The sequence below is a fragment of the Eleginops maclovinus genome, chromosome 4, assembly GCF_036324505.1.
Source record: "Eleginops maclovinus isolate JMC-PN-2008 ecotype Puerto Natales chromosome 4, JC_Emac_rtc_rv5, whole genome shotgun sequence".
Classification (NCBI taxonomy): domain Eukaryota; kingdom Metazoa; phylum Chordata; class Actinopteri; order Perciformes; family Eleginopidae; genus Eleginops; species Eleginops maclovinus.
In genome coordinates, this window is record NC_086352.1 from 26,404,233 (window position 1) to 26,457,850 (window position 53,618).

Below are 53,618 nucleotides of genomic sequence, written 5' to 3' on the forward strand. Positions count from 1 at the left end.
AAAATGCATTTCAAAAATGACCAACCATTTGCATGCATTTCAAGGGGTGCTTGAGACTGCTTTTTTTTTAAAGGAGGTTTAAATTAACTCACTTTGTGACATTTGTACATAGGGTTAAATAAGTCATTTTTACCTAGGTTGAGATGTTCTACTGCCACAGTCTATTTGTGTTGTACTCTGGCAAGCAGTCTGAAGCATACCCATCTCAGGGCTAAAAGATTTACAGATCAAACCTTACCGAGTCAGAAGGTTTGTAAGGACAAGCACTGGAAGTCTCCGCAGTTTGATCGATATGCAAAAGACAACTTACCACCACCAATAACTTTATTCCGTATAGATGCAAACTTGTTTATCCTTCTTTTTAAATTCTACAAAATATTATAAATGTCAAACACATACTGTAAGTGTGAAGAGTCAGAAACACAGCACATCATGATCAGAGGTGCTTTACAAATTGTTAAAAGACATCATTGGAGCGGCCCTGCCGTGATTGGATTATCTTAGACATCACATGAATTGTATTGTGGATCACACTGTTAATACAGTGTCCTGACTTCCAGCCAATGAGACTTCACCATGATAGCAATCCTTAAACTAAATGTGTTTTTTTTCTTGGTACGTTCTCCTCCTAAATGGCACAATGATCTTGTTGGCAAGACACCAAAAACACAGCCTACCAATACTAGAGATCTGAAAAACTGATGTATATATAATTTATATACATACATATAATTTGATAGGCTTGATGGGTTTCATGTATGTGTTCTGTAATTACAGAGGGCTCCAAGAGGCATGGGCTCTTTCACAGTACAAATGGTAAGTAGTACATGTCTTACTTCCTAATCTTTACAATACCAAACAAAATCACCAACAAACTGCAACACATCCAGAACTCGGCTGTCCGCCAGCTGATCTCCACCCACCGCCAGACCACATCACCCCAGTCCTTCATAACCTTCACTGGCTTCCAATCTTAAAATCTGAATATGGAGACAGGTTACTGTGTACTAAGTAGATACTGGCACCATATCATAAGGGATGATGGACCATTTAGTAATATTAGCAGGAACTAACAAGTTACCATCAATTATTTGTAAAGTAATTGGGCACCCATGGTTGATTTGGACACACTGACACAGCCTGAGGGATCTTGTCTCCTTAAAGTAATGCAATTAAAGAGATTGATATACAAATTCAAAGTAAGCTTGACCTAGACCGCTTTAGCGTCTTAGCATCTTTTAGTCTTACAGACAAACACTATGACTGATTAAAGATGGAAATAGAATTGGACATCAGCCATTTGGCAAAGAGTTTCCAGGACAGGCCAGGAGACAATATGTGTTACCTGTTTGTAACAGTCAAAGTAAGTGACGCAGCAGATCCGTTTGATAAACATTAAACATGGTCACGTCTATGTCTACGGGGAGAGTGTAGGGGTCCCTAGATTTTTAAATTAATCACACAAATGTGCCATAGTTCATGGTAATTGTTATCCAATAGTTGTTAAAGCAATTAACTCAAAATAATATGCCAACATAAAAGTGGCCCTAGGCGAAAAATCTGAAGATCATTAAGACATATCTAAAGATGGCATGTCTTACCTTTAAAGCTGCATTAATTAATGTTCTTTCTTTCTTTTTTTTTTACCAATGGATTCCTTTTTTGTCAAGTGAGAAGCGTTGCTCTTATGAAAAAAAAAATGAACAGCTCCGAAAACCAGACATTCAACTATGAAGAAAGTGGAACAGCTACTTGCTAAAGAACCAGATATGTGTTTCCTGTCCACAAGGTGAATATATGTTTCATGGATTCACAGTTTGTTCCCCCATGCTTCTAAAAAAAAAAAAGTACTTTAAAAAAAAGGATTAACTATATGTCAGTACTTTTTTATATATTTGAAGAAACATAATTCAAATTTAAAAAATAACATTTGTGTTGAACTATATTACATCCAAGTGTCAGTTTGATCCACACTTGAATTTCTTAGTCCCACATACAGTATGTATTGCCTTGCTGTACCATTGTTGATGTGCCTTTTGAGTAATGTCTGTGCACCACACTTTTGGAACACATACCTTACATGTTGGAATGATGCCTGATCCTCCAATGGGTTTTCCTATATGCACAGGTACCTGCCTACCTATTTAACTCACAAAGGAAACCCCACCAACATAATACCGTGGTAATCCCTAAGGCTGCACTAATCACCTGTCTCATTGGCAAACTGTACCTGGCAAAATATACCCATTGCAAGGCTAGTCACTCCATCGGGGAGTGACAATCCGACGGTTTCAGGACTATGGTTTGCTGATATATAGGCCAGCCATGGGGCAAACTCAGCAAAGAGAGAACTCCAAGGATGTTGATGTCCTAATAATTCAGGACATGTATAAAAAGTTTGTTTTGGAGTGCCCAAGTGGACTACTTTTTCTGCATGAGTTCAAGCGTTTCTTTGGTGTGGCATCAACAGGAGAAGCGTCCGATTATGCGGAGAGTATGTTTCGAGCTTTTGACAGAAATGGGGTGAGACCATAAAAGCTGTTACAGCCTGGCCTATTGTTCAACTTGACCAAAATGTAATAATGTGAGCCAATAGTTCTCATTCAACCTACCGTACCTTTCAGGACAACACAATTGATTTCCTTGAGTTTGTGGCAGCACTGAACCTTGTTTTCCGGGGAGAACTGGAGCCTAAACTTCGCTGGTCATTCAAGGTTTACGACAGAGACTGCAATGGCTATGTGGACAGGGATGAACTAAAAGCCATTATTAATGTAAGTCTAACTTACAAACAACAAAATGTATTGTGGGTGTTGGATGCAACTGAGCTCTAAAGAGAGGATTACCTTACAGAAAGTTCCTCTTCTACAGAACACCATTTTTGTTTAAAGCCTAAACGTAAACCACAAATAAGAGCACTTAATTGAAAACATCTTATACTTTCAATATTTTTTTTCTACGATTTCCTACTGTTCAGCTCTTTGGACTTTATCATGTCTTTCCCTTATCATTCTCCCATTTTCACTATACTGCCACTCCCCAAAATGATTACAAAAATACAAAAATAAAACCTTAACACATCACGTAAGACATGTTATTGTGTCATTGTAGGAAAAGAACAGGCATCAACAGAATTGTGTCCCACTATGGCAGTGTGACTGTGAGCCAAAATGAAAAATACCAGGCCTCTGACACAGCTAAAAGGAACTCAGTTGTCATTCATTTTAAATATATACACCTGGTATTTTCGTACTATGACATGTCTGATAATAATTTAATTTAATCAAATCAAAATGTCATATTGATGTGTTGCGTTTACATCTTAGGTAAATTCACTATAAACTAGCATTGTTTGAGTCTCACCTCTTCTGGTATCTCTTCTTCTCCAGAAGAGGTGATTCTCAAACAATGCTAAGATAAGTTTTAATGGAAATAAATAATATACAATATTTTGAAAAAGAAATTGTCTGGTACGAAGAATGTCAATGTTTTGCTTACAATCCTGACTATTAACAAATAAATCAAACAAATTAAACATTTATAAACATTATGCAAGTGTTGAAAATTGTAAAATATTTCCCAGATTCAAGAATAGCTAAAACTATGAATAGCAGTAAAGACGTTCATTCATACATCATTGTAAAAACTGAATTCAATATTTGAACTTTGGGGTACTATTGCATCATCAGGGCAGAAGCGTGAGCTGCTTTTTGTGTTTAGTACAACTTTTTGTTTCTTTCTTTCCACCCAGAGCATCTATAAGATAAAGAAAGGCACAAAGAAGGATGAGGATGATTCTAAGCTAACAGTAGATGAGGCTGTGGATCGATTATTACGAGCCGTGGATACCGACAACGATGGTAAGCATTTTGTAAAACATCCCTTATCATGTAACAAGGACTTCTGTTGTGACAAATAAAGATGGAATAACAATGTGCTTGAGCATAAATCCTGCTTCAACTTAATTTCACAGGTCATATTAACATGGAAGAGTTTATTAGAGGTGCACAGCAGGACCCCTGGGTGCTCAACATGCTGCAGTTAGACATGAACTCTGCAGGATGGGTGCTGGAGCAGCGAAGAAAGAGCGCACAGTTCTGAAATGTCGGAGCACAAAACTGTTGGCCTAAACCATGTGGACTTATTCATAGATAACATCCAGGGTTTGACCGAGATACATAACATATAACAAATGCACATTTACAAGTGAAACTGGGACTCCCTTTGGATAGAATGTCAGCTCATGCAGTTTAATAATCACACAATGAAAGAAGTTGTTCAGAACTGGCCACCATTTGGCTTTTATTAGGAAAAAAATGCAAAAGAACACTACTTCTAACTTTACCCTCTCATGTCTCTATTACACAAATGATAATAGACAGTCATGTATTTTCTTTAAATACTATTTAAACAATTTTATCTATTTTAATATGGAAGTGCAGCACATGTACAGTATACATACAGTGTATTGCTAACCCTTGTCCAGCCTTATTGTTATAAATTGTAAATATGCAAAAAGAATATTATTATATTGACTACGTTTTTCTATTGTTGTCCTGTTGTGTTTTTCATTTTTGCTTTGTTTTTAAGCAAATGAGGACATTCATATAATTGTTGAGCATTCTGAATTCAAATCCATACTGTACACTGGATATACATTCAATATGCACAATTATGATGCAAGTGTAAATGTATATTGTTTTACTTGATTACTTTACTGTTGTTAAAGGAGGGTTTTAAACCTATGAATTCAAGTTCAATATTAAAAAAAGAAACATACATCAGTGTCTTGTCCTGCTTACCGGCTGTTCAAATGTGTGCAAATATATCATCTTCTTTACCTGACACTGATCTGAAATGCACTTTCAAGTATTTTTGAGAAGCGTTTCACATGAAGAATCCTTATTACCTGACCATTAGATCCAATAAACCCTGTGATTCATTCATTCACAACTTTTACCAATGCTTACAGTCTCGATCTAAATTAAGCTTGCCATCAAGTTATTAGATTCTAGATTGATGTTTGCCTTAGTGTCAATGGGTCAAGGGTGCCAGAGCTAAAAATGATGTCACGTTGGTCAGCCAAATTGAATTGTTGACAAGAAAAAAAAAACGTTGCTTCATTTATATAAACATGTTTTATTGAAAATACATACTTTGCAGCTACGGTCCCAATAAATGATTACATTAGACTTTTAAAGTCATTTTTACTTGGATATGGATGGATATATTTCTAGTCAAAACAGTAGGTCTAAGTGGTATTACCAAATTTAATTTAACTTATTTTAACATTCTACCCACCACGCAAAGGAGGAGTAAGGTATAGCAATGACTGTCCATTACTGCTGTGAAGCTGCAGCACGTAGGCTGTAAACCCCTTACAATGGTACCATCTGGTGGTAATGTTACAATTGACATTGTGGCTGGATCGCATCGTTTTTTTTCAGTTATTCAGTACAAACAAGCAACCTAAACATTTAGAAGAAAAAAAAAAAAAAGTTTGGATACGGGAAGTTTGGTGGAGAGCGCAATGCCTCCTGAAAATAAATATTGCCATATGATTACTTTAAAAAAAAAAGAAGCTAATTGTAACTTTATTAGCTGCGTTATTCAAATCTTCATTGGAAATGTGTTGAAGTGTTCAAACACTGCAAACAACATGTTTTATTTTCAAAGTTATGAACCACTGCAGTAATATATATTTGTCTGTTACAGGTGTTAAAACTTTAGTATAAACCCATAAGGCTGTAAAACTGTTTTGTTTCACAGCACTTAACAATAAACACATTTCCTTTAACACATGTATTAGACGAAATAGCAACACTGTGCAAAGCAATTTAACATAAAACCTGTCGAGCTGCCTGCAAGACTATACTCAGGTGAAAAAAATCCACAAACACCTGCGACACAAACAACGAAGCAGGGGCGGAATATACACGTTTCTAAAATTGAACAGAAATGTTCCAAACGAAATTGAAATATCTATAAAATACTCGTCAAAATGAAGCTCATCTTACAAGAGTCATCAATGATACTTTTTACTAACAACTCACCTTTAAAACACAGATGAGTTCTTAATCCAGATTGCACCTGAGGAGTGAGCGGAAGTTTCCCCCTGAAACAACCCGGAGAACAACTGCTCCCATGTCAGAAGTTCCACCTGGGTGCTGCTCACATTTAACATGTCTCTTCACAAAAATGAAATGTAAAATGAAGTGTTTTTCCTGCTATTGGGGATAACATAAAACCTTGCAAATGATTTACAAGACTCAATTTTGATTTGCAGAAAATTAAAAGACATTTGCCAAAATAAAATACTTTTTGGGTTCTACCAAAATACACAAAAAAGAGTTAGCGCACTAATATCTGCAGGTTCAACCAATTGACCGAGCGTGATGTCTAAAAGAAGATTAAAGCATTTTATCAGGAAATGTGCATTTGCACAAAATAGAGCAACTATTTTGCAGAAAACAATGTTTGTTTTTAATTGCAGCTTTGGTATAATTATCATAACACTGCTGGGGCACTTAAAGTAGTCACTATGGACCAAACAACCAAAATGTAACCTTCTTATTGGAAGCACATTGATGTAGCTTAATTGAAATGTTACCTTTGCAGAAGTAAGATTAGTACAAGATGAGTCTATGATTGAAGAGGTTGAAGTGAGGTGTTGCATATTTGGCTTAGTTTGGCATGTATAGAATGTAAGTAAACTAAATGAGCTTATGTCTTAACATAATATAGGTGCTGATCCATTAAGATAATATAAAGTGTCTGTGTGTGTTTTTGATTTCACATTCACTTAGCAGCGCTCCCCTCTCTGTGGGAGCTCCTGCTGCCTTCAGTGTCTCTTCGTAACTGCCAATATTTGAGATAGCAGTCATGCATGGAATGTGATGTTTTTTAAAGTGCTTTAAGAAATGGAAAATTATTATGAAATATACCAAAACAATCCCCAATGTGGAGGATATTTCTTTTTCCAGATATAAGTGTTAGCTTGAAATTAAAAAGGAAGAACATTCCAGTGAAAGCTTTTAAAATAATACATTTTTGAGATGCTATTGGTTTTCAAAAACCTTTATTACATTTTATACCTATGAATGATGAGTAGGCTAACACAAAGGTCATATTTCTCTACTTACACCTGGGTAACCCACTCAGGCTCTAACAAAGACAACCTGGTCCTAGCCTCGGGTCCTTTTTTCCAGACCAGGCAATGCTACAATCAGTACAATAAGAACACTGGTAGACCACTGTACAAAAAAAAAGCAACAATATAAATAAATGTATCCCTGCAACTTTCATACAAGTATTAATTGATGGTTTAAAACCCAGCCTTTGCACACCTGCACCTTTGTTTGTAAAGAAATGTGAAGGTTTAGCAGCTTGAGTTGACTCTTATGATTATCATTAAAAACAATGTCCACAATTACCTACTATTACTAACTATTGCTGTGTAACTGAGCATTGTTCAAACCCACATAACTTGTTTTTGAAGTTGGGAAACCTATTAGAAAATGTCAATGTTTCTAAAGATGACACAAAGTTATACTATAGAGAAGGCAGATAGAATACAAACAATGTGTGTTCTGCATACAACAGAGGTAAAACATAGGGTAGAAAATATGAATAGTTGATACACTTACACATACAACTTGTGACTTTGGCCGCCCATTATCAGTTTAACAACAAAGACACTCCCTGGCTACGTCCAATTTTAAAATGCAGGTTAAATTAATGTAGAGTTTGAGGCAACTCAATATACAAACAATAAATAAAAAGGGTAACCTAATACATTTCCCATTCCTTATTGAAAACGTTCAGTGGCCTGATTCAGGTGACGTTGTAAGCTAGTTCAAATTGTGGCCCACAAACAACATAGTAATAATTGTTGAACGTTGACTGAACAACTATGTCTGTAATAGTCTGCTGGTCTTCACCCTGGATACAATGTAGTGCCTGGCTATTTAAGCAGTTGTATGTGATCTGCTGCTGAATACTTAGCTTCCTAAACAATATTAAACTATTTGTCATTTATACATTTATACTTGTGATTAAATTCTCCTCAATAATGTAACGTGTAATCTAATATTTATGATGGACTGAAAAATGACATGTATAGGCACTCAAACATCTAAAACAAAACGAAAAGGATCCAAATCCTCCAATTTAATTTCATTTAATGATTCTTGCGAAGTTCTGCTGAGTTGCTTTGTTTCCCATGGTCCGTGAAGGCAGCACCGTATCGCAACATCGCCGGACCTCTCAGGTGTTTGCTGGGCGGCTGCATATCGGAGCCAATGGAGGAATGGTAACAAGGCAGCATGGCGGACAGAGAGAAGCGGAAAGTCAGCACTCCCTCTGGCCGCAACATCCAGGTGAAGTCACCGGCCAGCTTCAGGTAAGCGCCACGGCGGAGGGGGAACCGGGGAGGGGGTACGAGACGCCCGCTGCTGGAGGCTTTGAGTGATGATACGGTGCGGCTCTGCGGGCTGATGTGCTGCTGCTGGCTGCTATCAGTCCCTACAGCTGCCTTTGGCAATGCTCAGTTTTGCGGATTGAAGTCGCAGTGTGTTGTTGAGCCGCATGTTTAGGGTTTGGGCGTGTCTGCTCCCAGACGACCGAGAGGAGCTGTGTGCTTAGACTACAACCATATATTCATAAATGTGTCGAAGACTTTTTGGTGATCTGTTGCAAACAGTAATCCTTTTGATGACAGCGGGTTTACGAGTTCCAGCTTCAAATATTTTATGATTATTGGTCTAATTCTATTATACTATGTTTTAAGCCCAGTGAAGGATAGTTTTCTTTCTACGATGGCATTATTATGAATTGGATTTGTCACAACTTGCTTGTTGTTGTGATATTTCTAGTTACTTGTGAAACTAAACATCCAAACATATTTCATTCATATTTTATAGCAGTTCTCCAACTGAATTAATCTTACAATCATATTGCTTATAGATGATTTCACAAGTATAATAGTGTTTTTGTTTATTCTGACATGCTGATTTGTTTGGATTTGGCCTAAGCAGGCCTAAGTTAAGCAGAAACATTTTAATGTGATTTATCATGGCCAACTACAGCCATAACCTATTTGCTGCTGTTTTATAGCTTTATCTTATTTTCTAGAATACATACAAAAATGATTTAGCAGCTGTAAAGTTTATAGTGACATTCTCTGCAACTTAATTTACTAATGTCACTGTTCAAAATCAACTACTTTGAAGCTTTATATTCACGTAATTATCAAATATTGTCTGATTATACTTTAGTATTTAGTCTATTATCTTAATTAAATCTCTTTTGGTTCTCGGACGGCTGTCAATAATGAAAAAACAATCTAAATAGTGTATACATTATGATGAAGAGCTTGTGATGGGCATTTTATTGTACTTAAATAATTGTTCATGAGTAGCATGACAGCATAATTGATAGTTTAGTAATAAAAGTAGTGTTGTAAAGCTACAGTACACATGACCCAGAGTTCAGCAGGTAGGTGATCAGAGCTAATTCAAGGGTCAAATGAACAACATGTTGGAGGGCTGAGCACAGGATGGATTAGCTGCATGCTGTTCACATGCTTTCACACTCTGTGCCACACACTCACTCACTCACACACACACACACACACACACACACAGGCCCATGTTGCCTGAGGAGAAGCTGTGAATCCACAGTGGTATGACTGTGTGGATGGAGGTCTGTGATCAAAACCCCAGTGAGACAGCAGCCCCCGCCACCGCCCCCCAAACCCTCAGGCTCAGTCAGTCCCTGTCTCATTAGCAGAGCTGCAAACAGACTGATCCACAACCCTCTTTCATCACAGTGACTTCAGAGTCGCTCCTGTAGTTTTTGATATGTCTGACAGAGAAATATATAAATATGATATTTTGTGTCTCAAAAGAACTGAGAAAAACATCAAACAAAACAAGCAAAAGAAGAAACTATTTTAGTTGCACAATGATTAATGACAAAAATGCCTTAAGTGTGTGTATAAGCAGACAAAATGTCTTTTAATGAACAGTTTATCTTAAAACACATTTCCAGGCAACACATTTAAATTATAATGATGAAGACAACAAGACAATAATAAAGATTACAACAGTAATCAAACATGTATTAGAATGTATGTAAACTCTTTGTTAAACAGCTAAAAAGACACTTCAGGAACACATCATTTCCTTGCTTTAAATTGATGTAGAATACCACACTGTGTTGATATTTCTGAGTGTAGTCTGCTAGAGAAACAAGGCCAGATAATCCACAACCCCAGCGTTGGCTTGGTCCCAGAGCAGCCATATGTTGGCATGTTTTCCTCCGTCACCCTCCCTGCCTCCACCCACTGTGTTCAAATCCTCCGTCCCTCCCCAACCTGCTGCTGCTGCTGTCAGTGCAGCTCTGTGCGTGGAGACATTCCGTGACTGAGACACTGTGTGATTCTTCAGCTTTTCAAGCCTGTGACCCAGTTTTTAGGCGCCTACATTTTTCATGTCATTTTGATAGGGAGTTAGGCCTAAGAGTTGGCATGTGAGTTTGAGTTCGGCACATTTCAGTACTGTTTATCCACAGTCTGGACATGACGACACGGTTTGTACAAAAAGGTGGAAATATTATTAAAGACGAAGAAATCATTTATATGTTATCAGGTTTAAAAGATAACCTGTTTTTTAACGTGAAGCACTGAGGAGTCCTAAAATAAAATGAAAATGTGGCTCCTCATTTACCATTGACCATTCAACACTGTAATATTGAGCCTACATTTAACTTGTTTCTGATCCTTAGGTTGACCAGTGAATAAACACTTCAACACTTCAACCATTGAATATCAGTATTAAACTTGTTGTGATGTCACAAAATCATCCTTGTTCATACAGTTTTAAAATTATATACCATTAAAGTAGACCAGTACATACAGTACAGTAACTATGATTATATATCATCATTTGGAAACTGTACCATTGCACTCGTAAAAACATGAATTCCTACTTTCTGGTTACAAAGTATAATGGGAACATGATGAGCAGCAGCTGGTGTGTTAACTTAATGATCTTCACACTGACTTTGAGTGACGACAACAAAGTTAAAAATAGTGTTTCACACAATATACAATAATCATGATAAGAAAGCTGTGATGCAGACTGTACTTTCTCCAAAATAGACCTATCAGCTTAACCAAAGAAGTGGTTAAAAGATGTTGCATCTAATTACAATTTAATATGAGATCAAGTCTGGGGAAGCAGGATTTGGTGACACCTGCTGTCTGCTTTCCTGTGCAAGTGTTATTGTAAATCAGTGACTCTATTAGTATGTCTGCTAATTTCATCCAATGAGAGCTAAACAAAAAAACTGATTATTTGTATTTCATATGTTTAGGTGAACTGTTTCTTTAAATTCTTCTGCACTGCGTTGATCATATGTGGCACAAGAGGGCGTAGCAGAGGATTCTTTCACATTAGCAGGGTCTTTATATCCGTGTGTGTGCATGTGTGCGTGATATACAGCCAACCAACAGTGTTGGATTGCATTTAATCTTTTAGTGCATTATGGGAACAATAAATTGTAGAACTGAAACCAGAGATTCCTGTTGAGGCAAAGCTTACTCTTCTTATATGCAGTTGATCTAAATGAAAAACATGGTTTATTGTTATTATTTCTCTGGTGGGAGAGGAGTGTCATCACATGCTGTGGTTTTACAGTAAATGGATAATCTGAATAAATCAGATTTATTAAGCATATGTTTTAGGATGTTGAGATCACTGAACAATCAACATGTACATTAAGTGCAGCAGTGTCCATGAGCTCTCCCTCTTGCTCACCCTCACAAATTCATTCACATTGCCTCTCTCCTCTCTTTCATCTTTTCACTGCTGCTTCTGACCCGACGTGACTCTTCTGACAAGATGTGCTCTGGCAGATGGAATCACAGGGTGTGGGATGTGAGAACGATTTGAGTGATAAGAGGGAGACGGAAGAGGGCTGGGGGTTAAGCAGATTTTGAAGTGGCAGTTTCCCTGATTCACTTCATCCTTTGATGTTTTCTGTGGGAAGAAAAGCTATAGATTTCAGGGTTTTTCAACAGACTTAACTTGTGTTTTTTTGGGTTGTATTTTATCAGGAAGAGCAAGAGAGCATTTTAATTGAGCTGATTTGAAATTCACCGGCAGTACAAGCTGACAGAGTGGACAGATACTGCTCTGGTTGCAGTTCTCCCATGCTCATTATTTACAGCTGCCGCTCGGTTCTGCTGACATGGCACGTTCCACCTGATGGCACCTCCCCTCTGCTCATACAGTATCATTTCTCTTTCTCTCTCTAAAGCCACAGGCCTGTATCCCTGCTTTGCTTGATTTCTAAAAAAATATTTAATTAAAAAAACACAATTTAGTAACAAATGTTCATGAATTCTGATCCGCTCCCATTTGACGACATTAAATATTTAGAAATGTAAAATCTCCCCACGTTTTGTGTGGAGATATAGTGCATACATTTTAAATATTATATTAAATGAGCTTAATATTTAATAACAATTTTAAAAAGAATGAAACCACCTTTCGACATATTTCTGAAAAAAGCATCTACACTAAAGGGTGTTTGACCGCTGAGAGCCGACGTTGCTAGGAGATGTGCTGGCAATATCTGCAGATCTTTTTTATCAAGCCTCCGATGTTAGAAATAAGATCCTACACATTGTCCTGCTTGCAAATAGCTCAACGTTAAAGGCTGTACGAAAATGAGGGATTCATTCCCATTTTTCTAGAAGTCTTTTAATATGAGACATCTTTGCAGCAAGTGTTACATTCCAGTTATCAACAAAGACACATAATGCTGAATGTATTTAAACATCAGGTAAACATGGAAAAGTATTGAGTTTACACTAACCAAAAATAAAATGGTTACAGATCAGGGTAAAAGGCGACTTTAGTGGCAGCTTACATTATCACAATATATATCGCAAAATCTTGAATCTTAACTTGTATATAATGATTTAATCCTGCATATTGTGTCGACTGATTTTGCCAATACATAGCCTTTAGTTATCTATTGATTTTGATCCAATAAATAATTTCCCCATGTGAAGAAAAACTATTTGTTTTCATCTTTTTCTGATTAAATGATGCATGAACTCTTCTTTCTGTCTCTTGAGACCATCATGCATATTTTCAACAGTATGTGCATTCTGTGTTTTATAGGATTTTCTTTCGATCCTTCATCATGTTTTATCAAATCTTACATTTGTAGGGGGAATTGTTTAAGCTTTTCTGGTGTGTGTGAAAGCTCCATAGCTTCTGGCCAGTTTCCACGGTCATACTGTTTGAATCTCACAGTATAGAAAAAACCCAAAAGAAATTGGTGTGTTAGGACTCTCTACAAGCTTTGATTTTAAACTGCAACTGGGGCCAGAAAATCAGCATGTCATTGAGTTGCTTAATAGCAAATACTTTTCATCTGTTCTGTTCTTGTGAAATAATTGGAGGAATATATTGAGGGAATTCCTTCAGTAGTGGGCCAACATCTACTTGGACTAAAGGATGAACTCATTCAAATTTAAAAAGTGCTGTAAGCAAAATCTCTTATTCACACGGAGCATAAAAGCAATCTTAAATACCCTTTTTTTTTTGCACTGTGAAGCCTTTGGTAACAAAAATTACAAGATGCTTTTTTATAAAGGTTGTTACCTGCATAAAGTGCTTTGGCCTGCTGGTGGAAGGTTTTAAGGTCAGCAGGGCTGACAGGGTTAATGGACTGTACAGTTCACTGCATGTGGCATGCACACAAATTGACACACATTGATTTTGAGATGAAGCAAAGACCAGGGCAGCCTAAAGCATGGTTCTAGTATATTGCAAAATACTTCTTATTATTCTAAGATCACCCAATTTTCTGTCACTCATTCAGGTTAGGGTTTTGGGGAGCGCCGCGTGGTGCATGGGCTCTCGGGTAAGGTTTGGTTGGTAACTCAGTGGGATTTACAAAACGAACATTGCCCCTCGAAGTGTCACAGTTTATAAAATGACCTCCTGGTTTGAGTATGACCCACGGCATTACCACTTTGAATTCAATTTCCCTGCATATTGAGGGATTAGAACATTTTGGATTGTTTTTTAACTCAAAATGAGTGATTTAGATAATATGGATAAAATGTTTCCTTGTTTCTCCCCTGTCAGGTCCTCTGACTGCTGGTTTCATACCCTGTCAGGGATCCTTTTTTTTCAATGACGCCATGTTGCCAGACCTGAGCATATACTTTGTGATACACCAGAGTTTCCTTCAGGAAGACGAATGGAAAGAAAGAAAGAGAAGAGGAAATTAAGAGTCTTATGATCAATGAGACCTCATAAATAATTGAGCACGCCTGTGTTTTGCAGAGAGCAAGAGAGGAGTGTCCTCTTGTGCTGGTGTTTCTCCTGTTTGCCGTGGCATAGGATGTCCTGCTAACAGCAGCAGTTTTTTTGAGGTGGCTTTGTAAATCTGATGTCCACAGGACGGAGTAAACATCAGAGAGAGGGAGAGAGGAGTGGATTATATAACACTGCTCCTTTGTGGCAGATTCAGCTCGTCTGCTTTAAATAATTCCCCCCTTACTCCTTTCTCTCTCCTGTGGATGAGCAGCAGCAGCAGCTCTGAGTCGGACGCCTCTCGTATCGACCTGGAGGAGCTGCACCCCTCCTCCCTCTCCTCCGACTCTCTTCCTGCTCGCTCCTCCCTCACTCCCTCTCTCATCTTCCCTCATTCTCCACTTTCTAACATCCTTGCTCCTTCTCCTCCTCCTCCTCCTCCTCCTCCTCTCCGTTCCGCTCCGCTCAGCTGTGGATGCCCTCCTCACTTACAGTATGGACTCGGGAGGGGAAGGAGAAGAGGGTTGGATGGAGGACCAGTGGGAGAAATGGTAGGGCACCTCTCTCGTTACTCCCTGTTAGATTTTTACCGGCTTTCAGCAACATGGCTGTGTGTGACCTTGTGAGTGTATTACTGCTAACATGCCTTATTCTTGCAGTATGTCGTCTCCTTGCATTATAAAGCTCAGGACAGGCATGCCCTTGAAGGAAAGGTGGTGTTTGCATTCGTGTTTGTAAAGAAAAGAGGTGGAGCATGGTTTGTGTTGACCAAAAATAGGACCAGAGAAGTGACAGAGGAGATCACACATCACAGTTATTGCGGGGTTGTGTGTGTTGTGACAGCACTGGCAAAGCATATGTTGTATTTGGAGTGTTTTTTATTCTGTTGTTTTCATAGAGTGGATGATGAAGATTGGGTGGGGGGTGCCTGTCCTGGTCCTGTCCTTGAAGCAGGACAAATCTGATGAATGAGCAACAGCATTCAGGCTTGTAATCTCTCAGTAAGGTTGTTAATTATTGGGTATAAATGGGGGAAAAAGGGCTGTACATGCGTCCACTGTGACGACTCAACTGTGGGCTGAATGTGTATGGTGTGGGAGGGGGATTGATTCAAAACTGCATGGCATAGATGCTAGTCCTGTGAAGCTGTAATATGGCAAGAGACAGGCAAGTGCAAAATAAGTTGTGTTAGTAACATGCTTCCACAAGAAAATATTGCAAATAAATGAAATAAATATGTGTTTAATTTAATCAGATTTTTGTATTACCTAGGGGGATGTTGGTGTCTAATTAGCAGCTAATTTGCATTTTTCTCTTCAATTTCTTGTACCAGAAGCCTTTTTTTTCTGTATTCACCACAGCATGACCTTTTTCCTTTATGAACCGTCTTTTTCTTTTGCAGCAGGAAGTGTTGCAACTTGTCGGCCCCAGTTTTTTGGGGGGGTTAAACTCTGTTAATACATATGATGACCCTTTATTTGACCTTGCATGCTACATGTGAACAGAAAACTGGAGTCAACATGCAGTAGATGAATACAGCACTAATGTATCATAGGTGGATTCAAATAAAGACTAATGAGCTGGCCGGGGCCCTCACGGCCTAAGCGTGAGGAGGTCATGCTGTCCTTCATTAACACACGCAGAGAGACAGGCCGGGGAGACAGAAACAAGCCAGTAGGAAGCTTGTCACCTCCCACTGTCTGAATAACGAGTTTATCCCAAATCCTCAGTCAAACAAACTGCAACGTCCATCCTACAGTGTAGTTGCCTTCATGTTGTAATTTTTCCACACAAATATCATGTCTGCGTCACATTTCTGAAGGGACCTTTTCTCAATTTCCCCAATTCATAATTATATCTACTGTTAGTTATACTACAGAAGAGGGAAGAAATCATGCATGCTTACAATCACTAAATGGTAGAAGCTAAATTATTGAATGAGTCATTGACATCTTATTGAAATAAAATCCACATATTAGGAGATATTCAGGGTCTTCACTTGGATTTCCTGGTACTGAGTAATAATTGGAAATCAAAATCTCAAGTTCGTCTGCAGTGGCTTTGGCATTGGTCATTGGTTTTTACTGTTGTCAGGACTTGAAAACACATGCCTTCTGCATTTCAATACACGTTTCCTTAAACAGCAGTGAAACTACAAGCTGTACTGAACGTGTCGTTTATCACATGTAGAAATAGAAAATTACACCCTTTTTAGTTTCCACATTGGGGCTATGTACGGAAACCAAGAGCTGAGCACAGAGCGTGTATCTTTTCTCAAGTCCTTTCCAAACCCAGCTGATGGATGTTATTAATTATTGGCAACTTAAGCATGAATACCTATTTTATGGTTATGCTTAGGTTGCAGTTAATATTTTTGTTAAAATCCAAGTCAGCATTGAGTTTTTAATATTTACCTGAAATCATTCCAATGCCCAAACATCCATGCGGAATTGGAAATAAAGTGAATGCTTGTGAAAATAATCAGCAGCAACTAAGCTTCAGCTATAACATTGTCGGCAGAGCAAATAAATAGTGTAAGGATTTATTATGAAAAATGTCTGTGTCTTTTTAAGAAGCTATAACCCTATAAGCCTATAAGTAAGATGTGCCAGGATTGTAGTCCGGGTCCTTCGAGGCAACAGTGTCCCAGTGATGATATTGGTGTCAGTCTGTTTTTACTATGGTTCAAAGGATATGCTGCGTCTCACATTCAGTGATGATGACATAGTAGATGTGGGACAGGGATCTCTGACCTGGACAGCCCAGCCAGTCTGCTGAGTCAGCCTGCATTGATCTATGAGTGAGACGAAGGGAAATACATTTTACAGAAAACAATCCCAAAGGAGACTAACACAATATTTAGGGTTCTGGATGTGCTCAAATATTTGGTAGTTATTGGGATATGCGAAAGAGGGATGAGTATCTTACTATCTACTATCAAAAATCAATGCAAAAATACCCACATTAATTGTAAAAGTGGACCATGAGCATTTTTAGAGGACACCATTGCAGTGGTACAAATGCTCCTTGAGTGATTCATAACAGTATATGTTGTCTATCCCTATTTGATCAGTGAGGACAGTAATAAAATGAAAAGCACTCGGTATAGTGCAAACAGCAACACAAACTACATCTTCCAAAATGACCGTTCAGTCAAATCTACACCGGTCCTAAACTGCAGCAACTAAAACTAAATAAGTATTACCTTTTATGAGTTAGATTTTCTGTTGGACTGTAAATTGTTTTTATTTTTAGATATAGGTGTAGCAGATAAAGTATAGCAACTGAGTGTATTGGGGATATACCGGTGGGATCTTACATATAATGAGACTGCCCACACAGTTTTATAACCGTCCACAGCTGCAGTGCTTCTGTGTTGGCTGGATTCTCTTTAAACTCAATTACATTGTTGTAAGTGGCAGGCAGGCAATGGATCATGTCCTTGTGGCTGCACTTTTGGCAATGCAAGCTGACAACTGTATGAAGAAATGAGAGATTTGCAGAATGAAGAAGTTGAACAGGCCTTTTGTGGTTAGGTTTCTTTCTTTCCTTTTCTTTTTATGTAAATCAAATAGAAATGAATAGGAAACAGGTGTTTTTGCTATGATGGGGACGTAAACTTACAAATTCATCATTCGTCACATGTAGGTTAATTAACAAGTGGTGTCAGGAATTAAATGTATTCCACCAATGTAAAAAAGCAAACTAAAATGTGTTTGAACTATTAAAAAAGTGATAGATCAAATGCTCAGAGGATCTCTTTTATCATTTAAAACAAAACTACCAAAGACTGTTTCAGGTGGCTCACTGTGATGTGTCTTTGCAGCTTGTTTAATGAGAGCGTGCTCTGCATTGTACACACTACCCACCCTGTAACGCCTGAACCTTGATGTGTGTTTTTTTTCCTGGTGTCTGCATCCCTCCTTACCCACAATTCAGTGCAGCAAAGGGGTCACCCTGTCTTGTCCAGGTGGTTTATCTCCCGGCATTTAATTTCCTCCTCCCTCCGTGTCGCCATGACTCTCTCCTTCCTCTCACTGTCCTCTGCCTCTATTTGTACTTTCCTCTGGGTTTGATCTAAAGTCAGGATATCTTCCTCTCACCTCTTGTTCACCACTCTATGGACTCTTCCTTTTGTCCTTGTAAAGCGAGAATTATAGGTCAAAACCATCCATACAAAGGGTGATGCTTATGGCTGGTCTGCTCTCTGATTGGCATTCAATCTTTTTCTGTCGTTTCATTTCCTTCCTCTCCTCCACTTTTCTATCCTTCTTCCTGTAAGTGATGCTGATAAGGGGCATACTCAGGACCATATTGATTTGGTTTCTCTCCCAAGCATTTGTCTGTGTTGTAATAAATTACATTTATAGTAAACTGATAAGCCAATGTTTTGTTTGTTATTTAAATGCGTTGCAGTGTCCCCAAACCAAAGCTTATAAAATGTATTCTTTGCAAAGCACACATTTTTGCCTGTCAAAACAGAAGCACAGGTGAAATTAATTACATTAACGATGGCTCCCTTCCATTAGGTAAGCCGTGCAAGTGAGTGTGTATCCACAGTACAGGAGCAGTTACTGGCTCACCTTAATGGAAAGCAGCCGTCGTTAATATTATTAATTTCACCTGTGCTTTTCCTGCTTTGGAATGTAAAGCCACAGTTAGTTACTCAGAGCTGATCATGTTAGCTGTCCTAAAGCAATATAAGCTAGACACATTTTGATGGAACTGATTCAGGGTGCTTGAATATTAAAGTCTATTTACTTATATTTTTACAATACAATAAGTACAATTATTTGCAAAGGTTTAGTTACGGTAAATTGTGAAACTAGAATAGAACCATATGACTCTGTCTGTAAATGCTTCAGTTATCATTATATATTGTTCCTATCACCAGATCCAATACAAAGGTAGGAACCAAAAATGAATTAGTCCAAAATACAATATTCTAAAAAGAAGATTAACTATACTTTCTCAATCAGGAGAGAAACATTTATTTGTTTTGCACTATTTTCTGTCACGATTTGTCTGTTTGTCTGGGTTTTATTTTGAAAAGTGTGCATTCCCCTCGTTATTTCTGCTTCTACTTCCTGTCTCTGTGTTCCCCTCCTGTTTGATTACCTGATTGTGTTCACCTGGGGCTCCTGTGTTTTTCCTCCCTCCCCACCTGTGTCCTGTCTTTGTGATCACTGTCCTAGTATTTAAGTTCTGTTTGTCCTTCAGTTGTTGTTAGATCCTCGTCAAATTTGGATATGTTCCTTTGGAAGAGAGTTCTGATCAATTTGGCCTTGAAATAAAGGTATTTTCTGTTAAACCCTGTGTCCTTCCTGCTTTTGGGTCCCGCCTGCTTCTCTCCTCCTGACAATTTTCAGTCTTGATGGGTTTATGTTCCCAACGGCTAGTTTTAAGGCTCTTTCATTACGGCATGATGATGATAAATTTGTAAATGACAGTTTCAATCACTGTAAAGCAGACTGACACAATTGAATGGGCTTTTGTTTTAGAACTTTAACCCTTTTTTTCAAAACATTTGATTTTTAAAAAATCTCTTTTCAGCATTCGGATGTGCTTTGTTCTGTGCTTTATTTGGTCACTTGAAACCTAAATGCTCAGTGATGCTGCTTGTTTGTCACATACATACTTGTCCCATGAAGGTGCATGATCCTCTGATGCAGATTTCTTATATCTTTCTTTCTCTGTTCCTTCTCTTTCTATCCTGCGTATTCCCATTTGAGATCATTTATTCCATACCGATGGACTGCTCTACTTTATTTTTCTCCATCCTTCAGCCCTTCTTTCCTGCCTCCTTTAGGGCCTCATTATAGACGTAAACAGATGCTTCTACCCAGGCTACTTAACTCCCACACCCATATTCCGAAATTTGAGTGCTAAAGAAGGCCACAGCTGTGCAGAATTCTGCAACATGAGACAGCAGCAGTGTTGATGTAGCCAGAAATGACATTAGCTTCATGCAACAACAGGAGGATCACAGCTTCCCAAGTTCATCAGGTTTCTCTGACAGCTTGATTTTAAGCTCCTTGTGATCACTGACATCTTCTCTTCATCCCTCTAATAACATTTTCCTGCTCTCTTACTCTGTCTGTTACGCCCAGGAGGCTGTAGGCTAAAGAGATAACAGGCGGACATAATTACAGATGGGCAAAAGCAAGGCATTGTTTACTGAAAGCTAATTGAATCTTGCTACGGACATCAGGACAGTATACACTGGAATGATGTTCAGGGTTGCTGCAGTTGCAAACCCTCATGTTCTTCCCTGTAAAACACATTTCAATGTGCACATGAATTTGGATGCGGTAATTTAAGAAGTTGTGTGCCTCCATGTGTGCTTGATAGAAAGAACTGCCGATATGCTGGGAGGATTGTTCTGCTTTGACAAGGGTTTACTCATATTGAGGTCCTTGGTGTTATCGCTGTCTTTTGTTCCTCTATGTTCCATCAGTTTGTCACAAATTTCAACAACAGGCCTTGTTGCCATGACATTTACAGTAGATATTCCTTGTTCCCAGTGTAACCAAAACGCTTTAAGATTCACCAACTGTAAAAGTGTTTGGTTGGTTACACTTGCCAATTGTCTTGCAAAAATGCAATCAGAATCAGAAATCCTTTGTTTGTCCGACAACAGGGAAATGTTCATGATAACAAAAGCAGATACTGCAGAAAACGTGAGAAAAATAATTGCTAAGTACACGTAATTAATAACACAATAAGTAAATAAACTAGCAGATTTACACCATGGTAATTATTATTATATTGCACAAAGTTTTGTATTTACAGACAGTGTTATGCCAACATTTTCACAAATAACAAACCAAGTTATGCCCCTTTTTAACTTAATAAGTACAATCATGCTTCCCAGAGGATGATCCTTTTTGATTTTGGATTCTAAGTTAACTCCCGGAGCTACCTATTATCACATCAAAAAATAAACTTTATTCCACATTCTTGGAGGAGCTATAAAGATTGCTGAATGCGGCATTTTTTATTTTGAGAGATTGGACAACTTTTGATGTTTTAATAATTTATTAGAATCAGCAATATGTTTATGTATTTATTTATTCCATGTACTGCATTCAGTGGCTGCTACCATTACTTGCTACATCTTTTAGTGGTGTTGTATTATATATTGGTAATGTTGCTGTTAGTTCTGTCAACACACAGACATTTAAATTGAACTCTAATTTTGAACTCTGTGTCTTGGAAAATCAACTGAGAAATGTTTTGATTTTGCCATCAAGTGAAGGTGTGTTTAGTCTGCCCTGGATCCTGTTATAACTTTTTGTCACAGTAAGCTTATGGATTGAGCTGCCATCTGTGAAGATGCATTTCCCACTAGTACTCTAATTCAGCTTCTCATCACTGCAGGTGTTTAGCTTTATCCAGGCTGCTAATGCTGAAGCAGCAGCCATTATACAGGCGTTCCATCACCTCCCCCTCTCCAGTCAGATATCTGTTGTTGTCACTGACCAGGGATATACCACTGCTTTCTGCTTGTGATGCACAAAGGCTGCCAGTGGCTCAGAATAATACCCTCCTTTATTTACGTGCTTTCATATACAAACAGATGGAAATATTAGCAAATACAGAGCAAATATGAACATTTGATAAATGGTTTAACACTATAAATAACTGTAAGCAGACGTGTGCATATTTACTAACTTTACTACTGATGAACAGACAGCATTACATTTTGTATTTAGTTCTTTTTAAATTTAATTCAAATTATGACATTCATCATGCAGTTATATAGTGAATATTTATCTTATACATAAATGTCTTTATCCCAGGAAATCTATTTTGTTGGCTACAGTTATATGTTGACCATTATTACCAGAGCTTGGGACCCCTTTATTTGTTTGATGTGACATTTGGCTTGGAGCAGCCACCCTTTCAGAAAGATGATGCGTTCAAAATAAGATTTTAAGATATTCTGTGGCTTTAAACGAGTGCTGAGGGATTAACATTGATTCTTTTTCCTCATCTCTCTCCCTTCCCCTTCTCACCATAATCTTCCGCCTTCAACCAGGTTGACCCATGACATCAGCCTGGATGAATTTGAAGATGACGACCTGTCGGAGATTACAGAGATCACAGACGAGCGCGGGATGAGCCTAAACTGCAATGGCCCGGATATCAAGGTAAGCTGCCTCAATAACAGATATTTCTCACCAGGTTTTATTAAATAAGCTTCACTTTTCAAGCAATCATGTAACTATACCCCCTATTAGAAATGGTTATTTAGACTTCCAACTTCATCAATTCTAGGCAGAAGAGAGGAAACTGTTTCAAATCAGCGACTTCTCAAAATTGCCTGCTGCTTTGATTGGGCAATAGTATTCAGTTAGAGCTGTGGGTTGAGTAAAGTGTTTTTAGTAAGTGTTTCTGGATTGATCTTCGCCACTCCTCATCCAAATACCCACCTCACAGTAGTAAAAACCACCAGTAATATTAGACACTGCTGCACTTCTAGTTCATCAGTAGTTAATAGCATGCTGGATAGTTGAGATCTGAGTTACCGCATCAGGAGATGACAACTTGGAGGCCTCCAAGCATGGCAACTCATTCTTTAAACGTTTTCCGGTATCACATAGGTGTTAGCTTAGATCGTCAAAGAGAACTAGGTGGGAGAAAGTGCCAGTGTTGCAATCTGCCTATTCATAAATCTGGTAAGCCAATTTCACTATTATTCAAACATGCTGTAGTGGCCTTGCCAAGATGTTGCTATAATGTTGAAGTGATTATTGGTTGATTTAGGAAACATGACTTACAAACATTGATTGTTGAGTGCAGCAGCAAGGTGTAAAATCCAAGATGTGCAAACTGCAGGCTGTACTGCTGCAAGGTTTGGCATCTTAGCTCAAAATCATGGCAGCACAAAGTTGGTGCTTGTCTTGACTCATGTCATGGGAAGCTAAGATTAATATAGGGTTTGTGAAATATAATACTAAATCTTATTAGTGCTCTTGAAGGGGTTTTACATCTGCTGGACACAGTCAAAATAACTCCTTTCATAAACAAAATGATCAAACCCTTAATTATTGGTAAGGAGCAGCAGCTGATTATGCACATAAGCTCCTATAAGTAAAAAAATAAACACATTGTAACTGTAGAGCATAGTTTTAAATACTAATTAAACCATTTTATCCCATTTGTTAATAGTTAAAATACATTGCTCAACAATACATTCCTAAATGATCCACCTTATATTCTCATGCTCATTTTATAAAATTGTATGTGGCATTCAGTGCTGAACAGCTGCTACTTTCAGCTTCCTGCCAGCAGAGGAAAGAGCCCAGAGGCAGAGAGTCCTGATCATGATGACAGATCCGCTCAGTTAAAACCTTGAGTCTGATCACATGCGATTGCCCTGCTACATCCTGGTCATCTGAATAATTCACTTTGAACTGCTCAAGTCCTCTGAAATTTGGCTGAAGTGGAGAATTTCCTTTTTAGGGTGAAGATAGTTTTAGGCCCACTAGCACCCACTTCTTTATCGGCATGGAAATAAGTGTGCCATTAATGAAAACTGGAGCGCTGAAGTGCTACTATATGAGAGGGGGGATGTGGAGAGGTACAGAGGGAGAAAATAAGCAGAGGTACATTTATTATTCTGTCAGATCTCTCCGGCTCTGTTACCAGTGAAACCTTCATCACCTCCTCTGCCTCCATTCAGCTCTGCTACAGTAACCAAGGCAACAGGAAGGTTGAGGGGTTTTTTTCAGTGTCATTTATACGAACAGATGAGAGATTTTTTACTGGTATTTGATTGTTTTAGTAATGCAGTAACGTGACAGATGAGGAAAAGCTTTTTGTGAGTGCCGGATATATACGTAGGTTTAAGATCCATGTACCTGTCTTTCTTTGCTTCGCTTCGTCTTCCTATCAAGAGAGGTAATTATAGCCTAGACTACTGGATGTGGGAGATCTCTGCAGGGGGTAAACATTGTATGTGCATTTAAATAGATTACTCATCCACCTGCAGGGGAATAAAAGAGTCCAGAATGGCTCCGTTACTGGCAAACATGAGACACTGCTGACATCAACAACAACAAACCACACATGTCATGAGTTTCTCAGAAATTACACTAACTTATTGGCTTCAGGGTATCAAAAGCTCGTATATGGAACAGTTCAGTTTAGGGTTTTCTGTAGCCTAATTTTGTAGGGAAAGAGCAGTCTCTGCTGGTTGATCTCAATAACGTACCCCCCCCCCCCCCTTCCCATCAATCTGTCAATTTGATTGTATTATTGTGTCTGTTCATCAAATGAAGATATCTTGAGAATATCTTAGTGTTATGCCATTACTACTGTATGACTGAATTTGCATTCATTCAGCTATTAACACGCAAGTTTGTAAACAGCAGTTGGTGTTTTAATGGAGGCAATTTTGACATTGAACCAGAAATGGTTATCACCAAGTAGGTTTACACTTACAAGTCATTTGCTTTGATGTGTATGGTGCATATATTAACACAATATACATTTTAAGAAAAGGACCAAAAATATAAAAATTATTAAACTATTTAAAAAACTGATTAAAAGTTTAGAGAAATATTTACAGGAAATCTAAATGTACCAAAAATGAGTTTAGTATAACATAACTAAATACTTTGAAAATACAATGAGAAATTAGCAGTATTAGGATGTCAAGTGGAGAGCTGTACATATATTTAAAAAGCTTTGACACAAATGTGCAAACTATACAGGGTTAATGCAAGATTTTAAAAATGTAAAAGAACAACATTCGTTCATGTGATGTGCAGGAATGTAATGCATAGTGTTTATGAAGGGGTTAAGAGTTTGTGTAAGTGGGGGGTTGCTGGCCTTGTTGATGAGAACGGTAGCAGATGAGAAGAAACTGTTCTTGTGGCAGGAAGTCCTGAAGGACTGCAGCCTCCTGCCAGCAGGGAGCAGGTCGAATACTTTTGTTTCCAGGATGGGAGGGGTCGGCCACAATCTTTCCTCCCCTCCGCAGGGTCCTGGAGATATGGCAGATTGCAGCCAGTCACCTTCTCGGCAGAGCAATCACCTTCATCATTGAATATGCATATATTAAAAAAACTTATCAAAGACTGATAATGAAATGTACTTGAGGGGAATGGTTTTAACATGAAGAAAAACCACAATCAATTAATTGATCCATTGATTTTTTGTTATGATTGCCCACCGAAGCAGGGGAAACTTCCTCCAAGGATACCAGAAAGCTTATATTCACACTGGAAGTCTTGATTTTCAACATTTAAACTTGCATCAGACCCGCTTGGCATCTTTAGTCTCATTGCCCCACAAACATTAGATAAACATAATAGACGGACAGACAGTTTCACCTCGGTGGTGAAGACAAGCCAGCTGGTGGAGGATGGAAAATCTACAGGATATTCCTGAAGGTCACGGCCACAATGACAGAGGTGTTTGGTGACACAATAGTCTGAAAGATACAATGACGCAAAGATATTTAAAGACTCACATTGAGTCTCCAATTGGCTCAAGAAACGCTGGCTGCAAAAAAATGTTGAACATAATGCTTAAAGTCAATCGCAGAATAATCTCAATGACTGTTTCATAAGCATTTAATCCCACCAGATGGAGGCGCTTGTTGGTTAAAACAAAAGACACAACAAATTACATCAGTGTTTATTTTCTGAATCGCTGCTATTTTCATTTGTTTTTGTTATGCTTAACCAAGCCTTACATAAGAATCCCTGCCACATGAAGTCGCACTTGCAGATCTACAGCCACTCTGAAGCTTTACGCATATTTTAGTCTTACAGGTCATTTGAAACAGCCACATTAAACCGTAGGGATTTTTTTTCAGCTAACAAGCTCTAGTAAACTCATGTATAACAAAACCGGAACACCTGCTTCTAAATATTTCAAAATCTTTCCTGGGAGTTAGAAGCTACAAGAAAAGTTAATATTGGACTAACATTCATCAGTTTGACTGTATTTATGTGAGTGTTGCTTTTGTTTGAATTCTTTTTACTTATTCTTGCAGGACCTGCATTACCCCCAGAGTTTTTAGAAGTGGAAAATAAAAGAATACTGAAGCTCTTTCTCCTTCTGTTATATTTGATATGGAGTTGAGACAGCTTTATCCTTGCCTCCCATTCAAAGTTACACACTGTTTGTTAGCAGACCAACCACTTTATAAATGCATGAGCAGGCGGTTCAGCTGCAGGACATCTAGAGGGGAGGGGGTAGGGGGTTGTGAGCACTTTATGCAGAGCCCTCTTTATATGAATACAAACGCACAGAGTGGTGACATCATCACTGAGCTCATTACCCAGGGGAATTCCAGGATACATTAATAATAGACGCTCACATTTTAGGAGCTTCACTCTCCCCAGACAGGCGTGGTTTGTCTCAGCTGGTGTGTGTGTTTGTGTGTGTGGGTGTGTCCAGGGCTTTTTATGGAGTTGTGGGCATTTCCTAACCAACATAGTGTTTATTATAGGGCTGCAGTTTGAACTTGGGTCCGATCACATTAGCAATTTCCTTTTGAAGGAGTGTTATACAGTAGTATGTAAAACTATGAATAAAAGTCGTCATCGTTTCGCCGCTGTCACTTTAATACGTGTCACCTGGTTTATTAGTGGTCGCAAATTGTGGCCTTTTTCAACAATGAAAATATTTATCCGGAAATATGAACCCCCATTTATCCATAGTATTAATCCTGGCCTAATCCTTGAAAAATAAGGAATGATTTGAAATGATTTCAAAGATACCAAAAAGACAACATTTAGATCCAAGACGATTATCCTCAGTCAGTTTTTTTTCCAAGATTTTCCCTTTTCCTGTTCTTCTGATAAACCTTTTCCACAATAGTGCACAATACACTCTTCCCAAAGACCAGGAACTGTCAAATCTTCAGTCGTCGAAAGGTTGACTAATATCCATTATTAGTGGCGAGCACTTCTTTCCTTAATTCAAGGAACTACATGGGCAGTGACAGCAGTGGTAAATTCCACTGGCTGGTCAAACACAAACCTATAATGAACAAATAGTTTGATTACAGGATTAATTCACAAAATAAGCAATAACTGTTGCCAGTAGTGTCGATCAAAGGTATAGATCGAAACTTCTTTTGATATTTATTAAAACAAAAGTAATGCTGTACATTTTTCTGGCATTTTTTACCGACTCAAATGTTCCTCCTCTAATAAAACATCAAAGTAATACAACAATAAATAGAAAAAGAAGAAAGATTGGAAGAAAAGTAGGATTTTCTGTTCTCAGCAAAGCAGCTGTTTTATTGTTTAGTCTAAATGAACCTTTGCAGCGCCTCAGATCTGGTGGGTACACAAATATGAATGAACTAAAGGGGCTTTAGCTTCATAGTTCAATTCCTGGTTGGACAGGCTCAGTGTTTTGTTCATAGAATCTCAAAACAGAGAGAAAGATATGGATTTCCCAAATGTATCTGCACATGGTCATTTAAAGCGCTAATGCGTAGCAGCTGAAGTCCAGAACAAAGCATTAAAGAGATTCGATGTTCCTCAGAGACATGACATGACAACATGCATTATCCAAACCACTGTGGAGGAGAGTGCTTCCATTCATGTGTGCAGGGGTGAACAGATTTGATTAGCAGCCATTTGTCATGATCAAATGGCTGAAAAAGTCATATGTCAGGGCGGGGTCGTAAAGAATGGGCAATAACATTAAGTGACTGTAGAAACCCATACATAACCACTACGTTGTAGCTACTTACAGATACACTTGTAGTTATTTTGTCTAGGCTGCCTCCTATTATCACATTGAGTTCTACAGAAATAACAAAACCAAAACAAATCAAGCTATGTTCTTCACATTATTAAATTATGAAATACAGCAAGACCTTTTGACTCTATTGTTGACTTGTTGAAATCTAATACATCAAGTAATTACAATCCTTTGTACCCCAATGTTTACAGTTGTTTTGCATTATTTACTGTGGTTCCCGGCTTTTTTTTATAGGTAGTCTATTATTTAGTCACGTGACAGGGAAATGTAAACATAGAATCATTTTGTTATTGATAGCCCACAATATAAAGACATGTAAAGTATAAATGCATTTATGTAAACATATTTTAAAAATTATTGATTTTTTGTCTGGAAAAAAGGCGTAAAAGCATGTAGAAAGTATGGTCGGTACATCTTATCATTAATTTTATTTTGGACACGGATGCCAAATGCGAGGAGTCTTTTTGTGTATGTTCATCTTTTTTATATTCTTTTATATCAATATTTCTACAGATGATATTTTTATTTATAAGACTTTCATTTAATAATGATGGGAATGTTGTTTCTAAATCCTTTGTGCAAATGTAGAGGATTGATTTCATTTAAGTGTTTTAAGGATACGTATTTAAGGAACTATCAACATTGCTACATCAATATTCATCTGTAGGCACAGATCTCATTAACCCAGATAAGGAGAGGAGCTACACAAGCAGAGTGAGATAGAGAGAGGCCAGCACAACACTAACAAGAGGAGAAGAAGACCTATTTCCATGGCAACAGTGTTTCTCTCACCTACGCCATGTGTCAGAGCTGAAAATACATGCAATACAGTTGGCGCGCACACCCGCTGCCCCCATGGGTACTGCTCACGTCATGTCATCCACTCATGGTAACAGCAGAGTCAGATCCATCATCAACACAAACAGAAACCAGAGGAGCCCTGTGTGTCTCTGCGCCTGTGTATAGTATACTGATATTCATGCCTTTCAGTGGACACCAACACTTTGTTTACTGGGAGCGATCAGTTTGATAAGCAGCAATATAATCCATTGTTTACATGTTTGTAGTGCAGTAGGGATTTTTGTCTTTGTAGTGGTCAGTAAGACTTCATTTGAAACTGCTGACAATTTCATTGAAAAAACGTGTGCCTATTGAAAGGCAGTGGAACAAGTCAAAACCATTTTGATAGTATTGTAATGGTTATAGATTAACACTTAAAAAACACAAGCATTCATATTGACTAGTATTTGTGTCCAGTTGATTTATTAAAGTCATGTTTTGACTCCACTTTGTTCTCCACAAACTCCTGTGAAAATATATAGCTCTACCTACTAAATGTTTTTCCTTGCTTCACCAGCTAGACACTAACTTTTCGCAACTGCCTGTCTGCAGTTTAATACATAGGGCTTATTAAAACAATTTCATTGCTTCAACTATGTTGAATGGACAGGCATTTAGATGTAATTTTAAAATGTCTACAGTTGACTTTTAAAGTTATTTATTTGAAAGAAAAACAAAAGTTTTTATGATAAGATGTATTTTAATTTAAATATACTAAATTGATTACAATCCTTTACAAAGTCTGACTTTTTTTATGATTTAGCTATGATACACAAAATGTCAAAGTAGTGCATGTCACAGTATTTATTTATTGTTGTTTATATCGATATTATAAGCTCCACTTTTTTGCCACTGAGACAGAAGCTGCCCTTTTCAGTGTTATTATTGCATTAGATTACATTATCTTGTTATATTTGGCATGTTGGTGAGTGTTTCCCCCTTAATAGTCCTCTGATTGCACCAGAGTCGAGCATCAGAGCAGCTTAAGGGCAGCTGCAGCTCCTCAGCCTCCTAAACGTCACTGAACCCCTTGTCTCCTAGCAACAGGGGATGGGGCTCTCTTAAAGGGGCCTGTGATATTTTGAGGTCATGGAACATTAGAGGAAGAGAAGATCCCACTGCATTCGATCGCTCTTCAGCAGGTGAAAAGGTGAACAGATGGAAACAGGAGTGAAAAAAAGAACACTAAATAATGGCAAGGGAGTGGCTGCTCTGTAATTACTGACGGACAGACAGACAGAAATATCTGTATCAATATTTCATATATTCAATAATATATGAAATATCTTTCTACCATATATTTAATTTTAAATAAGCATATGGGTTTTTGCTACCATTATTTACACCTTGCTCTTGGGTTTTAAATGTCCCTCTGACCGACAACCATCTCAGGGTTAAACAACTGAATTATGAATACAATGTGCTGGACAACAATGTCTGTTAAAAAAGAAAGCAACATCTGCGTGCCAAATTTGGACAAACATTTGGAAACAGACATTATTGTATTTGTATTAAAGCTAAAAGACTCCCAATTAAAGGGGCCATGAATAGAAATGCAACTGCACAAACACCTACCATTTTAGCCCAAATTGAAAAGCCTCTCTCTCTCTTGAGAGATACTGCTGAATTGATGGGTTCAGGGTTTCTCTGCATACAAATGTGCTTGAAGTCAATACTAATACCTGTTCTCCTTCTTTTGAAAGGAAAAGGCATTCATAACCTTCATAATACACTCATTCACCAAGGTCTCTACATACTTTGGCTTTGTTCCCGAAAAATGATTATTACTCAGGAAATTATTTCTGTTTAATAAATGAATGTAAACTATGGGTTGAGTTCAGTTTATCTCACAGTTTTCTATAACTGATCGTCTTTCCTTTAACAGTCCATAGTGTGGTTAATGTTGTTACCATGGTGGTTGAGTATTAAAACAACCGTTACATTGTTATCCTCCTGTCTCTGGATCAGCTCTGGTACAGAAGTATGGTGTTGGTTTTCTTTTGATTTACTTTTTACATAGTTTTTTATTTTAGATCATCACATGCCAATTCGTACTTTACTAATATAAAAACCAGTATGATTAATTCAACTATTCCATTATCAAGTGAGAAAAAACACTGTTAATTGATTGGGAAAATAGAGTGGTCCAATTGCATTTAAGTTAACTTTCTGCTTGTGTTGTACCTTGTATTACGTTTACAGCTTAAGCCTTTTGTTTTTTGCCTTGTGTGTGAGCATTACTGTACCCCTATGTTTACGCCATGATCAAAGAGGTCGATAAGGACTGTAATAGGCTTAAGACTGACTTGTCAAGGCATCTACATCACTTCATCACTTCATCACACATCTACCAACAACAGGAGGTGCTGCCCAGTACCATGTGCTCTCTCTCTCTCTCTCTCTCTCTCTCGCTCTCTCTCGCTCTCTCTCGCTCTCTCTCGCTCTCTCTCTCTCTCTCTCTCTCTCTCTCTCTCTCTCTCTCTCTCTCTCTCTCTCTCTCTCTCTCTCTCTCTCTCTCTCTCTCTCTCTCTCTCTCTCTCTCTGTGTGTGCGTGTGCAGATAATAATGGTAAGAGAAGCAGACTGTGCTGTCCCAGTGCCCTCGGACTAACTGTCTACTAGATGACACTTGTGCTTGTCATTGCTTTGATTTCAGCAGCAATGTAGAAGACGTTCAAAGTGAATCTCATCATAGAAGGAAACAACTGTTCTGATTTCTTTGGGATTTGGCCATTGCCCCTTGTGGAATAATGAAAAACAATAGAGCCTAGCAGAGCTTTGTAGGCTGGATTTGGAATGGGCAGTTTCATCTTAGATGGAAATAAAGAGCAGAAAAAGACTGAGTCCTGAGCTATGCTCTGTGAGGCTGTACTGACAGAAGGCACAGCTGTGCTTTAAGCTAAATGCTCACATGAACATGCTAACATGCTGATATATAGCAAGCAGACAGTTTACCGTACAGTACTACATTTGCTTAATTTGTATTCAGCATGCTAATTTGTTAATTAGTCCTCCACTAAATGTGCAGCATAGGCAAATGGGAAGATCATTAATCATAAATAATTTGGGCATAGGGACAAATGTATTTGTATCTGACCTCCTTCTGGCGCTAACATTTCCTGCACACACTTTTTTCCAATTGTTAATATATTAAAAATCTTCTAAAAATGTGTCCTGCTGTGGTATTACAAGAAATCTCTGATGAGCAACAATATCACTTCAAAAGTATCCTCTAGGGATCATGAATATATAGTACAGCATGTGCCAAATGTCATGCTAATCTATGCAGTAGTTTTCAAAATGCATTCCTACTGAACCACAAATACTAATCTTGAGGCGGTGTTGTATCAAACTGAAGGGGTCATCTAAGTCAGTAGTATTCATGTTCTGTAGACCATGAATGTCAAAATGGCGTCGCTATCTATTAACTATCGTTGAGATATTTCAGTCTGGATCAACATTACAGACCAATTTTGCAGACCAAAATATATGGACCAGAATAATCGACAATGTTCTACAGGTTGGTTGGAGTAATTTTACAGAAATATCAGCTACAATTTTTCCACACTAGTGTTTTCAACTGGTATTATTGTTGTTGCTGCTCTCATATAGACTACCAGAATACTTCTTGTTTTTCTGAGGGCTTCCAACTAAATCTGCAACTGAGACAGTGATAACATATTTTCAAAAGTATAAGGAGATTTATTTTCTTGTTCATATACAGTATTGTTAGCAACATGGCTAACGCTATCAGCTTGTTTACTGTTCAAAGCAAGACACAACCGTAATAATACTACTAATTTTACTACAAACTCCAATCTCAGTGCTATGATAAAGGAGTAAAATAACTTACTAATAGGTTAACAGGTTTAGTTATTTACTGAAATAAATCATGTATCACTCTTCCTCTTTGCCTCTTCTTCTACAGGACAAGCATTTTGTTATCAAATATTTCTTTGGAACCACACGGCCACCACAGTTTTTGTGGTTAAAATGAAGTCAATGGACTAGATACGTCAGTCACTACTGGTGAAAAAGTACACACGCCAAAAGAAGGCTAACATGAACACAATGGGATTAACTGGCAAGGGGAGAACTTGAGCCACACTGAATTTAACAGCAGTCTTCTTAAAAAAAGAGCAAAAGAGAAAATATATTTCATTTACACTTAACTAGTGAAGTTAAAAACTGTGATGTGGAGAAGCTGATGCTGGGAATAGTCATCCTTTTCTTTCTGCTCTTAGGAGCTCAGTGTTGGCAAAGAAAGTGTTACTGACTGAAGACAGTGTAGCCTCTAATTGGCCGGCTCAATCTCCTCATCCCATCCACACTCTCTCTCTCTCCCTCCCTCCCTCTGTATGCCTCTCTCGCTCACGCTTCCTCTGCCTTGACTGACAGAATGTTTCCTCCAATCCCTGCAGGGCCGTGTGAGGCGAGGAACCAATAGCATGTCAGGGAGGGCAGAGCTGGGTGCTGTCGGCCAGTTCCAGGCAGAGATGCTGCATTTGGAACTTATCGACGGTGCTGACGGTTACCGCAGTGACATAGAGTCCACGAAGGCGTCTGCCATCGCACCCCCGCCTATCATCAAGGACCCTGCAGCACCTGTTACCATGGATACCTACCGCCCCAAGAGACCCACGACCCTTAACCTCTTCCCGATTGTACCGCGCACACAGGTAGATTACACATATACACATACATATACACATACACACACACAACACACCTACACACACACACTTTCAGTGATTTTCATTTTCTCCTTTTTTTTCTTTCTGTCTGTGTGTCTTGCCTGTCTGGGTTTTCTTCCTCAACTCAAATATGAAATGACATTTAGAAATGTAAATATGAAGCCTTTGTGACATCACTATTGGATACACTACAATTGTTTTTCTGACAGGATGTGTTCACTGGACTAAACAATAGCCTCAATTGTCGTGACACAGAGATGTTTTTTCCTCGGTGCCCGTCTCTGTTTGTGTTTGAATGCTGCTCGAGCTCGTGACTGTGTGTCTGCACTTGTACTTCAATCTTTGTGAGGACCAAAACATAGCTTTAAACCTCTAAGGGGAAGACATTTTGTTTTTTAAAGGGCTGACTAGTATTACTCAGCTTAAGGTTAGAATTATGTTTAACTTAATATTAGGAGCTACAGAGTGCACATTATCAATAAGGGTCCTTAGCAAAATATGGATGTGCAAACATGAGTACATAGGCTTAGGGTTAGTGTTAAAGGTTTCAAGATGAGTATGCGTGACAGTTTAGGTATGTGGCCCAAGTGTTGATCAATGTCAGTAGATCTCATGTGTGCCTATCCACCACTGTCTGGAAAAAATAGACATATTACTTTGTGTGTGATTGCGTGTGTAGATCACTATTCTTTCCTCTAAACTTGACAAAATAATATCATATCTACTGCTCTCAAGAATGACACACAAGTCTTTTTCTGATGACACCTTAATATGCAGGGTGATAATAACAAATAAATCAAATCCTTAAAAGACTAAACTGAATCATTTTGAAATATGTTTAAAGAAATTCATCACAAAAACTCTACCCTACTTATACTGGCTCTGAGGATTTTGGAATCACCAATGTATTGCTGAGATTGCAACAGTAATATGAGCTGTCAGTTAGCTGTTATCCCTGGGAGGTTAGCAAACACAAAGAGACATAGCAACATTAGGATTTATATTTCCAACAGATGAATGCAAGAGCAATGGAGAGAAGTTAGAATAAAGTAAAACACTACTAGTACACACTAGTAAAACTATACTCTAAAATACGCCTACAAGCTCTGCAAGGTTATCAGTGTGAGTAACCCCTTTCACATCACATGTACCTAACGTGACCAGATTCTGTTGATGCATCTGCATGCAAGCTGATAGGATTATGTAATGCATAGAGTAATATAAAGCGAGTTTGCCTATGTGACTCTTACATACAGACACACACACACCCCCATGGTACAGGCTGTCAACATGATCAACCAACCGGCTCTATATTTGTCTACTCTTTACCCTTTGCTCAGTTTCCGTGAGGAACAAGCCCACTGTTCTTGCTGTTGTGCCATTGTGTGTGTGTGTGTGTGTGTGTGTGTGTGTGTGTGTGTGTGTGTGTGTGTGTGTGTGTGTGTGTGTGTGTGTGTGTGTGTGTGTGTGTCTGTGTGTGTGTGTGTGTTTGTGTGTATGTGTGTGTGTGTGTGTGTGTGTGTGTGTGTGTGTGTGTGTGTGTGTTTAAGCTGTCAGGACTAGAAAGTATAAAGGAAATAATTGCTCTGCAACATTTCTTTCTTCTTGGGAAGTCTTCCTGTCTCTTGGGACATTATTAACCCTCCTCATGCAGCAGCTAGGAAACAAAACCTGACATGAAATATTTCACTGTTAAATGTCTGAAGTGCCCTGTGCATGAACCATGAAGACATCAAGTAACATAAAACATATGCAGAATTTGGGGTCATTTTGATTTCTGGACTTTAATGCTTCTAGTGTAAGTTAGCCATATTTAGCAGATGATATTGTCTGCTACTCTCAGGATGTATCTGTTTACTTGGATTGCATGTGTTGACACCTCTATCTATAAATCATTAGCTTTTATTTATTGCTCAAAAGTTCAAGCTTTAGACAAGCCAAACCTTGATGGGCATTTTGCAGCTAAGGAATTGTAACCGGCTAGCAGTTAAGAATGTGGTCTATCATACATTACCGTGTTGATTTTGTATAAAATAAGGACAGTTGTGATAAAAGAAATGTGTTTAGTTTCGGGAGTTCAATGGATAACACACGTTTCTTTGTACCACTGCTGTACAATGCAACAATGTTCCCAATAATCCGAGAACAACTTCAGAGTGTCCTTAAAAGGAGTAATGTTAAGCCTATTTGTTTGTCATTAGCATTTTGTTAGCTTAGCCACTCTACCTACATTGATATTTCAATCTTCATCAGGTATGTTGAAGGGAGAAGAATGCTTTATACCAACCCAAATGGCAAGGGGCATAAAGTGCAGAAAAAGATAAAAAGAGATACATTCTTTATTTTTTCTCTTCACCTATAGTTGAAATAGACAACAGCTTTAGCAGCTCAGGCTGACAGTGAAAGCTTTAGTCAGGCAGTGCAGACACAATTAAAATTAGATCAGATGGATGAGTGTTGTTGATGTCTAAGCAGTTTTTCACATACAGAGTACTGTAAGAACAGTTAGAGAGACAGCGCACACTTGGTGACTGTTTCCAGGTCAGTGGATCTGTAAAAATGCAAAAATATACAATTACCTCTGCATCATTTGGCAGAAAGTGGCAGACCCCTGTGGTCAAGGAGAAGCAGCTTTCAGAAAAGCAATATTTTTAAAAACAATAATCTTACAAAATGAAAATCTAATGAAACCACAAACTATCATGAAAATAGAACATTTTGTTTAAGGAGTTGGTAGGTATGTGCATCCAGGCACCAAAAGAAGATCAACAAAAGTATAAAAAATGCAATTGAAATGCACAATGTTTTCAAATTGAAGAAGACATATGTGCAGTATAAATAGCCCTTTGCTGAAACAAAGCCAGGTTTTATTTCACAGATGGACTCCTCTGAAGCTGTTTGAGTAACATCATTCAGACAGAAGAAAAGATCAGACATCCTTCTCAGGAGGGATTCCTCCGCCCTAATCCAAGTCCGACTCTAATCTTTCACCTGTCTATGGCACACGCCTTATGTTAACATACTGTGATTTGGATGGTTAACCTATACCTACTGCACTCCAGCCCAGTTCAGCATTATGGACAAAGACAGTTTAAGCAAAATGGTGAAACACTTTATATATATTATATATGTTTAAAGCGCTATCTGCCTCTCAAAACAAAATGATTAACACAGCTAAGGTAAGGGAATGATAGTCACGGTTCCTCATTAATTCCCTCCTTCCAGTTACTGCAGATGGCAAATCTAAATTTGGACAAAGGGTTTAGCTGAGGTATAATGGTGCAGGAAACCACCATCCAAACTGAGTGGCTTAGACTTCTGTCAATTAACACAAACACTACCCAATAAACATTTGTTTGTACTTTATCAGAAGTAGCATTTGATTTGTCCCTCATTCTTTCTAATCAAAACATTCTCACAGATTTAATTTCTTAGTTCTGGGAACATGATGAATCGTCGTTATAAATAAACCACATTTAACTCCTAGATATCAAACTTAGTTCACTGAGTCATATGTTGGCAGAGTCACTTCCATGTGTAATAACACACACACACACACACACACACACACACACACACACACACACACACACACACACACACACACACACACACACACACACACACACACACACACACACACACTGACATTATATCTGGCTCACTGCCCTGAGCAATGATCTTTTTATCGCTCTGGTCAAGCAAACCTTTGCTTCACATATCAGCGCTGCTGTCTCCCACCTCCTGCTGATTCACTTGTTACCAAGGCAACAGCAATGTCTCCGCCCGGTACACGTAGATGGGAAGTGAGTCATGCGTGGTGGTGGGTGGACAGAGAAGGAAGATGAAATCTTATTTTGGACTACTGTCATCGTCACAGGAGTTTCCACTTCTGTTTCTTTCGTTAACCTCTCTCTTCACTATCTTAGTCTCTCCTTCTCTCATTTGGAGCCAGGTTTCAAATATCAATACTTTTCTGTTAATGATTGAAATGTATCTGTTTCGCAAAAACTTTAACAGTTTTTGAAACCAATTCCAATATGTATTCCTGTTTTGTTCTGTATTTGTACAAACTCTGTTTCTGGTCTCTGATGCTTAAAGGTCCCTTATTGTGCAAAAAGCAGTTTTTGCTATCTTTTATACATAAATATGTGTCCCCGGTGTATAAGGAGACTCACAAAATGTCAGAAAATATAACCCTCTCTCTTTTCCTGCTAACCCACATCTCTAAAAAATGGGGGTACAAACGAGCTGATCCAGATCTGCTGCTGATATGACCGAAATGTGGGCTGGCTTTACATTGACTGGCAACGTCCCGCCCACGTGACACATCCCAACCTATCATCCGCATTATACAGTCGCGAGCTGAATCCCCTCGAGTAGGCATTTTTCAATGGTTTTCAATGGGAGCGCGGCGTTAAAAAAACGCTGGCAGTTTACGGGGACTGAGTGCTAAAAAAAACGGTGAGGAGCATGCCCGCGGGCGTTTTTTTGAGGTCAGCGAGCTGAAAAAAACGCCAGGGTGCCGAGCTTCACGAGTTGAAAAATGTTCAACTTTAGGAAAAACAACATGGTCGTCAATGTCACTTTCTACCCTGCCGTCCAATCACAGTGGAGGAGGGGCGGGACAAGTACTTACCTCGTCTCGACATTTCCGCGACAAAATCCGCGATATAATATATATATTATGATATATATAAATATATATTTATTTATATATATATATATATCTCTATGTATTTATTTCTATATAAATAGATATAGGTATAGATATAGATATAGATGTATAATAATAGTTAAAGAAAGTAATGAGTATAGCAATAATATATATAATATCTGCGAATTCCGAGCAAAAGTGCACTACAAACCTGACAGCGAAATCAGAACCGTGAATATTCTGTATCATAGCAACCAAAACGCCGATGCTGAAAAAACGCTGGAGCTGGGCGCTTTCAGAATAACGCCAGCGTTTAAACGCCTTGGTGGACACACGGTCTTAGAGTTGTTTCAGAAATAATGCTTTATGTGGTTTGGGATATAATATGGGGTTTAATTACGGCAGCGTTTAGCTGAGTATCTCCGTTAGAAACTTCTCTCTTCACAGAGAGAGCTGCATGACGCTCCAAAGGGGCGTGACCAGCTTCAGCTCAGCTCAAATTTAAAGCGACAGTCACAGAATCAGCACTTCAGGAACAGGGCTGAAATAGAGGGGTATTAGGCATGGCCACAATGGGTGATCTGTTTGGTATTTTGATCAAAACACTTCACAGACATGTTTTGCATAGATATTGCCCTACAATTTATTGTTAAAATATAGCATGTTAGGATACCTTAAAGAGATTTTTAAGGAAAAATAGCTGCCTGCTGTGGTTCAAAGCTACATTGGAAGAACAGTAAGAGTGCTGCAGATTTGGTTGATTCATCACTATGAGTAACCACTTTAACTTTGTTATTGTGTAGATTATTAGGGTTGGGCGCTGTCTATCAAACTGGCTAATGACAATGTCAACAGTCACTCACCTTATCCAATGTGACGTTCTGTGGCAAGAAATATTTGTATTTCATAGGCTAAAGATAGATGAGTTTATAATTGCTCTACTGCTCTTAATCTCTCTCACACACACACAAGTTCTCACGCTCTTGTTTTGGGATTGCTTTTTAAAGCTCCAGCTCAAATCATAACGTTTGGCTCTGTGGTTGAGGTTTAGGTAAGGTCAAAATACTGAAAAATTATTACTTTGAAGTTGTTGAAACTTATTTATCTTATGGTCACTTTTGGTAATTGCAAATGATAGCAACATAGTTTTTCTCTTGCATATAGTGTAACCTTTCTAAAATGGGGCTCTTCATCCACTGTTGTGTGTTTTTGAACACTGGAAATACTTTAAATGAGTTGTAAACCTGTGCATCTTGGAGACAGGGTTGGCATTGCTAATATTGTTTTTGTATTATAAAGTAAGATATGTAGGGGACAATTGTAACTCAATCCCTTCATTTTTTTATCTGATAAAATAAGGCAAAAATAACTGTCCCCACTGAAAAAAACTGGATGTGATTGATTGCTCATCTAATTACTCACTAAACAGTGATGTCACTGCATACTAACCACACCCTGTTATTCTCTGCTACATTACTGCAGTGAGGTAAAAAGTTAAGCCAGTAAAGGTCAGCAAAAATAGGGTTTCCAACTGTTTCTAAAATGCTCTTTAAACAACATCATTCAATTATTGCTTGTCAGCTATTGTCGTGTTCTGTGTTTATAAAAGTCACAAAGTTTTTGAGGGATCAGGCTATTTAAACTACAATTTGTAAGAAGGCATTTTAGAAGTAAGACGGTGTATAGAAAAGACTCTCTTCCCCAAACCTCCCCCAAAACAGTCTAAAGAGATTCCCAGTATATGTGTGTGTTTGTGTGTTCCCAGTAGCTTTGGAAAAAGGTCTAGTTCCCTTTAAATGCACCTCACGGAGCACAGACAAAAGACTCCCTGCTCATTCAACAGAATAAAAGCTTTGTGTGTGTGTGTGTGTGTGTGTGTGTGTGTGTGTGTGTGTGTGTGTGTGTGTGTGTGTGTGTGCGTGTGCGTGTGCGTGTGTGTGTGCGTGTAGGCTTTTGGTAGGGGAGAAAGAGGGAGCGTCAGACAAAAAGTTGTGTACATTGAGTGTCTGGATCCAGAACTCTGTGAACACATTTCTCTCTTTCCCCCTCTCATTCACTGTGTACTATCCATCTTTATTTCTTTCTCACGACTCCCCTTTTCTTCTCTTCTTTTTCTTCATTTCCACAGGATACTTTAAACAACAACTCATTTGGGAAGAAGTACAGTTGGCAGGAGAAGGTTTCAGGCTCGTCCTCGCCTCTCAAAACAGGTGAGATTTTTTGATTCCACCAGATTTTTGCGCCATTAATCTTATAATGTTCTTGTTTCATTGATGGTAACTGAGATGTGCAGACCAAAATGTTGTCCCTATATTATTCATCCTTGAGCTACTAACACAGCAACTAAATGCGAGTATGATTTTCACTTAGCCTTGCTTGTTTCTCTCTGATCCGAGATCAGGGAACAGTATTAAGGCTTGGAATAGCTATGCTGAGCTAACTGTAGCTAACTGAGGCATTGTGTGTTATCCAGCACTTTGCCTCCTTCCTGAATGACAGTTTATTGTTTGTAAGGAAAGAAAAAAAATATATTTAAGAATGTCAACAATGCAATGACAAAGAGATTATATAACTCAGTCACGATAATCATTGTCTGATAGTATCAATGAAGAAAAGTAATATTTTAATTTAAAGTTTTAAATAAACAACTGCTCGTTTAAGCAGGAGCCGCTTATTTGACTTTGGTCCAATTCAGGAGTGCATGTTTTTCGCATACTTTATTTATATGTATTTTTATTTTCACAGTTGCAGAATCAGGTTTTTTTTTTTTACTCACACAAGAAATCTCAGACTTGCTGTGATAAAGCCTGCATGAAAACAAGCGGCTCCATTCATATGCAAAGTTCCATATTGAACCCCATTGACTCACGAGTACCACAGACTCAGTTTGATTTAAGAATGTTTTGAAGGAATAATCTGAAAAAAATATACCACATTTGAATAGCAATAAGTTCATATAAATAAATATCAAATACTATAGATAATGATTTTAACAATAAAATAAACCTTAAAAGGAGAGGCGAGGCCCAAAAAGTTTGAATTGTCTTTTTCTCTCCTTTAGCTTTAGATGTCACTGTTGCATTATCCACAGTGAAAAAATAAAGCCCGGATTTGCTACTGATGGATTATGACATAAGACACCAATCGCCTTCTCCTGGCCGCACTTAAAATTTGATGAGTAATGGGGATTTAGCTGTGTAATCCCAGCATCTGTTACCTAACCATTTCTACTTTTCTCTTCCTTTTTGTGCTTCCCCATCTCTATCTGTGCATTTGTTGACATGACTGCCTGTCTGTATCATGTTTACTTATTGTCTATGTGTTTGGTCTTTTTGTGTGCTTGTGTGTCTGCGTGCATGTTTTTGTGTTTTACTTGCTCTTCCTCCAGGTGAACGCACCCCTACACGTGAGCACAGCTGTCTGAGTGACGAGGACAAGGTGCAGGGCGGGGGAGCGCAGACCAAAGACCGCGGGACTTCCACTGACGCCCCCTGCAGACACAAACACACCTCTGGACACACTAAAGGCTCATCTACAACGGCTGCCACTCGCTCCAAGCTTCAGGAGAAGCCTCCTGCGCCACCCCCCCCCGCAGAACTACACACCAGCTCCTCTATACCCAGCAGGGAAGGTGGATGGAGGTGCTCCCCACCGGGAGAGGATCCGCTACCAAACGGACGTTCATCTAGAGCCCACAGAAGAGATCTATCTAACTCCTGTGCAGCGCTCTGCCGACCCCCTAGACCCCCCTAACTCGCAGGACCGGCCTTTCCTCTCGCAGCAAACTGAGCAAGGTCGCATGTCTATCAGCTCGGACACAGAGGGCCCGCCTCCTTACCAGCCTCTTCCCGACCGGACAAACACCTCCATCTATGAGGAGGACGAGGTCTATGTCCCCCCGCCTTCATATGCTTCTTGTATAGAGGCCCTCATCACACCTCCCTCAGCTCGCTCCTCCCTCACGCTGGACCTAAGCCTGAAAGGGGCAGGAACGGGGGCCGGGGTCATGCTGAGACCCGGATCATCAGTGGAGTACGTTGACGCCACCGATGAAAGCTACTGTGGGGAGGATGAGGATGTGGATAGGATAATAATGGACGGAGAGATGAGGAAGGGGGAAGGTAAGGGGGATGGCGGTGGCAACAAAGTCCCACTAAGGACTTCCATGAACTCGGAGGCCAGCGGCCTATCATATGACTCGGTCAAGTACACATTGGTGGTGGACGAGCACGCTAAGCTAGAACTGGTCAGTCTGCGGCAGTGTTACCAAGGTTACAGTGACGACAGCGACACGGCTACCGTCTATGACAACTGCGTCTCTTCTCCCTACGAGTCAGCCATCGGGGAGGAATATGAGGAGGAAGATGAAGATGATGAGGACGGCATTCAGATAGGAGGAGTGAGGAGAGAGGCAACAGCTTGTCTGTCGGAAGATTCCACACCGGAGGTCGATCTGCACTTTTCCAAAAAGTTCCTCAACGTCTTCATGAATGGACACTCTCGCTCCTCCAGTAAGTCACAGCCCTGATAACGCTGAGTTGTTGTTTTTTTCAGATTTTAATATTTTTTGTTGTATAAGTGTTTTTGAATGTCAATGTAACGTTAGTTTTTTTATAAATCATGCAAAGACAATCAAGCAAAGATACTTGGTTGCATATAGCCTCACAATGCCATTGTGATTTCACAGCTTCTTTAGCTATCAGTATTTTTACTATCTTTTATCATCAAAATATCCTTTTTTTGTACACTTGCCTGAAAGCCCCCCCGTCTTCTTTACATTTTGCAAATGTGCATACTTTTAATATTTGCCCCCAAAGAGAGTTATGTGTGAAACAAACACATAGATACAGCAGGCTGTTATTCTGTGTAATTTCCATTTAACATGGTGTGAATGAATGCTGTCTGGCTGAATTTGCAGTGTGGTGTGAAAGGCTTAAAGCGATGTTGCTGATAAAGCAAATCCACAGAGATATTCAAGAGCTGGAATATTCTCATAGAGTGCAGATCACCATGTAACTCTAGATAATGTGACTGTCTGCACTGAATGAGATTTTACTTTATCTTATAGAATCACACGTGAAACTGGTTTAAGAAGAGTATTCAAACATTAGTGTTTTTTTACCATTGCAGGGGTTTGAAGATATACGGTTTGAAAATGCAATTTACATGAAAGTTATGCTAATCTAGGTCAGAATACCCAGCACAGCTTGTAAGTGTTATAAGTGAAAGCTGCAGTATTTTGCTGCTTGGTTGATATCGTTATCAGCATTCTGACAGCGACACGTTCAGGCCAGAAACCCAGCTGGACATTTAGATGGCCTGCTGGGTGGAGGAACACTGAGCCAAAAGTTGCTTGCAGTTTCATGGATTTTGCTCTCCCTCACCCTCTGTTGTCCAAACTAATCATACATTTGAAAATTAACACATTAGTTAAGCCTTTTTTTAGACATTTAAACAATGGCAGTGCTAGAAATGTTGTGCAATCATTAGCCAATAACCAACCAAAGTAAAACCCGCCCACCTTATCACCGGAATTTCCTCCTAAAGATCGATTGTGTTATTTCAAACCAAACATCTCACAGAGGGCGTGGCCAGCAGCAACTCATTAGCATTTAAAGTTACAGACACAGAATCAGTACTTTTGGAGCAGGGCTGAAACAGAGGGGTTTATGGCATGCTATAATTCATGATCAGTTTGGTATTTCAGCCAAACAGTTCAGAAACATGTCTTGTACATATCTGAGACCGATAATATATTGTAGAAAAGGAACATAATAGGGGACCTTTAAGGATTACATTTAGCATTTAAAGAACCATAGATCCTGTATTAAATTCATAATAACTGCCCCAACATGCCAGCACCACTATTGTTAGGTCTATAGGCAGTGCCAATGAAGATGAGGAACAACATCAACACCAAATTTAATTTTTGAAAGCCTACTCAAAATGTATGATGGTGCTTTAAAATTCCCAAGAGAATGAGTTTTTTTATTGACGGAAAAAACATTTTACTTTAAAATTGATGAACATGTCAGCACCACTTCTAGCTGTGGAGAGGCCCACAAGGAGGCACAGGGCTCTTCCGTTGTTAGTGTCGATCACAAATGCACTTTTTTAAAATTCCAATGTTGATTTTCTTTAGTGTTCTGCGGCTAAATAACACAACCCAGTTCATCTTTAAAAGCAGTGTTATTTTATTATTCGCCAACCATTTTTTGCATTTATTTTGGAGCTGTAGATCAGGGTGTTTAGCTTGCCTAGAGTTTAATACATACTTTTTAAAACACAAGAATATATTTGTTATAAAATGAGAATGAGTTATACAAGTTAGCATTTTGTCCCTTTCATATTGGTGCAGGAAAAGCCCGAGATATTATCGTTTTGTTTTTGTGCAATTGATTTTTTTTTTTCAAACCTAGCGCCTTCATTCCCAACAATGCAAATCAACCTCACAAGTTTGGTTAGAGATTTGGGGTATGCTATGCTACTAGCTTTGCTGCCTGTATCTTTTTGGCCTCACAGTGGCAAACAACAACAATTCTGAGGGAGGAAGAGGATGATGGATTATAGTTGGCTTTACCTTTTCATACTGATTCTCACCCTGGGAAATCAATGGGATATCTATATAAAGGAAATGTAAGAGAGAAGACTCATATGAAAGACACAGACAGAGATTAGTCTACATTATATGTGTGTGGCCATTTCCTCTAATAGTCCTTGCTGTCCTCTTGGACGCCGGCCATGCTTATCACAGACTCATTAGAAAAGGCAAACTCAGTTTATCTGAGCACTGCAGAAAGGGATAGGGAATGTCTCAGGAGAGGTAAAAAAATACACAATGCTCATCGGTTTCACGCCTAATTAGATTGTGAGTCATCGGGTCCTAAAGAATGTATGTTTGCTTTAAAGTAAACACAATGTGAGCAATTATGTCCACTGTGTGTGTGGACTTTTGTTATTATTTTAAGTCAATCATCTTTACGAGCCAGATACAAAGGCTGGGACTCCACACTGCAATGGTGCCATGTGTAATATTCCCCTGTTTGATATTTTCTTATCCTCTGGTTTTCAAGGTGCAGAGTCCTTTGGCTTATACTCGTGTCTTATTAATGGAGAGGAGAAGGATCAGAGCCACAGAGCCGTGTACAGGTGAGAAAGAAAAAAATCATTTGTTAAACTGTACTTCCCATTGTTTTAATGTACAGGGAGAGGGGGTTCTATTCAGATTTCAAAGTTGCAGTTCCTTCAAACACGCTCATCTCCATCAGTCTTGTTTTCTTTTTTATGGAGTTGGTAGAGCAGAAAACGCTCAATTTCTTCATGTTTCCCCTTTAACGCTCACACTCCAGTTGGCAGCATGGAGCTACAGCTGCTGTTTAAGACCTTCGGCTGATAAATGCATAAGGGAAGGGAGAAAAAACACAGCAGTGAAGTCATGTGAATATCACAGATCAGATGATGGGGCAGGACATTATCTCTGCATAGCTGAAAGCATGGGGTTTACCAGACTTCTTTCAATTCAATAGCTTTCCAGTGTGTTTGTTTATACTATATATTATTTTTGTGAAGCGTCTATAAGCATTCGCAATTCATCTGACTAGCCAACAACAGGGTAGTTTAAGGTTATCATTGCTTTACATTTTCACTTCAGCTGAAGTATTAGAAGTTTAATTTTGGTAAGACTTCTTAAAACCTTTCTAACTTTGTTCAATGAACTGAAGGACCATAACCAGCAAAAAAAAGTATATTTTCTATGAGAAGCTGACACTGATTTGTTGTTGGATTTGGACCGAGGATAGAGTTTCGAAACAAATTTCCCAACCAGACTTTTACTATTTTTTATCTTATTAAACCTATGTTTCAAGTACTACGAACTGCCTGTAAGATCAAAGTAGAAAGCAGAGTTGATTAACAAATGTAATTGATCATTTTTGACAAATATAAATACTCAAAATATAATAATAATAATAATAATAATAATAATAATAATAATAATAATAATAATAATAATAATAATAATAATAAAAATAATAATAATAATACATGGTATTTTAATAGCACTTTTCCTGGTGCTCAAATTTGCGTTACTAGCAAGTAAAAAACAAAACAACAAAAGGTAATAAAGTAAAAAGTGCTAAGTAAATAAAGTTCAAATTGCTAAGTGAGATAACTGTGAACTCTTTTGTGTATGACTGTGATTATAGTTGAATCAACTTGAAACTGGTTTTCCATTGATATCAAAACCACAATTCAAGCTTAGAGGGTGTTAACTTCTGAGACACTTAAAACATATACCTTAAGATATGACTGCATCTGTCTGGATAGGTTTGTCCCCCGGCATGACGATGAGTTGGAGCTGGAGGTGGATGATCCGTTGCTGGTGGAGGTCCAGTCGGAGGATTTCTGGTACGAGGGTTACAACATGCGAACTGGTGCCCGTGGGATCTTCCCAGCTTATTACGCTATAGAGGTGACAAAGGACGCTGACAGCTACAAAGGTACTGACATTGCCACAAATGAAAAAAGGCTAAAATGCTTCAAAATATATATTGAACGTGTAATCAAGACCAGTGAGTCAGTATTTTCAACTTTGCATCATTTTTGATTATTATATTTGAATTGTGTAATCAAGTTGTAGAAATATATTACAGTTATTATCTAAGTAGTATTTATTCATATCAAAAAAGGCTGAAACATGAGAATTGATGTATACATCCATCTCACTTTGATTTTGGTGCTTGAAAAGAATACTCACTAATTTATTATTTGGGTCTTTTCCATTATTTTACCTGTCTGTCCTGAGCAGAAAAGAGCAGTGAATGGATGGACAGATACCACTTGAAATTCCTGGGCTCAGTTCAAGTGCCCTTCCACAAAGGAAATGATGTTCTGTGTGCAGCTATGCAGAAGGTACGAGGCCTGTGTGTGCAGTGTGTGTTTGTAAATCATTTGACTCATATTGATATGTAATAAAAGCCACAAATACACCATGTATTGTCCCATTCGGCCAAAACCTCACAAAAGCTACAAGTTGTAATTTATCAATAAGTCTTAAGAGTGTCATGTGGGGTGTAATCGTCCAACAATCTGATACACAACAAACATAAATGAGCTACTTGCAATTAGCAACACCTGAAATGAAGACAAATAAATCCACACAGGATAACTGCTTCCTGTGTGGATTTATTGGCTGTTGTATTAAATATGTGTGGATCACAATTTGACTGTTTTATTAAATATAGAACACTGTCAATATAGTGAAAAGGTTAGTATTACTGTTGTAATTTTGTCTGGTATAGATTTGGGTTACAGTTTAAACATATATTTTTGATCATTTTAAACTTGTTTACATTTAAGAAGTCATCTTTTACATTTGTTCTTCAGATTGCCACCAACAGAAGGATGACCGTCAAGTACAACCCACCTTCCTCGTGCATCCTGGAGATCAGTGTGAAAGGCATCAAGCTTGCCGTTCAAGAGGATTATTATGCCTGTGACAGAGTGAGCACTAACTTGTGTTTGGTTAATGCATAAGAAGTGAAATGCAGCTTTATCGAGCTTTGTCGAATAAAAGCTAATCTTTACACTAGAATCCCATTGAACAATTGAAGCATGTCACCTCCTTGTGGCGGCCAATAGAGACTACAGGCAAACATGTAAGGGGCGGTCTTCGTGAGATTTCACTCCATCTTTAATAGCTTAAAACTGCTATTTCTACACTTCTGTGATTACAATTCTAAAATCTTCTCTAATGTTCTACATTTATGTGACAGCTGTAGTCACTGACTTGAAAAAGTGCTCCCATCCTAAAACACATAATCCTCTAACTAGACATAGCAGAGATGATGTAAATAATAAGTAAAGGGAACTAAATAATAGTTTGCTTTTGTTAGAACAATAGTCTGCTCGCAGTGTGCATTCAATCAAACTAATAACTGACGTTAGAATGTTGTAATCGAGCAATTCAGAACAAGTGTTTAATGAAGAAATATGAAGTCTGCCCCCTTTGATAAGACTATAAAGATCGTGTAACGTAAAGATGCAACCAAAATCACATCGCAAACAGACAATCTATCTTTTTGTTGTTGGTTTGGTTAACAATGGTATCTAATGAAACTGTGAGTTTAGGGCCTTCCTGCAGCTGGTTCATATGAGATATTTCAAGTTATAACGTCAGCAATATGAATGTGTATCAAAGTTCTTCATTGGTATATTATATTACTTTCTAGTCTTATAGTTGCTTCTGCATTTGGATGCAGGACTTTCACTTGTATCATAAATAAAAATCTGACCATTCATTCAATACAGACAAAAAATAGGACAAATACAGCATATGTGTTATGTAGACATCAAGCAGCCCTCTCTATGGTAATTCAAATCATTGTTTTGATTCTTTTCTGTGTCCTGTTTACAGAGTAACGAGTGCAGTCACTTTTTCCAGCTGAAGAACGTCTCCTTCTGTGGGTATCACCCCAAAAACAGCAAGTAAGTAAAGGCAGAAAACCTGAATGAGGGACTACAACACCAAGTCCAAATGTTATGTACCGTCAACATAGAATAGAAAAAGATCAGGAAAAAGCTGTAATGTTTTGACCCTCTGCTTGTGTTCACCCATACCACTTACATTAACTTACCAACTATGGATCTAGTGTGAAACAGCAGTTTATTTTTACAATAACAGTTCGCCTTGTCCCTTTTCTGTCTCTTCTGCAGGTATTTTGGTTTCATTACTAAGCACCCAGCAGACCAGAGATTTGCCTGCCATGTATTTGTGTCTGAAAACTCCACCAAACCTCTAGCAGAGTCAATAGGGTGAGTTGAACTTGCTGTGCATTAGTGCTCTCAGATATCCAATCCTCTACTTATGCTTTGCTGACACATGCTCTGATCTTGCTTTTTTGGGCATCAATTGAGGGAAATCAATAAGAGCTGATCTGTAACAGTTGAAGAATCTGACAGAAGTATTTGCCTTTTTTTTTCCTTTCCAGGAAAGCCTTCCAGTTGTACTATAAAGAGTTTGTGGATTTCTCGTGCCCTACAGAAGACATCTACCTGGAATAGCCCTGCCTTCAAACACAGCCCTGTACAGTACACTGTATCATAACATAATGTTGCATGAAGGACAGACATATCTAAAATTATGAAGAAAAATAAAAAACTAACACATCTGACAAACAAGCAGGACAAGAAGGTACACATATTGGAGCTGTGGTGAAACCTTTGTGCCGCAAGAAGAGAGTTCAAATTAGCCAAAGTGTCTTTGGAAAAAAAAAGGTATGCAAAATGGTGCCAGTGATGAGATGATGAATCGGAAAGCACAACTATTATATCAAAGCAGCCTTGGAAACACAAGATAGCCAGCAGTGTCATCTAAACAGGTGCAACACTGAGAGCCCAGGAGCCATACTGACCTGGGCCAGCTTGAATTTGCACTTGACAAAAAAAAGGGTATAGATTTGGAAACACAAGCAGTTTTTGCTTCGACTATAAATATTAAGTGTATATTTTCTAAAATAACATCTGCACACTGAAAATGTACACCGAGTAAAACAAATCCATGTCGGAACAGTGACCTTTATTCTTCTGGAACTCCTGATAAAAGATGACTTCCTAATAGTTCAGTGGCAACAAGAAAACACTCTTAAACACTGTTATACAACCATACAAATACTCATAAACACTGTTAGAAAACCAGCTATAGATGAAAAGCTCTTTGCATTTGTGGGTCTCTTTTAGACGTTTGGTTTCGAGCCGAAACATGTTGTCCAATCCAATATTTAAAATGTTTTAGCTATCTGAAACATCAAAAGAAAACAAGGTTGTGTTTTATTCTGCACATGATCTGCTGTATGATGCATATTTATAGGTTCAGGCGTATAGACAACGCAGGGTTCATGTAATGTGAAGGTCATTTTCCAACGTATGCCATGCTTTGAGCATTGAACTAAATAGGTTTGGGTTTCTGACGTTTGGAACAAACGATGAAATGATAATATCAGTAATTGATAGTCACAATCTTAGACCAAATTGTTAATAGTGATTATGGTGCATGAAACCCTGTTATTCCTTCATGGGTAGCTTTAAAACCAAGTCCACATTGTAGCTGAGTGAATTATAAGTGCAATGACAAGGGGTGATCTCTTATTGGTGTAAAATGCCAAAGATTGCAGAGCTGTGGTATCCTGCATCTTCCTTTTTTTTTAAAACAACTGACACATATTCAAAGCATTATCTGCTGCTGATCATGTGTTCAGAGTCACACCCTTTCCTCACTGTTCTGCAAACAGACAGGGAGAGGAGAGAATATAAAGAAGGATTTCTACATCCAAAGGCTAACAGCAGATGCTAAAATACCTTAGTTTTCATCCTAGTGGATCTGGTTTGTGGTAGGTTGAAAGGCATTGCAGGTAAATAAAGGAAACAAAAAATTGAAGCGACTTTAGGCTAAGTAGGTTAGACTAAACATCTTTAACACTGACCCACAAATAAACTCTGAAATGCACTCATCTAAATGCATAATTTCCATAATGCAAAAACAGTGTGAGGGTGTACAAGAGTGAATTTTTTCCAACAAACCTTTTAGAAGCATCGACGGTAGTGTAGTCCTAAGCTATAAAGCCCCCACAATTTGCCCAGTAAAACTGTAAACCTTTATCCTAGTCACACTGCGCTTTTTTACTGTGTGTTGTTACTGGGTATAAAATCACTGATGGAGAAGTTTAATACCAGAAAGAAAGGACATCTGGCTGAGTCTCTTTGGTGGTTTAAGGAGAGTTTTGACCCTCTGACTTCTCTTTCCTGTGGTTTTTCTAGACTCTCACTCCTCATAGTTTACACCTCAGAAACATGAAATACTCTCAGTGTGGCGGCGATCAGATTACAAGGTTGATTCTCTATAGAGAAGTTGCTGACAAGGGAGCAAAAGCAAGACTCTGGTGTCTTCATATCTTTACTAGTAGTGCCTCTTTTTCATCAGATCATTGTGACCTTCCTCAGTGAACATTATCACCTTTTAACAGATTGCCATCGAGTGTTTGTTGACTTCAAGTTTGAGTGCAAATTGTATTGAAGGAGTGTTGTTGATGTGGCGCTTTTTTTCCGATGCACTGAATGTGCTGTGCTGTACCTCTCCTGTCACTGGTCACATTTTACTACAGTGAAATTGTTGCAACACTGAGCCTGTGTACACATTCTTCAGGTGTGTACATCAATAATATCAGAGGTGGGAAGTAACATTGTACATTTACTCAAGTAATATACTTAAATGCAATTTTGAGAAACTTGTGCTTTACTTTAGTATTTCCATTTTATGCTTCTTTGTACTTTTACTCTCCTACAATTATTTTGTAGCTTTAAGTTACTTTACATATTTGGATTAATGATTATGAATCATTAATCCAAATATGAAAATATAAATCAACTCTTAAATCAGACTTTAATTACTCCTGGAGTAAATTCACGAGCTATCCTACAGTATACAAAGCCATTAAAACTATCTGCACCTTTACCAGATTTTGATAGCACATCAATAATTATAATCAAAACCTATCATATTTATTATTCTGAAATGAACCAATCTTCATAATAAGTTATTTTACTTTTGGTGCTTTAAGTACATTTTGATGCTAATACTTGTGTACTCTTATTTGAGTGACATTTTGATTAAAGGACTTTTAATATTGCTACACTCTGGTACTTTTAATTTTACTTTTACTCAATTACAAGATCTGAGTACTTCTCCCACCTCTGCTTAATATGTATAGGAATGTGCATAAAACACAAATTAGGCATTTGATATCCTATATCATTTCTAAAAATGCAGCCAGCAGACCAATGGACACACACACCGAAATATTTTATTTGCAGCCCAGGAAAATGAAAAGCACCTGTCCGATCAGGAATGACAACATGTAGAAAGCCATTTGTTGCAGGGCTACATGGTACCTCAGAAAAGTTGCTGGAATTAGACTGATGTTACAATTACAGTAGACATTATTATTATCATTAAAAGACAATAGTGCCAGTAATAACTTTAAAATGACTTATAGAAAAACACCATTTGCTAAGTAATTTACAATTGAGGATGAAGTGAAAAGATAAAATCATTGAAAAACAAACAATTGCCGCTGTTTTTATTCTACCAGGGTCCAGCATGGGTACAGCACAGTTGCTTCTGCAGTGAAAAACAACAGAGGGTGTGCTTCCTACATCATGTATCACTAAAAAGACTACTAACACGACGGCAGATTATTTTATGTGATCTATATTTAACAGAATATACGATGTCTGTGAAAGAAAGATTATCTAATGAAGAATATGGAAATTGTACAATACAGCCAGTCCCAATGGTTTGTTCCTTTTTGAAAAGAAAACCTGAACAAAATAAATCAGCTGTCTGTTGTTGCTGATCAAAGCCATCGTGTTAGCTTAAAGAAATCAGCACTGACTTTGAAATAAACTCCCTTCTCAAGAGCCAATTAGACTGAAAGGAGAAAATGTACTGTCATGGAGGCTATACTAAGAGTGAATAGATATGCCATATATAAATAAATAATTTAATATCTGTAATTATAAATATTGCATTGCATTGAGTCAGTATGTGAAATTCCTCTTTTTTTTAGGTGTGAATTCTTTATTTAAAAACTTTAATGCAGATCTCATGGTGTCCTGTCGTTATTACGTTCCTCTTACTACACTAACAAATGATATCACTATGAATGTGAGGTCCTGGTATTGATTCTGGTCAAGTGATCAGCCAACTCAACAGTGTCGGCATTTCAGTAATGGAGTTAGTGAAATTTGTCCAGTCAAAATAAAAGAGGGCAGTTCTGAACAATGGTAGAACTTGACAACGTCCAATATCAAACTAATGTTCATGTGGTAAAAATCTACAAAGAATTCTGGGTAAATTACAACTTTTTCAAACAGAAAAAGGGGGTTATCGAGTCATCATGCCACGTTCCTCCTCCTTTTTTCATTTGTGCACTTAGTCAGTAGGTGACACCTGACATTTACTCGGGAAACATGGTACCTGGTTCTGAATTAGCCTGTGAGTGGGTTTTCTGACTAATTTGGGCTTAAAATAAATCAATCCAACTTGCATTGGACTAACATTAAGTTAAGAGCAACACTACAGACCACTCTGAAATAACTGAATTTATTGTAGTCGTATCTTTGATCTTTTAGCATAAGCCACTAGTAGCCTACTGTTTGAAAGCAACAAAACAATCGCCGAAGAGAATTGTTAATATCAGTGCAGTCATAGAGGTTTTGCTTATCAACAAACTGCCCGAACAACCAATTGCAGGAAACATTATATTGGTACCTTATTATGCACAGAAACCTTCATAAT

At 38.3% G+C, this 53,618-nt stretch overlaps 2 protein-coding genes across 2 annotated transcripts; both read left to right on the forward strand.

The window, feature by feature from the left end:
* The first annotated feature begins 2,263 nt into the window (after nt 1–2,263).
* On the forward strand, nt 2,264–4,726 carry guca1b (guanylate cyclase activator 1B). The gene is made up of 4 exons (XM_063882011.1): nt 2,264–2,523; nt 2,625–2,774; nt 3,752–3,860; nt 3,974–4,726. The coding sequence occupies exons 1-4, from the start codon at nt 2,326–2,328 to the stop codon at nt 4,099–4,101; spliced, it is 585 nt and encodes a 194-aa protein (XP_063738081.1). The 5' UTR covers nt 2,264–2,325; the 3' UTR covers nt 4,102–4,726.
* Nucleotides 4,727–8,248: 3,522 nt separating this feature from the next.
* Nucleotides 8,249–52,921, forward strand: LOC134863889 (C-Jun-amino-terminal kinase-interacting protein 1-like). The gene is given in 13 exon segments (XM_063882647.1): nt 8,249–8,401; nt 22,381–22,492; nt 33,337–33,594; nt 40,395–40,476; nt 41,655–41,848; nt 41,850–42,777; nt 45,340–45,415; nt 46,592–46,764; nt 47,073–47,176; nt 47,651–47,767; nt 48,681–48,751; nt 48,980–49,078; nt 49,255–52,921. Coding segments are annotated over 13 exon segments (2,364 nt in total). The 5' UTR covers nt 8,249–8,324; the 3' UTR covers nt 49,328–52,921.
* The last annotated feature ends 697 nt before the right edge of the window (nt 52,922–53,618 follow it).

Bases quoted from the DNA above. Each gene is read 5' to 3' on its own strand.
- guca1b (XM_063882011.1), top strand. From the start codon at position 2,326: ATGGGGCAAACTCAGCAAAGAGAGAACTCCAAGGATGTTGATGTCCTA. The intron at 2,524-2,624 runs GTGAGACCATAA...CGTACCTTTCAG, and splicing joins GAGCTTTTGACAGAAATGGG to GACAACACAATTGATTTCCT. The intron at 3,861-3,973 runs GTAAGCATTTTG...TTAATTTCACAG, and splicing joins CGTGGATACCGACAACGATG to GTCATATTAACATGGAAGAG.